Source organism: Pavona decussata, unplaced genomic scaffold (assembly GCF_977016875.1).
Source record: "Pavona decussata unplaced genomic scaffold, jaPavDecu1.1 SCAFFOLD_84, whole genome shotgun sequence".
NCBI lineage: Eukaryota > Metazoa > Cnidaria > Anthozoa > Scleractinia > Agariciidae > Pavona > Pavona decussata.
The window spans coordinates 1315269-1383859 of NW_028145502.1; the positions used below are offsets into that span (position 1 = coordinate 1315269).

At 39.1% G+C, this 68591-nt stretch overlaps 4 protein-coding genes and 1 pseudogene across 4 annotated transcripts; 3 read left to right on the forward strand and 2 right to left on the reverse strand.

Moving 5' to 3' along the window:
* Positions 1-11196: 11196 nt before the first annotated feature.
* On the reverse strand, positions 11197-20484 carry LOC146475336 (hydroxymethylglutaryl-CoA synthase 1-like). Its single transcript, XM_085115726.1, has 5 exons — positions 19996-20484; positions 18715-18840; positions 17965-18289; positions 16221-16403; positions 11197-12426 (listed from the first exon to the last, which is right to left on the reverse strand). Exons 1-5 carry the CDS (start codon positions 20441-20443, stop codon positions 12057-12059), a joined length of 1452 nt encoding a protein of 483 aa, XP_084971852.1. The 5' UTR covers positions 20444-20484; the 3' UTR covers positions 11197-12056.
* A 773-nt stretch (positions 20485-21257) lies between these two features.
* Positions 21258-34461, reverse strand: LOC146475337 (histone H2A deubiquitinase MYSM1-like). Its single transcript, XM_085115727.1, has 15 exons — positions 34324-34461; positions 34063-34165; positions 32980-33050; positions 31767-31819; positions 31217-31250; positions 30515-30553; positions 30079-30148; positions 29521-29619; positions 28591-28843; positions 27392-27465; positions 25562-26692; positions 25004-25279; positions 24390-24578; positions 22828-23066; positions 21258-22314 (listed from the first exon to the last, which is right to left on the reverse strand). Exons 1-15 carry the CDS (start codon positions 34422-34424, stop codon positions 22101-22103), a joined length of 2946 nt encoding a protein of 981 aa, XP_084971853.1. The 5' UTR covers positions 34425-34461; the 3' UTR covers positions 21258-22100.
* Positions 34462-34773: 312 nt separating this feature from the next.
* Positions 34774-37037, forward strand: LOC146475338 (uncharacterized). The gene is made up of 2 exons (XM_085115543.1): positions 34774-35448; positions 36296-37037. The coding sequence occupies exons 1-2, from the start codon at positions 34889-34891 to the stop codon at positions 36558-36560; spliced, it is 825 nt and encodes a 274-aa protein (XP_084971669.1). The 5' UTR covers positions 34774-34888; the 3' UTR covers positions 36561-37037.
* Positions 37038-42812: 5775 nt separating this feature from the next.
* Positions 42813-44983, forward strand: LOC146475339 (uncharacterized). The gene has a single exon (XM_085115544.1). It carries the CDS (start codon positions 42817-42819, stop codon positions 44437-44439), a length of 1623 nt encoding a protein of 540 aa, XP_084971670.1. The 5' UTR covers positions 42813-42816; the 3' UTR covers positions 44440-44983.
* Positions 44984-50277: 5294 nt separating this feature from the next.
* On the forward strand, positions 50278-52900 carry LOC146475340 (uncharacterized; annotated as a pseudogene).
* The last annotated feature ends 15691 nt before the right edge of the window (positions 52901-68591 follow it).

A 68591-nucleotide genomic window follows, 5' to 3' on the forward strand; every position in this document is an offset into this window, starting at 1 on the left:
AAATGGACTTTTTCCCAAAGGGTAAGTCCACCGTTTTGGGTCAAAAATGAACAAATTTTGAAGTCGGTATTTTGAACTTGTTTATGTCCCTAAAGACCGCGGCATATCGTAAAACTTACTTAAGAATAATTTTTAAGTCCAAATAAGGCCCTGAGAAAGAATTTTCTTTTTTACCCTTATCCTAAATCCATCTTTTGTGGGCTATTTCTTTGTCCCTGCTCCCCTGGGAAGCCTAAAAAGTGTCTCAGGGGACATTTTCGGACACACTGATTCGATTACAAACTTTTTCGTCCACTTTTCAGTCGCTTTTCGTCCAAAATTCGAATTAAAATATGGACTTATAGTAATTAATAATAACGCCATAAAAAACATAACGCCCTGAAAAAGAATTTTCTTTTTTACCCTTACCCTGACTCCATCTTTGTCCCTGGTAACATCATCTTTTGTACGCTATTTCTTTGTCCCTAGTCCAGGGCTTTTGGTCAAAAATGGCCAAATTTTAAAGTCTGCATTTATCACTTGTTTATGTCCCTAGGGATCTCAGAGTGTCGCAAAAGGCCCTTGAGAATCATTTTTAAGTGCAAATAACGCCAAGAGAAAGAATTTTCTTTTTAACTCTCACCCTGACTTCATCTTTTGTAGGCTATTTCTTTGTCCCTGGTCCCTTGGGAGGCCTAAAAAGTGTCTCAGGGGACGTTTACGGACACGAGATTATTTGCATTTTGTCCAAAAATGGACTTATTTTTAAGGGGTTAGTCTAGGGTTTTTGGTCAAAAATGGCCAAATATTAAAGTCTGCATTTATCACTTGTTTATGTCCCTAGGGATCTCAGAGTGTCGCAAAAGGCCCTTGGGAATCATTTTTAAGTGCAAATAACGCCAAGAGAAAGAATTTTCTTTTTAACTCTCACCCTGACTTCATCTTTTGTAGGCTATTTCTTTGTCCCTGGTCGCTTGGGAGGCCTAAAAAGTGTCTCAGGGGACGTTTTCGGACACGAGATTATTTGTATTTTGTCCAAAAATGGACTTTTTTCTAAGGGGTTAGTCCAGGGTTTTTGGTCAAAAATGGCCAAATATTAAAGTCTGCATTTTTAACTTGTTTATGTCCCTAGGGATCTCAGAGTGTCGCAAAAGGCCCTTGGGAATCATTTTCAAGTGCAAATAACGCCAAGAGAAATAATTTTCTTTTTAACTCTCACCCTGATTTCATCTTTTGTAGGCTATTTCTTTGTCCCTGGTCCCTTGGAAGGCCTAAAAAGTGTCTCAGGGGACGTTTTCGGACACGAGATTATTTACATTTTGTCCAAAAATGGACTTTTTTCTAAGGAGTTAGTCTAGGGTTTTTGGTCAAAAATGGCCAAATATTAAAGTCTGCATTTTTAACTTGTTTATGTCCCTAGGGATCTCAGAGTGTCGCAAAAGGCCCCTTGGGAATCATTTTTAAGTGCAAATAACGCCAAGAGAAAGAATTTTCTTTTTAACTCTCACCCTGACTTCATCTTTTGTAGGCTGTTTCTTTGTCCCTGGTCGCTTGGGAGGCCTAAAAAGTGTCTCAGGGGACGTTTTCGGACACGAGATTATTTGTATTTTGTCCAAAAATGGACTTTTTTCTAAGGAGTTAGTCCAGGGTTTTTGGTCAAAAATGGCCAAATATTAAAGTCTGCATTTTTAACTTGTTTATGTCCCTAGGGATCTCAGAGTGTCGCAAAAGGCCGTTGGGAATCATTTTCAAGTGCAAATAACGCCAAGAGAAATAATTTTCTTTTTAACTCTCACCCTGATTTCATCTTTTGTAGGCTATTTCTTTGTCCCTGGTCCCTTGGGAGGCCTAAAAAGTGTCTCAGGGGACGTTTTCGGACACGACATTATTTACATTTTGTCCAAAAATGGACTTTTTTCTAAGGGGTTAGTCCAGGGTTTTTGGTCAAAAATGGCCAAATATTAAAGTCTGCATTTTTAACTTGTTTATGTCCCTAGGGATCTCAGAGTGTCGCAAAAGGCCGTTGGGAATCATTTTTAAGTGCAAATAACGCCAAGAGAAAGAATTTTCTTTTTAACTCTCACCCTGACTTCATCTTTTGTAGGCTATTTCTTTGTCCCTGGTCCCTTGGGAGGCCTAAAAAGTGTCTCAGGGGACGTTTTCGGACACGAGATTATTTGTATTTTGTCCAAAAATGGACTTTTTTCTAAGGAGTTAGTCCAGGGTTTTTGGTCAAAAATGGCCAAATATTAAAGTCTGCATTTTTAACTTGTTTATGTCCCTAGGGATCTCAGAGTGTCGCAAAAGGCCGTTGGGAATCATTTTCAAGTGCAAATAACGCCAAGAGAAATAATTTTCTTTTTAACTCTCACCCTGATTTCATCTTTTGTAGGCTATTTCTTTGTCCCTGGTCCCTTGGGAGGCCTAAAAAGTGTCTCAGGGGACGTTTTCGGACACGAGATTATTTGTATTTTGTCCAAAAATGGACTTTTTTCTAAGGGGTTAGTCCAGGGTTTTTGGTCAAAAATGGCCAAATATTAAAGTCTGCATTTTTAACTTGTTTATGTCCCTAGGGATCTCAGAGTGTCGCAAAAGGCCGTTGGGAATCATTTTTAAGTGCAAATAACGCCAAGAGAAAGAATTTTCTTTTTAACTCTCACCCTGACTTCATCTTTTGTAGGCTATTTCTTTGTCCCTGGTCGCTTGGGAGGCCTAAAAAGTGTCTCAGGGGACGTTTTCGGACACGAGATTATTTGTATTTTGTCCAAAAATGGACTTTTTTCTAAGGAGTTAGTCCAGGGTTTTTGGTCAAAAATGGCCAAATATTAAAGTCTGCATTTTTAACTTGTTTATGTCCCTAGGGATCTCAGAGTGTCGCAAAAGGCCCTTGGGAATCATTTTTAAGTGCAAATAACGCCAAGAGAAATAATTTTCTTTTTAACTCTCACCCTGACTTCATCTTTTGTAGGCTATTTCTTTGTCCCTGGTCGCTTGGGAGGCCAAAAAAGTGTCTCAGGGGACGTTTTCGGACACGAGATTATTTGTATTTTGTCCAAAAATGGACTTTTTTCTAAGGAGTTAGTCCAGGGTTTTTGGTCAAAAATGGCCAAATATTAAAGTCTGCATTTTTAACTTGTTTATGTCCCTAGGGATCTCAGAGTGTCGCAAAAGGCCCTTGGGAATCATTTTCAAGTGCAAATAACGCCAAGAGAAATAATTTTCTTTTTAACTCTCACCCTGATTTCATCTTTTGTAGGCTATTTCTTTGTCCCTGGTCCCTTGGGAGGCCTAAAAAGTGTCTCAGGGGACGTTTTCGGACACGACATTATTTACATTTTGTCCAAAAATGAACTTTTTTCTAAGGGGTTAGTCCAGGGTTTTTGGTCAAAAATGGCCAAATATTAAAGTCTGCATTTTTAACTTGTTTATGTCCCTCGGGATCTCAGAGTGTCGCAAAAGGCCCTTGGGAATCATTTTTAAGTCCAAATAACGCCAAGAGAAAGAATTTTCTTTTTAACTCTCACCCTAACTTCATCTTTTGTAGGCTATTTCTTTGTCCCTGGTCCCTTAGGAGACCTAAAAAGTTTCTCAGGGGAAGTTTTCGGACACACTGATTCGATTATAAGCTGTTAAAAGAATATTTGTATTTTGTCCAAAAATGGACTTTTATTTAAGGGGTTAGTCCAGGGTTTTTGGTCAAAAATGGCCAAATTTTGAAGTCTGCATTTTTCACTTGTTTATGTCCCTAGGGCTCTCAGAGTGTCGCAACAGGCCCTTGGGAATCATTTTTAAGTGCAAACAACGCCAAGAGAAATAATTTTCTTTTTAACTCTCACCCTGACTTCATCTTTTGTAGGCTATTTCTTTGTCCCTGGTCCCTTGGGAGGCCTAAAAAGTGTCTCAAGGGACGTTTTCGAACACAAGATTATTTGTATTTTGTCGAAAAATGGACTTTTTTCTAAGGGGTTAGTCCAGGGTTTTTGGTCAAAAATGGCCGAATTTTGAAGTCTGCATTTTTCACTTCTTTAACTTCCTAGGGATCTCAGAGTGTCGCAAAAGGCCCTTGGGAATCATTTTTAAGTGCAAATGACGCCAAGAGAAACAATTTTCCTTTTAACTCTCACCCTGACTTCATCTTTTGTAGGCTATTTCTTTGTCCCTGGTCCCTTGGGAGGCCTAAAAAGTGTCTCAGGTGACGTTTTCGGACACACTGATTCGATTATAAGCTGTTAAAAGAATATTTGTATTTTGTCCAAAAATGGACTTTTTTCTAAGGGGTTAGTCCAGGGTTTTTGGTCAAAAATGGCCAAATTTTGAAGTCTGCATTTATCACCTTTTAATGTCCCTAGGGATCTCAGAGTGTCACAAAAGGCCCTCGGGAATCATTTTTAAGTGCAAAGAACGCCAAGAGAAAGAATTTTCTTTTTAACTCTCACCTTGACTTCATCTTTTAAAGGCTATTTCTTTGTCCCTGGTCCCTTGGGAGGCCTAAAAAGTGTCTCAGGGGACGTTTTTGGACACACTGATTCAATTGGAAGCTTTTAAAAGAATATTTGTATTTTGTCCAAAAATGGACTTTTTTCTAAGAGGTTAGTCCAGGGTTTTTGGTCAAAAACGGCCAAATTTCCAAGTCTGCCTTTTTCACTTGTTTATGTCCCTAGGGATCTCAGAGTGTCGCAAAAGGGCCGTTGGGAATCATTTTCAAGTGCAAATAACGCCAAGAGAAAGAATTTTCTTTGTAACTCTCACCTTGACTTCATCTTTTGTAGGCTATTTCGTTGTCCCTGGTCCCTTAAGAGGCCTAAAAAGTGTCTCAGGGGACGATTTCGGAGACACTGATTCGATTGGAAGGTTTTAAAAGAATATTTGTATTTTGTCCAAAAATGGACTTTTTTCTAAGGGGTTAGTCCAGGGTTTTTGGTCAAAAATGGCCAAATTTCCAAGTCTGCCTTTTTCACTTGTTTATGTCCCTAGGGATCTCAGAGTGTCGCAAAGGGCCGTTGGGAATCATTTTCAAGTGCAAATAACGCCAAGAGAAATAATTTTTTTTTATAACTCTTACCCTGACTTCATCTTTTGTAGGCTATTTCTTTGTCCCTGGTCCCTTAAGAGGCCTAAAAAGTGTCTCAGGGGACGTTTTCGGACACACTGATTCGATAGGAAGCTTTTAAAAGAATAGTTGTATTTTATCCAAAAATGGACTTTTTTTAAAGGGGTTAGTCCAGGGTTTTTGGTCAAAAATGGCCAAATTTTGAAGTCTGCATTTTTCACTTGTTTATGTCCCTAGGGATCTCAGAGTGTCGCAAAAGGCCCTTGGGAATCATTTTTAAGTGCAAATAACGCCAAGAGAAAGATTTTTCTTTTTAACTCTCACCCGGACTTCATCTTTTGTAGGCTATTTCTTTGTCCCTGGTCCCTTGGGAGGCCTAAGAAGTGTCTCAGGGGACGATTTCGGACACACTGATTCGATTGGAAGGTTTTAAAAGAATATTTGTATTTTGTCCAAAAATGGACTTTTTTTTAAGGGGTTAGTCGAAGGTTTTTGGTCAAAAATGGCCAAATTTTGAAGTCTGCATTTATCACCTTTTTATGTCCCTAGGGATCTCAGAGTGTCACAAAAGGCCCTCGGGAATCATTTTTAAGTGCAAAGAACGCCAAGAGAAAGAATTTTCTTTTTAACTCTCACCTTGACTTCATCTTTTGTAGGCTATTTCTTTGTCCCTGGTCCCTTGGGAGGCCTAAAAAGTGTCTCAGGGGACGTTTTCGGACACACTGATTCAATTGGAAGCTTTTAAAAGAATATTTGTATTTTGTGCAAAAATGGACTTTTTTTCTAAGGGACGGACCATTAGAAAAGTGATGGGGGGGGGGGGGTGGGGGATTTTCAGTCTGCAGGAATTTTTTTTTATGCTCAGTGCTTGTGCAGGAATTTTTTTTTCAGTTGATACCCTCTGCACGAATTTTTTTTTTTGTTGTTTTCCAGAAAAAAAAAATTAAATAAAGGATTTTTAAAAAAAAGTTGTACTTTGTGGGCTTGGAATGATTACCTTTAACCCCTGAGACAATATCTAAAAATTACAGCATAATGGTCAAAACTAAACAAAAACAACGAAACCTAGTATCTAGTGCTGGTAGTAAAATCAGCCTCATACTTAAATAAAAGACTGGTCATCATTTTAAAATAATTTAAATCAAATTTCATGTACTGTCTGTTTATTGATTGTTTACTTTTTAACACATTTTAATAAGAATTGATTCAAAATTTTTCAAAACTGTTGGCGCCAAGAAATCTTATGAAATATTTCATAACAAACACTTCAAGTAGTATATAATCTCAACTTACTTAAAATTTAAAAGTCAAATTCATGGTGGGATTGTTAATGTTTTTGCTTAATATTACATGGATACTCTTTTGCTACAGACACAGTCCCCTTTCATTTTATACACGATAGAGTATCATTAGCACAGTGAAATGTTGATTCTTACTTTATATCACAATGATTAAAATGCAAATGATATTTTTTGTATATGATCAGACTTATATGTATGATCTTGCTTCTTTTAAATATATTTTTGTAGAATGTTTCATTTATGTGTTGGTGCTACTATTACGCCTCAAAAAAAAACGCCTAAAACGCCTCAAACAGGAATGTATGTGCTGAAAATGAAAGCAATTAAATTAAGAATTATGGAAACAAACTTCTTTTTTGTAGATAACTAAATACGTTGAGAATATTAAGGGCCTTGAGGGTTTCAAACCTGACGTACAAAAAAACAATCCATTTTCCAATATTGATTCTGTCTCAGTTCGTAGTTTCAACGACTTCAGACGGACGTAATACAGCCGCGTGTAGTCATTATGCATCGGTTTAGCTTGTTATCTCAGTATTACTGGTGTCACCTTAATACCTCTACTTTTTATAAGCCCGAAACCTCTCTAAGCCAGACAGTTGGAGTCGGTCCCGACGATGTGCGTCTTTTTAATAGAAAGGGTTCACCGTACTATATTCAAAGCAAATTTGTCCTACATCCTGATTTTTGCAGTAAAAGCTTTAAACATAAATTATTTTAAAACTATGTCGATTATTGACCGCCTTAATCCTTCAGTAAACAGCAAGTCATTCACAAGATACAAAGTACTTTCGATCACCAGATCACAAAGCACTTTGTGCGGTTTTAATTTGCCTACAGAGCACTTTGTGGTATTGACAATGAGCCACAGAGCATTTTGTGGTGAATAAAGTGAACACTTGTCCTTCAATCTAGATGCTCCTACAAGCGTTTTTAAAAGAGGACTTCTTGAAAATGACTCAGTTTTTTAAATTTTGTAACCATAAAGCACTCTGTGGCCCAACGAATAAAACTATAAAGCGCTTTATGGATAAGCAGATATGCTGGAAGCGTTTTACTGACAAAATCGTTTTTCTTCAAAACTAATTGACCTATTGCTCGTGATTATTGGGTTTACTACCAGTTACAAACACAAAACAAAATACTGAGTTGTAGTAAGGGAAAATTCCAGCCACGCCACAAAATGTGAGGTTGGTTTGTTGTTCATACAAAACAAACTTCCACAAAACAATTTAGATTTTCAAAACATTAAAAAGGCCATTTTGGGGCATTCTGGAAGAAATTTTTTTGTCATTAAAACCCTAAAAGGTATTTTCTATAATAATTCCTTAATCTCCTTCTGCAAGAATTTTTTTTTCTTCCGTCTCGGCTTGCAAGAATTTTTTTTTCAGGCATTTTGGCTTGCACGAATTTTTTTTTTGTATTTTCCCCACCCCCCCCCCCCCCATCACTTTTCTAATGGTCCGTCCCTAAGGGGTTAGTCTAGGGTTTTTGGTCAAAAATGGCCAAATTTCCAAGTCTGCCTTTTTCACTTGTTTATGTCCCTAAGGATCTCAGAGTGTCGCAAACGGCCCTTGGGAATCATTTTTAAGTGCAAATAACGCCAAGAGAAAGAATTTTCTTTTTAACTCTCACCCTGACTTCATCTTTTGTAGGCTATTTCTTTGTCCCTGGTCCCTTGGGAGGCCTAAAAAGTGTCTCAGGGGACGTTTTCGGACACAAGATTATTTGTATTTTGTCGAAAAATGGACTTTTTTCTAAGGGGTTAGTCGAGGGTTTTTGGTCAACAATGGCCAAATTTCCAAGTCTGTCTTTTTCACTTGTTTATGTCCCTAGGGATCTCAGAGTGTCGCAAAAGGCCCTTGGGAATCATTTTAAGTGCAAATAACGCCAAGAGAAAGAATTTTTTTTTTAACTCTCACCTTGACTTCATCTTTTGTAAGCTATTTTTTTTTGTCCATCGTCCCTTAAGAGGCCTAAAAAGTGTCTCAGGGGACGTTTTCGGACACACTGATTCGATTGGAAGCTTTTAAAAGAATATGTGTATTTTGTCCAAAAATGGACTTTTTTCTAAGGGGTTAGTCCAGGGTTTTTGGTCAAAAATGGCCAAATTTTGAAGTCTGCCATTTTCACTTGTGTATGTCCCTTGGGATCTAGGAGTGTCACAAAAGCCCCTTGGGAATCATTTTTAAGTGCAAATAACGCCAAGAGAAAGAGTTTTCTTACTGACTCTTAACCTGACTTCATCTTTTGTAGGCTATTTCTTTGTCCCTGGTCCCTTGGGAGGCCTAAAAAGTGTCTCAGGGGACGTTTTTGGACACACTGATTCAATTGGAAGCTTTTAAAAGAATATTTGTATTTTGTCCAAAAATGGACTTTTTTCTAAGAGGTTAGTCCAGGGTTTTTGGTCAAAAACGGCCAAATTTCCAAGTCTGCCTTTTTCACTTGTTTATGTCCCTAGGGATCTCAGAGTGTCGCAAAAGGCCGTTGGGAATCATTTTCAAGTGCAAATAACGCCAAGAGAAAGAATTTTCTTTGTAACTCTCACCTTGACTTCATCTTTTGTAGGCTATTTCTTTGTCCCTGGTCCCTTAAGAGGCCTAAAAAGTGTCTCAGGGGACGTTTTCGGACACACTGATTCGATTGGAAGCTTTTAAAAGAATATGTGTATTTTGTCCAAAAATGGACTTTTTTCTAAGGGGTTAGTCCAGGGTTTTTGGTCAAAAATGGCCAAATTTTGAAGTCTGCCATTTTCACTTGTGTATTTCCCTTGGGATCTAGGAGTGTCACAAAAGCCCCTTGGGAATCATTTTTAAGTGCAAATAACGCCAAGAGAAAGAGTTTTCTTACTGACTCTTAACCTGACTTCATCTTTTGTAGGCTATTTCTTTGTCCCTGGTCCCTTGGGAGGCCTAAAAAGTGTCTCAGGGGACGTTTTTGGACACACTGATTCAATTGGAAGCTTTTAAAATAATATTTGTATTTTGTCCAAAAATGGACTTTTTTCTAAGAGGTTAGTCCAGGGTTTTTGGTCAAAAACGGCCAAATTTCCAAGTCTGCCTTTTTCACTTGTTTATGTCCCTAGGGATCTCAGAGTGTCGCAAAAGGCCGTTGGGAATCATTTTCAAGTGCAAATAACGCCAAGAGAAAGAATTTTCTTTGTAACTCTCACCTTGACTTCATCTTTTGTAGGCTATTTCTTTGTCCCTGGTCCCTTAAGAGGCCTAAAAAGTGTCTCAGGGGACGTTTTCGGACACACTGATTCAATTGGAAGCTTTTAAAAGAATATTTGTATTTTGTCCAAAAATGGACTTTTTGTTAAGGGGTTAGTCCAGGGTTTTTGATCAAAAATGGCCAAATTTCCAAGTCTGCCTTTTTCACTTGTTTATGTCCCTAGGGATCTCAGAGTGTCGCAAAAGGCGGTTGGGAATCATTTTCAAGTGCAAATAACGCCAAGAGAAATAATTTTTTTTTTAAACTCTCACCCGGACTTCATCTTTTGTAGGCTATTTCTTTGTCCCTGGTCCCTTGGGAGGCCTAAGAAGTGTCTTAGGGGACGTTTTCAGACACACTGAGTCAATTGGAAGCTTTTAAAATAATATTTTTCTTTTGTCCAAAAATGGAGTTTTTCCTAAGGGGTTAGTCGAGGGTTTTTGGTCAAAAATGGCCAAATTTCCAAGTCTGCCTTTTTCACTTGTTTATGTCCCTCGGGATCTCAGAGTGTCGCAAAAGGCCCTTGGGAATCATTTTCAAGTGCAAATAACGCCAAGAGAAAGAATTTTTTTTTTAACTCTCATCCTGACTTCATCTTTTGTAGGCTATTTCTTTGTCCCTAGTCCCTTAAGAGGCCTAAAAAGTGTCTCAGGGGACGTTTTCGGACACACTGATTCGATTGGAAGCTTTTAAAAGAATATTTGTATTTTGTCCAAAAATGGACTTTTTTCTAAGGGGTTAGTCCAGGGTTTTTGGTCAAAAATGGCCAAATTTTTAAGTCTGCATTTTTCACTTGTTTATGTCTTTAGGGATCGGGGATTTTTCGAGAGTTTTGTTTATCATAATAAAGAAACAGACAGTGTTGATGCTTTGTTTAAGTGACACAAATATGTTTCCGCACGGTTTGCAATTGATCACTCAGCGTGGCATTCAGCTCTTCCAAAATGGAGCTACAGTAATCAAAGTGTGGTTGGTTAAATAGGCCTTATCACGGTTTTTGACGCCATTTTGACAAGTAGGCACACAGGCTTGAAATAACAGTGTTTGTATGGAAATCCGATGTCAAATAATTTTCATAAAATATCGCTTCTGAAAATTTCATGAATTGGAAACTTTTGGAAATAGGAAAAGGATTTTAAGAAAAAAAAATTGGAGGGATGTAGCTGTCCAAGAAAGCGTCCAGTCGTGTTTTGAATTTCCATACATTTGTCTCTAAAGCGAACCAGTCGTGAACTGCAACTAAACTGAATAATTCGCCAGAAAAAATACAGCCGGGGAAATGGCGTCGAAAAACGTGATAAGACCTATGCTTGATAGTTTTAGAGATTGCTACTTTCGGTTATGAGTGGTCTTTGCTTGAGTGCATCAATATGCTTTGACTAACTGAGATGTTAATTCACTTTGATCATTTGCATGGATACGGATTCGTTGGCGATACCCAATACACCATTCCCGAGTTGCTTTCAACCTCATTATGAAAGCGTTATGAAAGTGTAAAGTTTTTATTATGGACATTACTTTTCATTCCTATGCAAACAAAACTGAGTTCAATATGAAAAGCTTTGCACTTAGCCTCGCTTTCATAATGAGGTTTACAACAACTCGGAAATAGCCTATTACCACAAATGCAGTTTTTGACTCAAATATTTGAAATCCTCATACAGACCGGTAGATTTAATAACGATACGTTGACGATGTAGAAATAAGTTAACATTGAGATATCAAACTTTTAATTTTTAGAATAAGTTGCTCCTATAGATTGAATTTGAAGTAACATCTTTAACTATATAGTAAAAGAGTCGTAAAACGATCTCAAACTGTGATACAAACCCTATCCAATTGTTAACCTTTCTGTCATAAGAAGGCAGGCTTCCCTGGCGAAATTTATGAGGCACAATGACACGTAGGTGCACATTTTATGTGTCAGTTTTTATTTGTGGTTATTTGTCAAAACCGTACTCAAGAATAAGCCTTGGATTAAAGGAATGTTTGGTTTATTAACAGAGTTGATAACTTAGGTTCAAGCAAAAGCCCTTTGTCGCTCGGAAGAAGAGTAAACACAAACACTCGAAATGTCAGCACTCGAATCTCTTTACAGTGGCCAATTTACCTTTAGTTATCAACCCTATTGATAAAGATTTGCTTCTACTCCCCACTGACGCAGTACCGTAGTTTCTTTGGAAACTAAGAGTGCGTGTTTATGAGAGAATCCAAAACGGATTTGTGATCTCAGATCATTCGAATCATGGTGCATCAAAGGAACAGGAATCGTCGGCTCCTTTGATGCACCATGATCCGAATGATCTGAGATCACAAATCCGTTTTTGGATTCTCCCAAAAAACGCACCCTAAGCCCCTTATCCTATTGAATTAAAGCACACTACTAGTCTTCTATACAGCCTAAGAAGTTATTTCTGAAAACTAACGTGAGAGGCTACAATATACAAGTATATATGGTTTGTACACAGGTATACCACCCTGAAGTAAGATGGTGTGCCTGTGAAATCTTCTATTCAAACAACCATACAGCCTTCTTCGGCAGACTTGTCTGCCTTTCTCTGGTAAGTCCGCCGAAACTTTTCATCAACGTTCGTCAGATAATATGTGCCAGGAAACAGATCTTCCTCAGAAGAAGCTGGCGAGTAATTATTCTTGTTGTGAGTGTTTTCACGCGTTGTGAGAGTTTTCAAAAATTCTGCAGGCTCAACTTGTCGCCGGGCTGATAAGCGTGCTGGGATATCCTTTAGTGATGTCATCAGGTTGTTGAGAGGAGAACCAGAATCGACGTCATCAGAAAATTGAAACGAAAACATGGCAGAGGCCAGACCGGAGCCATATGAGAAACAAAGGACACGTTTACCAGCGAGATCTTCAACAGGCACACTGCAAAATAAAATTAAAAAAAAAACAGTGACAACAGGAATTACCATCTTTTTTCTTTATCACGACAAAGGCCTCTCTTAATACTGCTAATAATTAACAATAATAATAATAATAATAATAATAATAATAATAATAATAATAATAATAATAATAATAACAATAATAATAATGATCCTGGTGAGGGTTGGTACTCTTTTACGCCTTTAAAAATCCATGACTTTCCATGACCTTTTTAAGTTTTCCATGATAAATTCGTACTTTTTAGTATTTGGATAAAACTTAGGCCAAAAATATTTTCCAAACTGTATAGTATTACAATAAAAATTAGGTCAAAATCCATACTGTACAGTATTAGGATGAAAATTCAGCAAAATCCATAGTGTACAGTATTAGGATGAAAATTAGGGCAAAATCCATAGTGTATAGAACTAAGACGAAAATTAGGCAAAAATCTATATTGTGTAGTATCAGGATGAAAATTAGGCCAAAATCCATAGTGTATAGTATTAGGATAAAAATTAGGCTAAAATCCATAGTATTAGGATGAAAATTAGGCCAAAAACCATAGTGTATAGCACTAGGATAAAAATTAGACCAAAATCCATACTGTATAGTATTAGGATAAAAATGATGCCAAAATCCATAGTGTATAGTATTAGGATAAAAATGATGCCAAAATCCATACTGTAGAGTATTAGGATAAAAATTAAGCCAAAATCCATAGTGTATAGTGTTAGGATAAAAATAAGGCATAAATCCATAGTGTATAGTACTAGGACGAAAATTAGGCCAAAATCCATAGTGTATAGTATAAGGATAAAAATAAGGCCAAAATCCATGGTGTGTAGAACTAAGACGAAAATTAGGCCAAAATCCATAGTGTGTAGTATTAGGATGATAATTAAGAAAAATCCATAGTGTACGGTATTAGGATGAAAATTAAGCCAAAATCCATAGTGTATATTATACAGATGAAAATTAGGCCAAAATCCATAGTGTATAGTATAAAGATGAAAATTAGTCCAAAATACATAGTGTACAGTAATAGGATGAAAATTAGGCCAAAATCCATAGTGTATAGTGTCAGGATAAAAATTAGGCATAAATCCATAGTGTACAGTAATAGGATGAAAATTAGGCCAAAATCCATAGTGTATATTATACGGATGAAAATTAGGCCAAAATCCATAGTGTATAGTATAAAGATGAAAATTAGGCCAAAATCCATAGTGTATAGTATAAAGATGAAAATTAGGCCAAAATCCATAGTGTATAGTATAAGGATGAAAATTAGGCCAAAATCCAGTGTATAGTATTAGGATGAAAATTAGACAAAATCCATAGTGTACAGTATTAGGATAAAAATTAGGCCAAAATCCAGTGTATAGTATTAGGATGAAAATTAGGCAAAATCCATAGTGTATAGTATAAGAATAAAAATTAGGCCAAAATCCAGTGTATAGTATTAGGATTAAAATTAGGCCAAAATCCAGGGTATAGTATTATGATGAAAATTAGGCAAAATCCATAGTGTACAGTATTAGGATAAAAATTAGGCCAAAATCCAGTGTATAGTATTAGGATGAAAATTAGGCAAAGCCCATAGTGTATAGTATTAGGATAAAAATTAGACCAAAATCCATAGTCAGGGTCCGAAATTGCGCTTTCCTGGTCGCCAATGCGACTAAAAATTTTGCACCGGCGACCAGAATTTCACAACTGGTCGCCGACGGGCGATTAACTATTTCATGCCACGATCATTATACAAACAATAACTTTGATTTTCAGCCAAATCGATTAAAATAAAATTCAAAGCCGCCCGCCAATTGGTGACTTACTTTTTACCTTTCCGCTGATTTTGAAGTATAAAACCAATTTTTCTGTTGTTAATTAAATCTACCACAACGTTTCACAGCTACGATCAGCGTGTTTGTATTTAATCTTATTCGTTAGCAGAAAAATCACCATTGCGGCCCCAAATGCGTGCTGTTCCTTCTGATTCTTAAAAGAAAAAAGAAAAATTGGCAACCAAAAAGTTTGGTTTGTGTTTTACTGCGAAGGAAAAATGTTATTGACACTTTTTGGCGACCACATTTTTCCATATGGCGACTGAAAAAAAATATTCAGTCGCCAGTTGGCGCCTGCTTGAAAAAGTTAATTTCGGGTCCTGATAGTGTATAGTATAAGGATGAAAATTGGGCCAAAATCCATAGTGTAAAGTATAAGGATAAAACTTAGGCCAAAATCCATACTGTATAGTATTAGGATAAAAATTAGGCCAAAATCCATAGTGTATAGTGTTAGGATAAATATTAGGTAGAAATCCATAGTGTATAGTAATAAGACGAAAGTTAGGCCAAAATCCATAGTGTATAGTATAAGGATAAAAATTAGGCCAAACTCCATGGTGCCAAAATCCATGGTGTGTAGAACTAAGACGAAAATTAGGCCAAAATCCATAGTGTATAGTATTAGGATGAAACTTACGCCAAATTCATGGTGTACAGTATTAGGATGAAAATTAGGCCAAAATCCATAGTCTATAGTTTAAGGATGAAAATTAGGTCAAATCCATAGTGTATAGTATTAGGATAAAAATTAGGCGAAAATTCATAGTGTATAGTGATAGGATAAAAATTAGGCAGAAATCCGTAGTGTTAAGATGAAAATTAGGCCAAAATCCATAGTGTATAGTATTAGGATGAAAATTAGGCCAAAATCCATAGTCTTTAGTATTAGGATAAAAATTAGGCCAAAATCCATAGTGTATAGCGTTAGAATGGAAATTAAACAGAAATCCATAGTGTATAGTACTAAGATGAAAATTAGGCCAAAATCCATAGTGTATAGTATAATATTATGATAATAAAAATTAGGCCAAAATCCATATTGTATAGTATTAGGATAAAAATAAATTAAATTGACACAACACCAACCTGACCTCCAAACTGCACAGATATTGCTATTTATAGGCATAGTATTGGTTTTTGTTGGTGGAATTTAGTGATCTACATGTAACAATTAGTATATAGACCTTTTTCATAAATGGTGGCCGATAAATTATTCTTTTGTTTTCATGAAAATTAGCCTTACTAGCCTCGTCAGCATGTGCAAAATTCAAAAGAATTTTTACTCTGAAACGAGGTTAGTAGGGCTAATTAACATATATTGAAAAGAATAATAAATCGGCCGCCATTTATGAAAAAGGTCTATTAGAATCAAAATTAGGCGAAATTGACCAAAAGATCAACCTGATCTGAAAATTGCCCAGAATTGATGTTTGGCCATTGAACTTGCTTTCATCCATGAAAAACCACAGTCTCTAGTATAAGGATAATATTTGGCTTAATTAACATGACATCAACCTGACCTCCAAACCACCCGAATTTTGATATTTTGCATAGAATATTAAGCTTTCGTCAGCATATTTTATAGTCTATAGATGCGATTAAAATGAGGCTAAATTGAAACAAACACCAACCTTACCCCCAACCCCTCCCTCTCCAAACTTTTTTTATTTGGCATAGAATAAGCTTTTGTCGGTTGAAACTCACTGTCTGTATTATCACACTATCAATTAGGCTAAATTGAAAGGAAAATCACCCTGACCTCGAAACATCCCAAATTTTGTTATTTGGCATAGTCATTAACTTTTGTCAGTCAAATTTCATAGTCTAGAATTCCATAGTGTCATAGTCATAGATTAAAAAGAGACTAAACTGACAGAAACTCCAACCCAGAATCAGTAACATGCGACTTTGCAACCTTGTTCCCTAAGCATACATGTACAGTACCTGAATAAAAGTGAAGCTAAACAGCCGTACAGTGAGGGAGTGTACATGTTCCCAACTTCACAAGCAAGGGTTAGTGAAGGTGCTGTCTTTTTGTCAAACATCTTCTGACTACATTTCATCGAAGCCTTTTCTATTTCCTTGGCTTTGATTTCATCTTGAAAGGTTTCTTCAATTTTGACATTTCTAGGTGAAAAAAAAAAAAAAAAGAAAAAATTGAAATATCCCCAATAAAATGATCATCATAACATTACTGACCAGCCATTTTCCAAGCAAAAGTACACCATTCTTGTTCACCTTTCACAACAGATCTCACAACTTGAGGAAGAAATTACCAATGACCTTCCAGTACTGCTGATAGGGTTGTAGACAGTTGAATTGGTTCTTCTATTTTGTGTATGTTACCTTTAGGTGTAGGTACACCTGAAAGCCATTTTCACGCTGCTAAAAATCGGTTTAATGGAAATATCTCGTTCGCATTTCAAGCAATACAAAAACCCTTACCTCATAACACAAATAAATGTTTTGGGGCATTTTTGTAAATTGTTGGGGGATTTTTAGGTATATTTGGGAGGAGACAGTAGAGTTTAAAAATTAGAATTTGAAGTTAAAAATTGATACAATGTATATGGACACCCAAACAGTCCCCTACCAACCTGGTGTGCTCTTGGGTTGGGGGCAACTGTCTGTTGGTGTTCCAAAACTAATATTCTTTCTTTTATCTCTTCTTTAAACCTCTTAAAATTCCATCCAAATTCACGTTTACCCCCACCTTAAGGGTCATACTGGGCTACTATGTCAAGAATCTTAGTGATGTGCCCACACAGATGGCTTCCAGTCAGTGAAAGAAGAGATCTCCATCTCCTCAAAACAAGTTTCAAAGCTATGCATGATAGCGATACCTGGTCAGACTATCTTCCCAGCTTAGTAAATCAGGGAATTGCGTTTAAGCAGGTCAACTAGATTGGTGATTACCCTTGAGAGTGGAACTTTCCAAAAGACAATGCAGCTAAAGGCGCTTTCCAATAATTATTGTCAGAACTGCCGGCCAAACCCGTCAATTCTTGAGCGGAATGTACCAATTTGAAGGATAAGTTCTATGCTAGTCCTTCGAATTTCTTTCAAATAGTGTGAACCATTTTTGGATTGATTATTTTTCAAGATTTTGCAGACATACATACATACATACATACATACATACTAACTAGACCGGCCAGTTATGGCAAATGGAAAGCACTCTGAGTATTGAACACTCCTCCACAGTATGTTAGAAACTGTACAAATTGCACAAGTGCTATTAGACTCTCAAAACTTTTTTCACGCAACAGAATAGATATTAAATAGAAGAAAGATCCTTGCAGTTACTATGCAACTTAAGCAGTTCCGAAAGAAAGCCTGAAAAAAATTCAGGCTTGAACAGGATTCAAACCCATGACCTCTGCGATGCCAGTGCAGTGCTCTACCAACTGAGCTATCAAGCCAACTGGGAGCTGATCATATTGTGAGTTCATAACATACCCATGAAGGATGAATAAATCAATGTAAATTATATACGTAACATCTATTTTGAACTGCGAATGAAAGATCAAATAGAATAAAGATCCTCGCAGTTAGTACAGCTGTATGCAACTTAAGCAGTTGCGAAAAGAAAGCCTGGAAAAATTTAAGCTTGTGATTTTATATTAGCTCAATTTTTTCCATTTCCTTAAATTACCTGTTTTTAAACTACACTGCATGTAAAACTCACCTAAATTCTACAAGATCAGCATATTTCTCTTGTGCAGAACTGTCACTTTCAGCATTGTATAAAAAGTCATGAAACATTAATCGAGCTAATGACTTCTGAACAATCCTGCAGAAAGGAGTGTGAAATATTGCAAAATCTACATCATCCAGAGTAAACTGCTTCTTCTCATGGAGTAGTTTTCCCTTCTCTGTGTACCTCTTGTAACACTGATCAAGAGCATGGAAGTAGCAGCGCACGGAGAGCTTGCCATCCACTACAGGGTATTCAGAGGACAGGTTCGGTTTGTAGAAATCGTAGGCATGCTGCATGTGAACTGATGTCATTCCTAAAGATTGAGAGAAAGGAAGAATGATTTGTAACTGAGGTTGACATAAACAGTGGACGTTTGACTTCCAAAAGACGGATTGAAATGCACAGCTTAGCACGACCGATAACATCTCGACTTCGTTGACCAATCAGGTCAACAACCAGAGACATTTACATGTATACCATCTACTGACGTTCCACAGTTTACTTGACTCTGAAGATGACTTGACTGAGGTTGTCGAAGCGTCAAAAAAAAAAAAAAAAAAAAAAAATGACACCTCAAACTGCCCTTCCCAGGACAAAGTTGAACAATCACCCAGATGATCATAATTTACGTACTTATGACATAACTCCTGGGTTCAAACCATATACAAAATGGACTTGTTACATGGACAATAACCATCTGGGTAGCTTTATTGGGTACACATTAGGTTAGGGTCTTACCTCTTTCCATGACTAGGGGTGCATTTGGCCCTATAAGCATTGCCACTGCTCCTGCCCCACCCGTACTGCGAGCACTCCCTGCAGCATATACAGCAATATCAGCTGCAACCACAATAGCCAGCCGACCTGTGAATAAAAAATAGTTAGTTTGCTTACAAAACAGGTTGTTACATTAATATGTACTTATGGACTGCATAGAAATATAGGCTTGATGGGAAAAAACATGCAATTATTAATGACATTTTTGTATTTTAATAATTCAGCTTCTAAACTTATGGAAGTTTTGTCATAGGACATTGTCTTTGGGATTTTTGGACTGGTTTGCATTTTGTTTTTGGAAAAATAAGGTAAACAACTCAAGTCTCTGGTTTGTTACCAAAACAGCAGTACACAAAAGAAACCAAGCAAAGATTGTCTAAATTAAAGTAAGTAAACATTAAAACCGTGGGTAAATTAAGTTGACTTGACTTGAGCACTCAAGGAAGTGGATTGGGGAGGGGGGGGGGGTGGGGGCAGTCTCACTTCTCTATTAATAGTGGACATAATGCACTGTCTACTGGAAATAAAACAAAGTTGAAATATTGTAAAGGTACAGGAAATCCAAGGGAAAGAGTTCAAATTGTGGGAGTATGAATTTGCATACACATCCAAGGGTTGTAAAATATTCCAACCACCCCCACCCTCCCTTCTTCAATCCAGGCCACCATGCTTGCCATTTTTGGAGGAGGGTTAGTTTTGACATTGGTGCATGTATAGTCAATGTATGGGGCTGTGAGGAAATCTTTCCAATTTTTATACAAGTGTACATGACATTTTGCACACAAAAGCACCTTCCGTGACAAGGCAAATATTGAAACGGGTTACAGTATTTATATTATATCATTATATCAAATTTAATCAGTCACGTTAACAAACGGAAGGAAATAGTAATTTAGGAATGCATGACAGTGTAAAAATTTGGGCTATGCATGCAGAAGACATTCCTTCATGCACGTACGTTACACGTGCATAGTAATTGCCTTCGATTCGGGTACGTTCCTTTGGGATGATCCAGATCAGGATCAATGATCCAAGATCACTCGGATCATGGTGCATCAAAGGAACCGACGAATCCTTGCCCAGAGTGGATTCCTCGGTTCCTTTGATGTACCATGATCTGAGTGATCTTGGATCATTGATCCTGATCTGGATCATCCCAAAGGAACACACCCCAATACACTATACATGAAGAAGAGATCTCGGCTCACAAATCTATGTACTGTTTCTAGATATGTTACTCACCATCCCAGGCACTGCTTTCGATCCAAGAAATAGCGTTAAACAGGGCCTGAGTGCCTCCGTAACACGCATTTGTAGTATCAACTCCCTCGATGTTTGTATTGCCACTTTCTTCAAACAGTTGCATAAGCACGCTTTTAACGGACTTCGATTTGTCGATCAACGTCTCTGTTCCAACTTCAAGCCTGCCAATATCGTTAGGATTTATCAAGCTTCTCTCCATGAGCTTATGAACAACCGTGAGTGACAAAGAATTGATGTCTTCGCGATCACTACAGAAGGCCATGTTTCGTTGACCCAATCCAATCGTGTATTTTCCTTTACTAACACCGTCAAACTCTTCTAATTTCTCTTGATTTACGCAAGTGAACGGAAAGTAAACTTCCATCGCGATAATTCCAACATTTTCCGGCCATTTCTGTGATGATGTGTGGCAATTTACGACCGACATTTTGCAAACTTACGTACGATCGCCTGACCAACTCACATGTGTTCTGTTCTTTCCAGTTAGACGTGGGCTCCTTATATACCGCTGACACCAAAATAGAACTCACGTATGCTAATTTTAGTTCCCAGGTCTCTCTCTAAACAAAGGTGCACGTCCAAGTTGTTCACAAAGCACAGACGGTTTGAAAGGACGACAAAAATAAAATACACTAACGAATTGTCTCATCGTTTTATTGTTGCCCTGAAGGTTTGTTTTTCAAACCGAAATATCAGGCAATTTCTGTGCACATCCAACTTTGCTGTTGTCGTCTTTTTCAAACCTTTGATCCCGTGGATTGGGAATAACTCCCTCGTGACGCTGTTAAACGTGGTTCCACTTCCGGTCTGTGCATGAAATCCTAAAGTGTGACCTTTCAAATGAAAGCTACTGAGCAGTACTTTCCTGTGGTGCTGTTTATTATGCTGTACAAGGTGATTCTAACCTTAGATTCTGTGGATGAAATCATAAAGTTTGACCATTCAAATGAAAGCTACTGAGCAGTACTTTCCTGTGGTGCTGTTTATTATGCGGTACAAGGTGATTCTAATTTTTGAGTCTGTGGATGAAATCCTAAAGTGTGACCATTCAAATGAAAGCTATTATGTAGTACTTTCCTGTGGTGCTGTTTATTATGCCATACAATTACAAGATGATTCTAACTTGTGAGTCTTTGGGTGAAATCTTTAAGTGTGACCATTCAAGTGAAAGCTAATGAGCAGAATTTTTCCACTTTACTATTAAATTATTAATATTAAAGTAAGAACACAGTCAACAATTCTTTTTTCTGTTTAATATAACTTTTTAATCATCATAAGATATGTTTTCAATAAATACTCCTCTTGGAAATAAATGTGTATAAGGAGAATATCTGTATACATGCAGTTCAATAAATAGTTTTTGTGCTACTCAAATTAAATACAAACTTGTACTGAGAGGTTTTAGTTTCAAGCATAAATATATTATTTTAGAATTCTGTTTTCTGTATAATGACGAAGTTTATCACGGCGCACAGGCAACGCAAGCTCCTGATACAAGAACAAAAGACAAGTACAGGTATGACCCTTGCCCAACGGAGAAGAGAGGTGTTGTGCCAGAAAGTCTTGAACTGTAAAGGTTTAAACAGCTTTGAATCGCCCAATGCACTCACTCTGTAACTTGCAATCAGGTATTTAGTCGCTCGCTAAAATTGGTTTACCGAGTGAAAAGAAAATACGGCGGCCTTATTACCCACTCTATTGTCTCGTATTCTTTGTTGCTTGCCGGGACCTCAAACAGTTTAAAGCGAATTCGGCGATATATCGTTGTTCTGTTTTTCAGAATTGTCTCGAATTCTCTTGCCTGTTTCAACCTTTACAATACTGTGAAACAGCGACAAAACTTAGAAATCGGACATCAAAATCAAGTTTCCCGTGACTGGATAAGATGTTTCCCTTTCTTGGTTTAGTTCAGGTTTCGTTCTCACTCAGTCTCCTCAAGTTTTAATCTTGCGTTCTTTCACCTTTCCGTTTCCCTGAAACAGACTTCCTATCCTCTTAACGCGAGCTTGGGTTGCCTGTGCATAACCTCGAGTTCATAATTCTCGAGCATTAGAACCCAAGGCCTAAATTTATAAATGATGCGGTTACTGTCGTGAAAAAACGCCAATGGATGTTCCACTCGGCTGAGTTAACTGATAGGGTATGATGTTATCTGAGATGGTGTTCTTTAATCTGTTTAAGAAGTCTTCTCTTTTATCGTCGTCAAAACGATTAACTCGACTTCGAAGTGAGTCTAACAGTTTATCAAGGAGATTCAAATCCGTAGAAGAACCAAACCGTCTGTTTAGTTGAACACGACTGCGGAAAAACAAGACAGACGAGATAAAAGATTAGAACAAATTTACTAAAGCAATTCATATAACGTGCGTTACAATTGAGGGTTGTAGTCGGACGTGGGTGTTAGGACGCCTTTCAGCTTACTCACCCGACCCACATCAAGGCGCCTTTCGTCCCACCCACCGGTCCCATAAAAGAATGTTAACAGGCCAGACTACCAAACCAGAGACTTCGTCCCGCAAACGCAGTCTACTTTGATGGCATAGAAGGAATATATTGGTACGGGAGATGGAGAGAAAATAGCAATGGAATAGTGGGCCGCATTTGAGACCCAAGTTGAAGCCAGCCGTTGGTTTCTCTCAGGGTTACTTCAAACACCAGCCTTCGAGCAAGCTCTGGGGGCAGGAAGTGGGGTGGGGGGGGAGGAGTGAGACTCCTTCTCCCCTTCCCCACCCTCCTTTAAAATACGATTCTTCCCGGAAACATTAGGAGACAACCCATCATCAGTAATTTCATGCTTATTTGATGACTTACAAGGGATACGTTCGATAGTCATCTGCAATGCTTCTCACTTGTTCCACCGTGTCATCTTCATCAGCCTCGTCTTCATACACTTCATAGTCAAACTGGTAAGGTAATCTGTACTGGCCAGCGGAGTCCCACTCGTCACTGACTGTCAGACATCTTATTTGTGATTGGTTGGATGGATTGCTGTAATTATACGGGCTGACAATGATGCCTATGAAAGGCGCACCTCCTTTTCCAAACCATTCCTGTTACAAATAATAATAATAATGATGATGATGATGATAATGATGATGATGATGATTATAATAAAAACACGACTAAAGGACCAGTTCAGACACCGCACCAGTCACGTGCCATACCAAGTAATTCCGTGCAAGATCCGGAAGAACTTGCCGCACAATACAACAGAGGAAAGAAAATATATTAGGTAGGCGGCGTCTGAGAGGTACGGAACATGAACCAAGTCGAGGCCACTCCGGTTCGTGGGCCTTTGATTTCGGTTTCTGTTGCATATACCAACTTCAAGTCTTATCCTCGTTGGCAACCGTTTTACAGGCTTGAATTTCACATTAGAGAGATTTAAAATGGCGTTTAAGGCAAACGGCAAACGACAGAAATGGCCACGTGACCATGTTTATCCTACATTTGCCCCTCGCTGTTTTCAGTTTCTCAGCAAAATTGAGTAGTTTGGTGTTAGCGTCAAAGGTCAAAACTATTTTGCACTATTCTCATCTATGTATTCATTTTTTCAAGAAAAAACAAATTTATTTATTTTATTTATTTACGCGAATCTGACGCTTGCCGTTTGCCGTGATTGTTTTGACGTGATTGTAAATCTCTCTGTTGTCGGTATTGCATTTCTCGGCCTCGTCCCCAGGGCCTTCGCGAATTTCTTGCAATGCTCAGTTACAAGGTTTTACAAACCCTTTGTACACACGCAAATTTCTTCCCTAGTTTCTGAAACTTGTGGAATAAACTTTGATAAATCATAACACGTTTTCTAACGAAAAAAGCTTCCTATCACCTGAAAAACAGACTTTGACGGGTAAAATTTAACAAAATTATTCAATATTGTTTTCATTTGCCTACTTTTTTTCCGAATGGATACACATGCGCACCAAGATATACCACCACAGGTAACGTGTAGTACTGGAGTACATTCTAAGGGCCTCTTCATATGAGCCCGGTAGGCGGGACGAGAATCTGTCTTCTCTTCATATGGGAAATTTAATCCCGGTTACCAAGATGAAAATTGTCCAAAAGGCCCCCAAAATACCCGTGAAACCGCATTCCGACTTGTCAGCGACCTTACAAGCCATGCGCAGTTGATAATGTTTCGTCCCGGACAGTCCCGGTATCCGGGCTGGAGTGTTCATATGGGAACAATTTCCAGCTCGGCCACCGAGATCTCGATCGCAAAAACCGAGATCTCGGTAACCGGGCCAGCCCGCCGTCTCATATGAACACATCGAAATTTTTGTAAAGAAAAGAGTGGCGAGGCGAGATCTCGGAAACCGAGCCAGCCCGGTCGACCGGGCTCATATGAAGAGGCCAAAGGTAGAACTTACCTGGAATTTTGCCTGAGTTTCAATATCGCGCACAGAAGGAATCGGAGCAAATGTAGGATGCGAGTGGTACCAGCCCACCACGGCCAACCCTCGATGTGCAAGGTCCTCAGAAGCTTGGGTCTGAGATACAGGGTCCATTTCACACTGTAGTCCGGTGCTTAAACTCCTACAAGGGATTGCTTTGGAGACCTAAAGAAAAAACCACGAAGAGAACCATGAAGAAAAATATAGAGAAAAAGTACTGTTGACTAGCTTTCCATGAATACACACATTGAATTAATAAGGATTTCATTTACAGACTCAAAAGATAGAACCATCTTGTACAGCATAATAAACAGCACCACAGGAAAGTACTGCTCAGTAGCTTTCATTTGAATGGTCACACTTTAGGATTTCATCCACAGACTCGAAAGTTGGAATCACCTTGTACAGCATAATAAACAGCACCACAGGAAAAAACTGCTCAGTAGCTTCCATTTTAATGGTCACACTTTAGGATTTCATCCACAGAATCAAAAGTTAGAATCACCTTGTACAGCATCACATGATTAGGAATGGTTAGTATTTTAGCCACAGCCGCACCACCTGCGTCAAGGTCTTAACCTAGTACTTACCTTCAGTAGCCTTCCCACGTGACAGTAATTTCCCCCCAACAAACCAATCACTTCAGTAGTTGACATATGAGCATGCGTGTCCATAACGACCAAGGTTTCTGATTGGATGAGAACATCAAAAGGCACCGCACTAGGAGAGGGAAACTTGCGGCAGGGAACCAGAAGGAACGGATCGTACGAGGGCTTGCTACGTGAGGGCCTTTTTCTGGGCGCTGATGGCGAGCCCTTCTCATTTGGAACCCCGTCTTGTGGAACATGTTCTTCAGGATACAAGTGCTGAAATGCGAATTACATTTTATTACACTGAATATTTCAACCTAAAAGTTACGGTTTTTAGTCATGAAATAGCCGGGGGTTTTTACCAGACAAATGATCGCGTAAAGGATGTGTCCCGGATTTCAGTTGTTTCATTGTAATCATGTTCAATCTTTGGCAAATGACCTCTGTCACAACAGTGACATTTAATGTTCGGATGCCTTATTAGTTTGGAAGTGAATATTTCTAGACGTTAAGTTTTGCCAAAATCCAAACAGCCAAATTTTTCAAAGCTTTTAATACCTGTATCGTCATTCCTTCCGGTTTACTAAGGTCGACCCAGTCTCCGTCCTTATTCCTCGGCCGTTTCTTTCTCGGTCTCAGTGAATTTACCCAAGATTCCATGTGAACATTTTCTTTAGGATCAGTAGCTTCCCCTTGTTGCCTGAGTCGAGGTACTGGTCTGTCGAAACAGCCTTCATTGATAGCTCCAATGTCTTCTAGGAAAGCATGAACTCGGCCAATGGAGTTCACATCACCGCAATTTCGAAGGCCACCTCTCACAGCCGTTTTGAAAAGATAGCTTGGTTTGTATCTCTCCCACATATCGAGAATGTAGTTGCGGATTTTCATGTACCTCTCCGGAGTTTTGAGAGCTCGTCCCATGAAAAATTCCATGTTATGTTCTTTTTCTAAATCTTGAATGATATTCCTGTCTATCACAATTTCTTTATTAAGAGTGTTTTGATTCTCAGCACTCGCCCCAGGCTGCTGTCGGTCCGAAGATTGTATGAACTCAGCGCTCGCCCCAGGCTGCTGTCGGTCGGATGGCTGTATGAACTCAGAGCATGTAACCTCACCACACGTGACTGGGGCCCAGCTCTTCTCCACAGCACTGTTACTAGAGTCACCGCCCTGTGCACTTGTTTCAACTGAACCAAGAGAGATGTTGCTTGCATTGAAATCTCCATCGACAGACTTTCCAGAAGACATCGCGTGACGCGTATCCAGCATAACGCAACATGACGGATCTGTAGCGTGACCCACGTTTATTGTAAACGAGCTGGCACTATCACTAACCGCGTCTATACTACTCTCATGGCTACTGTCACAAAACTGAAGCTCAGAAGTCAAAATGCTATGGCCGTCTTGCCTCAAATCATCGTCGCTGTTGATAATATTGGATCCACCCGTGTCATTCACAGTACTACATTCCTCTCCTTCTGATTTGAATTCCGCCAGAGGATTTACCTCTCTACGCATGCAAGATGGGTCAATCATCTCTTCTTTGTTCACAGTCCGAGGACTGCTGTCGCCAATAATTGAGGAACTTCTCTCTTGCTGCAATGAACTTGGTGATTTTTCCTCTGTTGACACATCAATATGATTGACTTCTGAATCGGTAAAAGTACTTTCCTCTTCCGTTCCTAAATCCTGAAAAACACAAAAACCGATACAAAGGAAATTAAATGCTTTGTAAGCATCTTTATACATATAAATATTATGTGCTAAGAAATTACGCTACATTAATACACCGTTTCCGAGTTGCTTTGAACCTCACTATGAAAGCGAGGCTTCGTGTATATATTATAAAAATTGGTTTTCACATAAAAGTGGGCACGAGGACTCGTTTTCATAATGAGGTTCAAAGCAACTCAGAAAAGGCCTGGATTATACGGAATCAAACTAGAAAGAAAGCGGACAAGAGTGGACATTTTGGATTTTTACTCTTTCAATGGAGAAGAGTTCAACCATCGTTATCTCGTGGTGATTTTCTTACATTTAATTATTGCCATCAATTCAAGGTTTAGCCTTGCTTTTCAAAACTTCATAAGAACAAAATAAAACAGGTCATTTCTGAGTTGCTTTGAGCCTCATTACGAAAGCGAGGTTTACCGCAAAATTAGTTTTATTTGCATTCAACGAAAAATAATTTTGGTTAAAAAAAACTATGCTTTAACCTCTCTTTGATAATGAAGTTCAAACTAACTCAGAATTGGCCTATTTAACTCAAACTCTGGTTTGAGTCCGCTGACTCATTTGTGTCCACGTTCTTTTGATTTGAATTCTTGTTTCATTTCTAATATTTTTCGCTGAAGTGGTTTGACATCAAAATTATCTCCTCTGACTCACCGACGTATTTTCCTTGGTTGCTGCAGCTCGTACAAGAGCGGAATAAACATCATCGGGGCATGAGGTGGTTTGACCTGAATTTAAAAATAACAACTTAAGTCAAAGGAGCACAGTAATAGAGACAATCCCGTTTCTGGTTAAAACTTTACTTAGTTTACAATTAAGTAACTCTGCTCATACATGAATAGACCATTTCTGAGTTGCTTTGAACCTCATTATGAAAGCGAGGCTAAATGCAAAAATTAGTTGTCATTCGTACGTAAACAAAGCTAATTTTCATATGTAAACCTTTGCACTTAGCCTTGTTTCTCAACAACTCGGGGATGGCCTATTGCTTCTAGATTTACAGTGCGGACACTCGAACCGTGAACGGCTAAAGCTTTTTTGCACTTTTTCTCTCTCTGCAATATAAACAAACTAAAGAAAATTTATCACTCACTAAGAACTTACATCTTTTTTCTGATTTAATGTTGTTAAAAAAGGTCGGATTCATTGTTTTCAAGGGAGTTTTTTATTGGACAGTATTTGAAAAAAAAAGATGAAGAAAAGCCTTAACTGTTCACGGTTTGAGTGTCCGCACTGTAAAACGAGATGGAATCAAGTGAGTATTGAAAGACAACGTCGAACAGCTATATGTTATAACCAATTTAATCTAAGAAACAAGGAAAAACTTGAGAACGTTAGTCCGACTTATGCAAGTTGATATCTCATCCCATGTTGACCATCCGTAGCCGAAACATTAACGAATACTTTCAGTGCATTTGAATGGCCGTTTTTTAAGAAAAATTTGGCCATCATTTTGCAGCTACAATTGATGAAAAAGTTCCCTTTTGAATTAGCATATTGTTACCACTTATCAAGATAATAAAAATTCCCCGTCTTTTCGCTGACAAAAACCAGTTTTCTGACCACAAAAAACAAATCTTCGCCAATAAAACAACAATGGAGTCACAAAAATCAATTCCTTCGTAGATGTCTTTTGAAACAACATCACTTTGCCAACAAGAAAACCCTTTCTCAACCCTAGTGGCTACTCTAAAATAATTATATTCCCTGACTTTTCACTGATTTGGGGGTAGAATTTAGCATTCCCCTGGCTTGAAATAGAATTCCCTAAATTTTACTATAGAGGAAGAGAAAAGAGTGTAAAATGGACATGAATGAAAGGGATGACAGAGAGGAGCTACATGTACGTATACCTGGAATTAAATTATTACGTTGCTCTTCATGATCTAATCCATCAATATCTACTTCAACATCTTCGTCTGATTCATGTTCAGGTTTTCTTTTCACGCCACCAAGTGAGACAGTTGTGGTCTGAATGATCGGTTCGTCTTCTGCTATGCTGTTTTCATGAACTATTTCCTCGTGATTAACAACAACAAATGTTTCTTCAAACTGTACTTCCATTCCTTGCGTTGTATGTACTTCTGGCTTCATTAGGTTCTTGTTCTGCGAATTGCACACAAAACTACATTAAGTTTAAAGAAGAGAAAATATTTGGATCAAGGTTATATGTAACAAAGTTGCATATGACTGACATGTTTCTGTAATTTAATATAGCGCCTGGCTCTCGGGGCCACCAGCGCCATTTGCAACGTCTTACATGGTTGATAAAATATCTCCGCGTTCGTGTTAATTTCCTTCAACTGAAAATTTCGCTTTCTTGCTTGCGTTATTATTATTATTATTATTATTATTATTATTACTGTTACTGTTACTGTTACTGTTACTGTTACTGTTACTGTTACTGTTACTGTTACTATTACTATTACTATTACTGTTATTATTACTATTACTATTACTATTACTATTACTGTTATTATTATTATTATTATTATTATTATTATTATTATTATTATTATTATTATTGTCAAACGAAATTTCGCGTTAATTTCAAATACCTCAGTTAACACAAGAATTAAGATCCTATAGTAAGGTTTTACAATAATTTTGCACAGACTCCGCTGCTAATATTGCTTCCAAGTTTAAACACACATGCTCTTTTGTTGCCTACTTACAAACATTTTCTCGTTCCTGGGAAGCAAAGTTTGTTTTTGTGACATGTATTACTCATGTCTGCAAAGGACGAACATTTTGGGAAAAATTCTGGTCATTATGCACTGTACCTTGTGCTTGAAATACTGCTTCGCATAGTTCTTAACTTGGAGTGTTGTTCGAGTATCAATCATATTTGCAATCTTAGTCCAGCTCCGCCCATACAGGCCCTGAAATTAGCCACAGCACAAAAATCAATCTCAACAGTGCAGAGTTCTTTAACTAGTCTGGTTTCTAAAGCAACAGGAACAAGTCTCATTTTTGACAAATCCTCCATACAAAAGGTTAAAAGGCTGTGCTATACTGTTACACCATCCCCGTCCCTATGTTGGCCCCTAACATTTGTACAACAGACTAACACTTTCCCTCGGTCTCAGAAATGCAGGGTGCACCCTACCCCACCCCCCTCCCCAACAGAATCACAGTCCACCAGAGGGTTACTGAAGAGTTTTGCATCATCATCATCATCATCATCATCATCATCGTCATCATCATCGTCATCATATTTCTTCACTATATCATTAAATTAAAAACAAATGGTCTCTCAATGAGCTGTGCATTATTATTATTATTATTATTATTATTACTATTATTATTATTATTATTATTATTATTATGATTATTATTACCAGTCCCTTTTCAAACAACTCCTGTTCATCTGCCGTCCAAGGTTTTCTGTGAGTCATGGAAGGTTCCCCTCTGAAAGAAAAGAGCAAAAGCTCAGTTCTCACAAACACTGACAGCCATGCAATGAACAACTAAACTGAGCCTTGGACATCCCCGCCTGGCAAGGCTCTTCTACCCCTCAAGCCAAATCTGTCTTATGGATCAGGTGTACTTGAATCCTGACTACCAGTGAGAATTTAAACATTTTCCTCTTTATTTGGCCAGTAGAAGACAACATTTGAAAATTAAGTAAACAAAGCTGTAATCAAGTGAAAAGAAACGATAAAAACGAACAACGTTTTGGACGGGAGTCATTTCTTTTCACTTGCCTATGTATATCTAAACCTTTACTTGTAATGCTGTTATCAATATATAAAAATAATATATGGTTTGACTCACCTTCCAGACTTAACAATGTTCTTTTTGACATTAGGCAACCTTAAACACAATCACAATCATTGATAAATTACAAAAATATAAACCCAAGTAAGAATGACAGTGCCAATATATAAATTCCAGTAATTAATTAAACTGTCTTTTCTCTAACACAGATGAGATATCCAAGAAAATGAGAGAAGAGAAGAACACTGAGAGCAAACAAGTAACAATGCTAGGGAAGGATGAAGGAATTTGGGCTGATAATACATTAATGAATGACTGTTTAGGTTAGTTGCACAAAACAATTAAAGCACTGAGTACATATCTTATGTTGAATTTTCCTGACTCGTCAGCCTAAAATCCAACTTAAGACAGATGCACTCAGCCCTTCAATTGTCAGGAAGCTTCCTACACTATGGAACTTATTCATAATTTTAATGGTGGCTGTTTTATCAATCTTTTCAATACATGTTAATTAGCCCTACTGAACTCATTTTAGAGTAAAAGTTCTATTGAATTTTGCACATGCTTATGAGGCTAGTAAGGCTAATTTTCATGAAAATAAAAGATTAATTTATTTATTGGCCACTTTTTTTTAATAAGGCCTATTTAATACTTTTTTTTCAATTAAATGTCTCCAGAAAGCAAGCATTTATTTTAAACACAATTTACTATAAATCTTTGTGCAACATAATCCAAACAAATAAACTTGACTACCATTACCTTCCAATGCAGGATTGTTTCTGTTTTTCATTCCCTGAAAACACAAAAAGATGGACTAAATAACAATTTTACACCAGACATACTTGTTAGTAAAGGAATTAAAACCTCAAGGCCTTCAAAGATGTGTGTAATAATTTTTTTTATTAAATGTCTTGTTATATATATTACATGAACTGGAAAATATCCTAAAGTGTTACAACATATATCCCACTTCCTTGAGGAATGGTAGTTATTATTTCTGGGGGTGAAGGTGCTTATAAATGGAAAATTTACAATACTAAACTATATCTAGTACTAGTCCAATAAAAATTATGAAAATTATGTATGGGTGGAAAGCTGATTTTTCAAGCATTAGCTGTTCATCATTCGCTCTGATGAAGAGCTACAGTGTAATGCGTCAGTTCTTGAATCTCTTTATGCTGGCCAAATTGCCTCATCAATGCTGTTGAATATTCACGTCTACTCCCCTACTGATGAAGAACCACAGTTTCTTCACAAATTAACCCTCCATTATCTATTTACACTATATTTATATCACTTCAAATCTGACCTGTTGATGATTTCTCTGGTTTCATTGGCACAGCTGATCTGTATGCATACATCCTGAATACAGTCAAGGGAATACATCACTTCACAATGTCCACATCACACATCACGTTTTTTAAAACCTTCAGTCTCCAGAGTGCTGAGCAATCCATGTTATCTGTGCCTTTAAAACTTAGTGACTACCCTATCAATTTCAAACGCCATTTATGTACCTGCCAACTCTCAAGTCTTAGGTGTGAGTCTCAAGCCCGCAGACCTAGAACTTCAATCTCATGCCAACTTGCACTTACAAGTCACTCAAAAATATGAGTGGACTTATACAGACTGGACTGCCCCACTTTCCAAAGATGTGAAAACTATAACCGTCAGGTTTGCCAGTTGTTAATAACAGCATTGAGAACAAGGTTGTGTTTTGCACCCACACTAAATATTCACAACACACCATGGGGTGAAATCAATTTCTTGGGAACTTTGAAATTATTCAAAACATCTTTGGGTATTTTTGGAAATTATTCAGAACTGGGCCAGTTGGGGAATCTTCAGAAATCTTAGCACTCTCTGGTTAAAAATCTCATGCCAGTGTCTCAGAAAAAGTTGAATGCAGGATTCTTCAGATCATGACAGATTGCACTCATCAGTTAGGAAGGTAAGCCACACTGGTTCAAACCTGAAAGGAGAAATATCTATCTGAGCTGCCCTGGAAAACTGCAGGTGTCAGAAAAAAAGGGCTTCCCTACAAACATCACCCACTGCGACTTTAATGTGTCTGTGGTGCCGAAACATTTCAGCTGAACATGCATTTGACTTCATAGTCACCAGCAAGCATACTTTAACCCTTTAAGACCTAACAATGATCAGCATCAAACTTCTCCTTGTAATGTCAATGCTTATTCAACCCCTAAGGTCATGATTCACCCAAGGTGAATTTTCTTGATATTTTAGTGACTTCTCCCCAGTACTTTTATAGAAAAAGTGTGGGAACAAGATAGGAGAATTTGGTCTTTGATACTTAAGGGTTAAAGGGTTAAGAGCCTTGATCCCTTGTCTTGCCCAGAAACATTGACCCTGACTTTGTTTCAGGCAATAGATTTTACATGGGCAAATTAGGAAATCAACTTGGCCATTCTTTCTCCATCTTGGATTTTACACTAAATTGCACATTCACTCAACAACTGCAATCATTTCTTTGTTTTGATTTCAAAATATTCAAAGGATACTGTTCTTCTAGAATCATCTTTTCAATGGTTGCTCTACTTTTGTCATCAGCACAGGTATCCAACGACCAAACCTATTGTATATATCAGAAACAAGGGGGTTAGTTTGGACTAAAGAAACTATAGTACTGAAAGGGTGGGGAGGTAGAGACGAATGTTTGGCTTTATGTAATAAAGAGCTAACACTCAAAACATCAGCACCATCGCAAATTCTGATAGAACACTACAGTTGAACCTCCATGCGTGACCAACTCTCGTAAGCGACCACCTCACACAAGAGACCACCTATCCAAAACACCAAATTTTTCCCAGTCAAAGCCCTATAGTTGGAACCTCTCATAAATGACCACCATACCTCTTGTAAGCCACCGTGACCACTTTTTGAGGTGACGGCCTTACAATTTTTCATTATTTTTAACCTCTTGTAAGCGACCACTTGATACATGGTCTCCATGTGTGCTGTATGTACTATGCTACTCAGAGTTTATGGGGAACCTTTAGTAACAACCTAGCACTGCTCGTATTGTAACTAGGAAAATGTATGCAATAAATTCTGTTCTGATAAGGAGATGTGTCGGACCGGTTCTCAGAAGAGCCCCCTCTGATTCGACTCTTGTAACCGACCACCCCATATAAGCGACCACTAAATCTGATCTTGGCACTTTGGGTGGTTGCTTACGGGAGGTTCAACTGAATATTAAGCAATTAAATAATTTGAAATTTGAAACTTAGATATATGTGCTGGTTAGGGATGTAGCTTGAAGATTTCCAATGGGTGCAGTCTTGTTAGTCACAGGGGAAAATTTTGGTCAACAACAAGAAGAAAGACTTTACCAGAAATCAACAAATGCCAAGGCTTTAACACAGGCGGCTCTTTTTTCGCCTTTTGGCTAATTATTTACATCCCTGGATTAATGTAATCAGCGCCGTTGCACTATAGCTAGTTAACAAAGTTAACAATATTTCAAAGGTGTAAGAAATGTGCTGTCATTTTACAGTAAAGGAACAAATAAAACATCATTAACATAAAGCTGAGATCAAGCCTGAAGTTAACATATCAACAACAGCCGTACGTTTCTGTCTTACCGTGTTCGTATCCAAAAGCCACGAACTAGGATCACAGTAATCAGATGAAAATGGACTACTTGAAGGGTTTAAAAAATTCTGATTTCCAATCTCTTTGTCGTACCTTTGGAAGAAAACACAGACGATTGACAAAGTTACAAACCATGTACAATGCTGATAAACAAATGGCTACACCAGCTGTATATTATTATTTTTTTGATTAATGATCTGATCTCCAGCGAACCGAGATAATGAAACAAAAAAACTAATGTAAATACATACCAGTTGTCTTTTTGATCTTCCTCGGCCATGTCTCGTAAATGGGATATTTGTTCGCCGTCGGAAATGTCCTCCACATCCACTTCTTCATCAGATTCCGCCATCTTGGATTATGACAACGGAGACTGGAACGAGGTGTAGGAAATCGTTCGGGGTGCATTCGAGGGTTCGGCTCGGGGTCGGAATCGGTCGGGATCATTTCGGGGGCTTAGAAACGGTCTCCTAAAATTTCGACTTTCATCACCGTTTATTTATCGAAGTACTTTACTTTACTAATTACAATCCATTTTCGGATTACCCTGCAAAACACATCTCACGAAATCCATCCGAGAGACAGATTTGTTGGATTCGAAATCCATTTTCGGATTCTCTCCCTCCCCCCCCTCCCCCCCACTCCGATGACTGAGCAAAGAGACCCCTTTAGCAAACTTGTACCCAGAGTCCTCAGGGCAATACGCGAACGAGGAATCTGGTAATGAGACTGTTCTTTTCAGTCACGCAATCAAATCGATCGAGCTGACACGTCAACAGTTGCCAAGTATTTTAAAACGTTTATTTCAAGCGAGAAATGGCCAGTGATTGCAGTTTGGCAAGAATAATCAACTACTCAACCTATCCAATTGCAGAGACAGAAAGCGCAGTTTTGAAAGCCGTCATAGCACGTGCTAGACACGAGGTCAGCGAAAATGGAATAGCCCTGCTGCCAAAGTTCATGCTGCCTTCAGCGATCAGGGATACCATCGTGGATACAGAGGAGGTGTTGCCGAATGCGTTTCGCGGGATAAGCGATCACAACGTTTATTTAGAAGACGATTTATCCGTGGAGCCGCAACACCCAGGGAAAATTATTTCTCGCTCTTCGAAGTCTTGCGTGACGTACGACCAGATTAAGCCAACCACCCCCCTAAACCAGCTCTACATGTCGTCAGAGATGACTAACTTTATTCGACTTTTGCTGCATAAGGAAGTACTGTACCGCACCGCCGACCCGCTGGGTGCGTTGAACATTCATGTGTACAAAGAAAACGATCAGCTTAATTGGCATTTTGATCGGGGAGAGTTCGCCGTCACCCTTCTGTTACAATCACCAGAGGAGGGCGGACATTTCCAGTACAGTCCCTCAACCAGGTAAAGTTATCGACACTTTTTATGAAAGGGGACTAATTAAGGAGATGGGGATGGAGGGGAGTGAGGAGCAGGAAGGAGAAAGGTAAAAATGGGAAGAAGTGCGATATTTTTATTAGATGGAATGGGTTGGGATTGGATGAGATTACAGCGAACCGGTTATGGTGCGCTATGAAATGAGATTCGATGAGACAAAATGGGATGGGATGAGACGGTGACGAAATGGGATAGGGTGGGGCGGTAATGAAATGAGATGGGATGGGACGGTGGCAAAATGGGATGGGATGGGATGGTGATGAAATGGGATGGGATGTGATGGGAGGGTGACGAAATAGGATGGGATGAGACGGTGATGAAATGGGATGGGATACGTCAGTGATGAAATGGGATGGGATAGGACGGTAATGAAATGGGATGGGATGGGATGGGACGGTAATGAAATGGGATGGGATGGGATGGGACGGTGATTAAATGGGATGGGATGAGATGAGATGGAATGAGTTTAGAAGGGATAGGATGAGATGGCAATGAAATGGGATAGGATGGAATTGGATAGGATAGGATAGGATACATGGGATGCGATGGAATGAGATGAGACGAGCTAGAATGGCAAGGAATACGATGGGATGAGCTGAGATGGGTTGCACAGTATCCATCATGTTTTAAAACCACTTCATGAAAAATCCCACTTCGCTTGATTACATAGTTGCAGTTCTAAACGAATCAATCGGAAAATCAGGGATCACATTTTATGATGAGGGAAAATGCTTGGGAACAGGGCTGGATACAAAGGCCCGATAGCAAATCTTAGCAAAGAAAACAAATAGATTACATCTCCTTTTTAACATAGATCAGAGGGAAATGAAAACTATGACTTGGTGAAAAGCGTGTTGCTGGCCTCACAAGCTGGGCGAGACGTAACTGATCTTGGAGTACAACAAGCGGACCTTCATCCGGGAACACTGGTGATATTCTGTGGGCACAATTCGATGCATCGCGTTACCCCAGTTAAAGGCAATAAGGATAGAATTCTTGCGGTGTTGTCTTATGAGCAAAAGCCCAATGTACATTTAAATGAATATACCAGGATGAAATTCTACGGACGCTTACGTTAAGCCATATCTCCGTCTAGAAGTGTTTCTGAACATCCTACGCATCTTGATGTATAACGCCTTGTGCCTTCAGAGTCATTGTCTGCAACAACTTTAAAACTCGTTCCCAGGCCTTTTCATTGTTAATTTACAGAACTGAATGAGTTTGGAAAAAAGACTTTGCCTTTCAAAGTATTGGATTCTACAATATATTTCCTTAACCGTGAAATCAGCCTTGCTTGCTTCTTATGTGTACTCTTGGAATTGACTGATGCATTTCAAAAATTTCAGTTCCTGAGCTCATTATGAATTCAATAACCCTTTAATTTTGCAAGATAATTTCTGTTTAAATGACTCTAAATGAAGAATAAATTAATTGTTTAAGTCAATGACTCCTGCTGCCGTTTAATTGATTTCTATTAGCCATGATTACACCGCTTCTTGTGAGTTATTTATCATTAATCAGTAATTAATGCGAATATTTAATCGCAGTTGATCGCAAATAGTAGTTCATTAGGTTTTGTACCCATTCATTTTAAAATTGAAGCAAATAAAGAAACTTATGTGACTCATTATAGGAAATTTATATCAATCACGAAAATAATTATCACTTCAAACATGGTCATCGTATTGAAATCACATGTTCTACAATTTTTTTACTTAGTTATGATCAATAAAAACCGCTAATTAGAGATCCAGTTACAACTAATTATAAGTATTTAGGTTCGTCATGTTTATGTGCAATGATGACATCAGTAGCGTCGCCAATGCGGGCTCCACTTGCATCTTTAAAAGTCTCTTTCTTAGTTTCATTTTATTTGTCTAGCTGCTACTGATCAACTTGGAACGAATTTTCACTTCTTTCGATCGTTTTAAATGTGTATCTAGTATTTATTATGTTCTAATCGATATTAATTGCTCCTTTCAATAATCTTGCTTTAACACGGTTAATTAAAGCTTTGTATCGGCCGTGGTGACGCAAATCGCTCATTTACCGCAGATCCAAAAAGATACATTCAAAAACCCGTACGATTTGCAACACAGAACTATTTCACATACCACATAACAAATCATATAAAGTAAATTGGAGGGAAGATCCGCAACCACCTCTCTATAGATTGCCAAGGTGTGGGTTGTACGGAGGTTAATTCAAGATTCCAAAAAACCGAGCGAAGAAACAACTCTGGATGGAAGGCGAAAAAGCTAGCAGCCAATCCCGAAGAGAAGTTGGAGTATTAAAACGAATGCGCAGGAGTCTTACTTACCCGCGTTTATCAGCGAGCAAATCATCTGTGAATGCTTTTCAAGGTCATTCCCTGGCAGAGAGCAGAATCGACACCGTAGTAGTACAGATGAAACGCCGAGCACGACATTTCCATTGTATCCCTCTCCCTCCAGGGTGTATTCCTACCGAAATGATAACAGAAGGGAGCCAACAGCACGCGCTTCACCCCACGTCTTCATTCGCACAATGTGAAATGGGACAAATACCAGTTCAACCTGATGCAAGCAAGTATACCGGAGAGAACAACCAAGAAAGGGAAAAGGTCGAACAAGACGATGTCATTTCCGCAAAGGTTCAAAACAGGAGACGCAATATGCAAATCAACGTTTTGTATAACAATTGGGTTAATCCAAATTTTTAGGATCTCTTTCGTTTAAGTAACCTAAAATGTCCCGTTACTTAATTGTTCGGTAACGCTGAGTTCAGGTTTAAATGTATTTGGAATACTCAAATTACTCGAAAAAAGAAGAATTTATTCGTCTTTTCATTGGCTAACTTTTTAATTGATCGGCCTTTAGAAATTCACTTCCACGCCCCCCCCCCCCCCCCGAAAATTTCACCCTGCCTTTGTCTGTGGTCTCCTATTTTCTCTTCCCCTGCGCGTCGCGTGGGATACTAGGGACTTTACGCAAACACGACGCCGACGGCAACGAAAACGCCAGTAAAGAAAAGGCTTAATGAGCTAAACAATGCTGTGCACGTGTATTGCAAATTTTGATACATTTCGTCGCCATCTTCGGCCAAACAACAACGTGAAATGCCCAAATTCAAGGTTTTGTGGAGAGCGTGAGCACATGACAGTAAATTTTCATTCTCTGGGTTAACTTGAAGACCGTTCCCACTAGTTCTGTTACTGGATAGTTCGGCCACATTGTAGAAGTTGAAAGAATTGGAATAAGCGCAAAGTAGTACAGGTAACACGAACTTGTATTTTCAAGTGACGTTTTCGTTGGCGTTGCCGTCGTAGTTGCGTAAAGACCCCACTTTCGCACTGGCTGGCGTGTCGCGCGTGCTCTACTATCCCGAGCAAAACTGGAGAATGCTCACAGGCTTCTCGAGATGTTGTTTAACCGCAATCAAACGTAAAAGAAATAAGAAAATAAGAAAAGTACCTTAAAGATCAGGTTTCTGTTTTCAGAATTTTACCTACAAATTATACCCTTTGGTATTTGGTTTACTCACAGACTCACAAAACACTTATATGCTCACAGACAGCCCAAGCTCAATATAAGAAAGGTGCTACCCAAATTGAACTTGGGCTGCCTGTGAGTAGCTTTGAGCTCTCGAAGAAAACGAACTTTTCTTCTTTTTCATTTTGACCCCGGTCAATATTGCAGCTTTTTGTCAGTTTCGCCTCGAAACTAACATTTATTTTTCTCGGTTTTGCGTGAATTACAACCAACCTCGTTCCCAGGTCTTATTAAGCCCTGACAACGAGGTTGGAATCGAACCAAGATGTCGAAACCATTTTGCTTGAGATCAGAACTACTGACGTATTAAGCTTAAAATAATTTATTTGCCAATTGACTTTGTTAGCACAAAACTATAACCGGAATAAGGACACTTACCAAACGGAATTAAGCTCAATAGCTTTCATTTTAATGGGCATATCTTAAGATTTCGTCCTCATACTCGAAGATTAATCCTGGATATCCAACGGTTCGTTTAACCCGCCTCGTAATTCGGATTAAATTGTGAAAAATAATTAGCGTTTTCTTAGCGAAAGATCACCCCAAACTTTTACAACACTGAAAAGCTATAAATCCTTTGTTTTTGGAGGCAAATAAGCCGTAAAAACTGCGATAAAGGACCAACTAGCATTTTCGTTACGCAGAGAACAGCTTTTAAATTTGGCCAAAAAGATAACGTTCCCTAAAATTTTTGGGCAACTTAAATTTTCAGCCAAACAGATCAGGCTTCCTTTTCGCAACTGCTTAAGTTGCGTACGGTAACTGCGAGGATCTTTCCGCTTCTACTTGATCTTTCATTCGCAGTTCAAATATATTTTTTCACATATTTACATTTATTTAGACCAAACTGTGTTAGCTTTCACAACTTGCCATTTCAAAAGGCCATGACATTATGTGGAATTGCAGAAAACAAAATTTTTACAATTTTGCTTTGATCGGTTCTCGCGGGGTATCCCTGAATATTGAAATAACGAAATAAAGACATGGCAGTTGATAAAGCACTGCACCGGCATCGCAGAGGTCATGGATTCGAATCCTGTTCAAGCCTGAATTTTTTTCAGGCCTCCTTTTCGCAACTGCTTAAGTTGAGTACGGTAACTGCGAGGATCTTTCTTCTATTTGATCTTTCATCCGCAGTTCAAATATATGTTTCATATATTTACATTTATTTATTCATCCTCCACGGGCATATTACGAACTCACAATGTGACCAGCTCCCAGTTGGCTTGATAGCTCAGTTGGTAGAGCACTGCATGGGCATCGTAGAGGTCATGGATTCGAATCCCGTTCAAGCCTGGATTTTTTTTCAGGCTTCCTTTTCGAAACTGCTTAAGTTACGTACTAACTGCGAGGATCTTTCTTCTATTTGATCTTTCATCCGCAGTTCAAGTATATGTTTCATATATTTACATTTATTTAAATCAAACTCTATTAGCTTTCACAACTTGCCATTTCAAAAGGCCATAACATTATGTGGGATTGCAAGAAACAAATTTTTACAATTTCGCTTTGATCGGTTCTCGCGGGGTATCCCTGAATATTGAAATAACCACATAAAGACATGGCAGTTTTTTCATTGCCTTTACTGACGTTTATGCCAAATCTGGACACACCTTGTGTCGTAAACGCGGAAAGACACGCATAAGTGAATGTTTTGTTCTAGGAAAGAAAGTGGTTTTTAACTTCCTTCAAGAGAGGATGAATCCTCTCTTGCTTCCTTGCATAGCGCCACGACGTGATCACTCGGCCGCCAAGAGCACATGTAGACACATGATTGCGCAGCGCATGGACGGAAGTTCACAGCGGCTATAAATTGCCAACCTTGCCATCACTCTTTTAACTACAACACCGAGCAGAACGCAGATACAACAGATTGTTTTCACACAGTTCACAAGTCATTTATCCTTAAGGATTTGGTAAATTTTGAGTTTTACCAATTTGTACCCTTAATTTTTATCATTAAAGTCAGGTAAGTGTTGTTCATGATTCTGTCATTAAAGGCTGGTTTTCACTAGCGACGGAGTCGGAGTCGGAGTCGTAATCAGAAGCGTAGAGCTTATGATCTAGTGAAAACAGCGTTCCGATTCCGGAACGTAAGCGACGGAGTCGTAAGCGGAGTCGGAAGAAAATAGAAACGTTCTGATTCTTCTGACTCCGATTCCGTCGCGCTTATGACTCCGCTTACGACTCCGATTTTTGATTTTCACTTGGTCATAAGCGCTCTTACGACTCCGCTTACGACTCTGACTCCGTCGCTAGTGAAAACCAGCCTTAAGAAACTACAAGAGAGGATGAAGGTAAGAGAGGTGATCCCCCAAATAGGCCCCTATCCCCATCGCAATCCCTCTGAAGTTATTTTTAGAAGGTATCGATTTTCTCGCGGATAATGTTACCTCGCGCGTTACGTGCCTTTCACCGTTTTTAATCTTACAACGGTTAATCATAATCATTCACTTCCATAAAAGAAATTGTTTCACGCGTTACTTGCAACGAATGTCTTAGTAATATACGTGATTTGAAAGCTAATAGAATGTAGATTTGAATGTCTGAAGAGATTTTAAGCTCGCTGTGAAAAAAATATCAAAATTCGTGCCGAGGTTGTGATGTTTATACTCGTCTGTTCAATCGCGGCTTCAATTTTCCGACAGCTAAATGTGTTCTTACACTCTTTCATAAAAAATATATATTTGTTTCTCGCGTTTCCTTTAATGATTCTCTTGGATACACGCGTGATTAGAAAGTTAATGGAATGTAAATTTCAATGACAAAAGCGATTTTGAACTCACTGAGATAAAAATATCAAAATTCGTGCCGAGGCTGCAATGTTTGTGCTCTTCAGTTCAATCGCGGGTTCAAAATAATTTCCGCACAGCTGGGCTCTAAAACAAATCCTGCACGACCGATTCTTTTCCAATCTGCGCTGTCCTAATACAGCCACTCTAAACTCGCATTCGTCCACAAAACATATGCAGGTACCGCTTCCCCTATGCATGTTCCGCCATTTTGTTTTAACATCAATCCGGGAAAGACGCGTAGCATTGCGTGGGAATCGACTCAGTTGTCCACCTGGGTAAAATTCAGGATATATGATTGGCTATAACTTAACCCTCTTGGGACACTGGATCATGCAGGAGATCTAAAAATAACTTAAAAGGGATTACGATGAGAATAAGGCCTATAGAGCGTTTTCATTCACGTGACTACCGGCCATATTGGTTTACTGAAACAAAAGAAAGTATTTGCATAAAAATAGAGTTCAATTCCCAGAGGTTTGGTTTGGGACCCCAACATGGCCGCCATTTCTTTGTTTTGGGACACCAACATGGCCGCCGTGACGTCATGTCAAAACACTCTGTATGGGGATTACCTCTCTTACCTTCATCCTCTCTTAGAAATTGATAGACGAGTCACTGAACTCGTGACAATATACTCTTTAACTGCGCGCTTTATATTTAACCAAAATTTTCGGTTGGAAAATCCGGATACTTTCTGCGTCAAATGAAATGATTTTTTCCATTTGTTCCAAACATGCAACTGCATCATATCTCATCGGTAGATCAAAAAACGTACGAGATGGGGCCAGAAGACATCTAAATAGCAATGAAAATTTTGAACGAATGGAACGGTAGTTTTCGCTCAGGCCGGCTGGAACGGAAAAAGAGGAGTACCTTCGATTCGAATCGAAGGTCATACGTTTGTTCAGGAAAATTTCCGTTTGATCCGCGCATGCCAGTACAACGAAAATTTTGGCTAAATGGGAAGCAGCCTAGGTCAGTGTTGTACTTTGCTTTGATAGGAAGTCGAAATGACTAGCAGTACAGTGATAGAAGTATTTGGACAAATCGTGTTTAGCTTTACACGAAGCGTGTCGGGGCAGTACAGTCCAGAGGACGCTTATTACACTGTAGCGAATTTTGACTACACTACTTGGCAAGGAACAGGTCGAGAATGGTACCAGGAACCTGTTGACGAAATAATTTACCAAGAATACAGCGACAGAAAAGCGACAGCAAGGGATTTTCTGCCTTCTAGTAATTTTAACGCCAGGCTCATAGACGCTTGTTCGACAGACGACAATGAGGAACTGCAATCTGAAAATCAGAGAACGGAAGACCAAGCAATGGCTTGGAAGAGGCTCAGACCATCCGCTCTGTACACACTGTGCAAATCAATGTACGTCGGAGCTTTGATTTCACTTTTCTCTGCCGTCTTTATAGGCGCATTGTTTACAATGATCTCTTATCTCTGCCATGACACTGTGCACAACTGCGAATTTCACCCGAAGACATCAATTCCGTTGAAAATTCAATGGATGAGGACAATTTTGAAAGTGGTTACTGCCGCTTTCCTGTACGTTTGGTTCTTTGCAAACATACAAGTTCTTTTCCGTCCATATCAGTTGATGGGAGCGAAGAAGAAGCTGTTTCTAGTTTGCGTTTTTCTGTATTGCTTGGACGCACTATATCGTGTGATTTTACAAGCTACGGGGATTTCTAAATCATTCTTTTCCACCGTACAAATCATCCCACTTAATGCTCTGTTTATCACGAGTGTGCTTTGGCAAGTTTATATTCTAACAAATCACTTCTGCGCACACTGCAGGAGACAAAAGCTTACTGTGTTTATGCAAGTTACAGCGTCTTCTGCTCTGCCGTTTATCTTAGGTATTGCTATTACCTCGTTTATTTATCCAGCGTATATCAAACAAAACGAACAAGGAAAACTGATCATTGCCCTGTTTTCTCCTCTCCTTGGAGTCATAGTCAAAACAGTGTCACGCATTTCTGTTCAAAGACTATGGAACATCACACACCCTGCTTACTCATACGTTCTCATGGCGCCATTGTATTGTGGTACAGCAGTCATCTTTCGAGTTTTGCAAGCGGATCTTGACAGTTTACAATCGATCGCTGTTCTTGGAATCATTCACGGCGCAGCTGAAGTCATAGAGCGCAGCACTGTTGTCGCCATTGATCACCTTTGTCATGTGATTCGGAAGAGAGAGTTAACACCGTGGGGAAGTTTTCGCACCCCTCGCAGTGAACGAATCATGGCTGACATCGCAATTATGAGCATGCTGTTTGAATCGACCGCAATAGTATCTGGAAGCGGCTTTTTTTACTTGTATCGGCTGATTTACTTGAAAAATGTTTCCCTGTTTATGCTGCTGCGGTCCTTTGCCATCTTTACTTCAGTTCCACTGGTGATTGAATGGTTTTTCACAAGCCTGTCTCTAGCGATCGAAACTCGTTATCAGAATATAGCGGTTATGGCGGTGTGGAGAAGGCATTGGAAAAGACACATTTTGGTTGCCTGTATAAACACCCTTCCAGTAGCTATATGGGCGAGTCAAACTCTTTTACCGGTTGTTCATGCACGCTTTCACGAGTCCTTAAGTCAGCTCCCCTGCAAAATGCCATTTTCTTGAAAGGAGAACCAACTGGGGTTTCTGAAACAAGCTTCGACCTTTCAAACCGGACAAGTTTGGAGCTATAAAGGGAATTTTTTCTCTTTCACTGTCCTTTTATTGTTTGTTTACAAACTGCCCAAGGTTGCGTTTTGATTGGCTTTCTCAGCTAATCAGAGCGCGTGTCACTAAAGCTGTGTTTTGATTGGCTAAAACGGATTTCATCCAATCAGAGCGCGAGTGACTAAAGCTACGTTTTCATTAGCTAACATTTTATTTCTAGCAAGCGAAAGCTTATACTAGAAGATCCAAAAAGAATTTATTAGTGTGTTTAGGTTTTCAATTTTTTTTAATTCCACTACCAAGAAATTCACAATAAAGGAAAAAGTGCGATGAAATACGCTAACTGTACCAGGCAAATTACACTTGAGCTATTAAAAAAATCATTAACAAAATGGATGCTACAATTAATGTAACTGAGCTCGATTTTGAGTCAAAAGTGAACGATATTACCATTGTATCCCTCTCCCTCCAGGATCAGACTCGTACCCAGTCGCTATTTACGTGTTTTTTGAGGGATGAGAACATTGGATACGAGGATGGATTGGTGTCATGAGAAGAGGCGACTGGCAGATTTCGTTTGACAGATCCGTGCAATCGTGCGTGGAACCGTGCCGTGCTCTTTTTCAAGAAAACGGAGTAATCTTAGACATTTCTTGCAGTTAAAATTCACTGCGGGTTGTAGTTTCGTCCGATAAGTGATTTCTTTTTTGTTGGCTTGCAATGTTGTGCTGTCGTAATGGCTTCTTCGCGGGAACATTTGCGGGAAGATGATGTGGGTGATTTGGACAGTTCTTTCAGTGAATTGTGGATCGAAGGTTAGTATCACAGTCATATTTCCTTTTCCCGCGAATATTCCCGCGAAGAAGCCATTACGACAGGACGACATTACAAGCCAACAAAAAAGAAATCATTCTTCGGACGAACGCCATATTGGATCGAAATCTGCTAGTCGCTATTTTTCCTTCGCCTCTTCCCATGACACCACTTGGCCTCAATCCATCCTCGTATCGAATCTTCTCACCCCACAAAACACGTAAATAGCGACTGGGTACGAGTCTGCTCCAGGATGTATTCCCACGGAAATGATAACAGAAGGGAGCCAACAGCACGCGCTTCACCCCACGTCTTCATTAGCACAATGTGAAATGAGACAAATACCAGTTCAACCTGATGGAGGCAATTATACCGGAGATAACAACCAAGAAAGGGAAAAGGTCGAACAAGGGGATGTCATTGCCTCAAAGGTTCAAAACAGGAAACGCAATGTGCAAATCAACGTTTTGTATAACAATTGGGTTAATCCAAATTTTTAGGATCTCTTTCGTTTAAGGAACCTAAAATGCCCCGTTACCTAATTGTTCTGTAACGCTGAGTTCAGGTTTAAATGTATTTGGAATACTCAAATTACTCAAAAAAAGAAGAATTTATTCGTTTTTTCATTGGCTGACTTTTTAATTGATCGGCCTTTAGAAATTCACCCCCCCCCCCCCCCTCAAATGTTTTACTCTGCCTTTGTCTGTGGTCTCTTATTTCCTCGTCTCCCTCGCGTTGCGTGGGATACTCTTCCGCTGTCTGGCGTGTCGCGCGTGCTCTACTAGGGACTTTACGCAAACACGACGCCGACGGCAACGAAAACGTCAACAACAAAAAAGGCTTAATGCTTTAAACAATGCTGTGCGCGTGCATTTCAAATTTTGGTACATTTCGTCGCCATCTTCGGCCAAACAACAACGTGAAATGCCCAAAATCAAGGTTTTATGGAGAGTGTGAGCACATGACAGTAAATTGTTATTCCCTGTGCTAACTTGAAGACCGTTACCACCAGTTCTGTTACTGGATAGTTCGGCCATATTCTAGAATTTGAACAAATTGGAATAAGCTAAAAATAGTACAAGTAGCACGAACTTGTATTTTCAAGTGACGTTTTCTTTGGCGTTGCCGTCGTCGGTTGCGTAAAGTCCCCAATATCCCGAGCAAAACTGGAGAATGCTCGCAGACTTCTTGAGATGTTGTTTAACCGCAATCAAACGTAAAAGAAATAAGAAAATAAGAAAAGTACCTTAAAGATCAGGTTTCTGTTTTCAGAATTTTACAAATTACCCTTTTAGGAAATCGTAAAATGAACTCACAGACACACAAAACACTTATATGCTCACAGACAGCCCAAGCTCAATATAAGAAAGGTGCTACCCAAATTGAACTTGGGCTGCCTGTGAGTAGCTTTGAGCTCTCGAAGTAAACGAACTTTTCTTCTTTTTCATTTTGACCCCGGTCAATATTGCAGCTTTTTGTCAGTTTCGCCTCGAAACTAACATTTATTTTTCTCGGTTTTGCGTGAATTACAACCAACCTCGTTCCCAGGTCTTATTAAGCCCTGACAACGAGGTTGGAATCGAACCAAGATGTCGAAACCATTTTGCTTGAGATCAAAACTACTGACGTATTAAGCTTAAAATAGTTTATTTGCTAATTGACTTTGTTAGCACAAAACTATAACCGGAATAAGGACACCCACCAAACGGAATTAAGCTCAATAGCTTTCATTTTAATGGGCATATCTTAAGATTTCGTCCTCATACTCGAAGATTAATCCTGGATATCCAACGGTTCATTTAACCCGCCTCGTAATTCGGATTAAATTGTGAAAAATAATTAGCGTTTTCTTAGCGAAAGATCACCCCAAACTTTTGCAACACTGAAAAGCTATAAATCCTTTGTTTTTGGAGGCAAATTTGTCGTAAAAACTGCGATAAAGGGCCAGCTACCATTTTCGTTAAGCAGAGAACAACTTGTAAATTTCGCCAAAAAGATAACGTTCCCTAAAATTTTTGGGCAACTTAAATTTTCAGCCAAACAGATCAGGCTTCCTTTTTGCAACTGCTTAAGTTGCGTACGGTAACTGCGAGGATCTTTCTTCTATTTGATCTTTCATCCGCAGTTCAAATATATTTTTTCATATATTTACCTTTATTTAGACCAAACTGTGTTAGCTTTCACAACTTGCCATTTCAAAAGGCCATAACATTATGTGGAATTGCAGAAAACAAAATTTTTACAATTTTGCTTTGATCGGTTCTCGCGGGGTATCCCTGAATATTGAAATAACGAAATAAAGACATGGCAGTTGATAAAGCACTGCACCGGCATCGCAGAGGTCATGGATTCGAATCCTGTTCAAGCCTGAATTTTTTTCAGGCCTCCTTTTCGCAACTGCTTAAGTTGAGTACGGTAACTGCGAGGATCTTTCTTCTATTTGATCTTTCATCCGCAGTTCAAATATATGTTTCATATATTTACATTTCTTTATTCATCCTCCACGCGCATATTACGAACTCACAATATAACCAGCTCCCAGTTGGCTTGATAGCTCAGTTGGTAGAGCACTGCATGGGCATCGTAGAGGTCATGGATTCGAATCCCGTTCAAGCCTGGATTTTTTTTCAGGCTTCCTTTTCGCAACTGCTTAAGGATCTTTCTTTTATTTGATCTTTCATCCGCAGTTCAAGTATATGTTTCATATATTTACATTTATTTAAATCAAACTCTATTAGCTTTCACAACTTGCCATTTCAAAAGGCCATAACATTATGTGGGATTGCAAGAAACAAATTTTTACAATTTCGCTTTGATCGGTTCTCGCGGGGTATCCCTGAATATTGAAATAACCACATAAAGACATGGCAGTTTTTTCATCGCCTTTACTGACGTTTATGCCAAATCTGGACACACCTTGTGTCGTAAACGCGGAAAGACACGCATAAGTGAATGTTTTGTTCTAGGAAAGAAAGTGGTTTTTAACTTCCTTCAAGAGAGGATGAATCCTCTCTTGCTTCCTTGCATAGCGCCACGACGTGATCACTCGGCCGCCAAGAGCACATGTAGACACATGATTGCGCAGCGCATGGACGGAAGTTCACAGCGGCTATAAATTGCCAACCTTGCCATCACTCTTTTAACTACAACACCGAGCAGAACGCAGATACAACAGATTGTTTTCACACAGTTCACAAGTCATTTATCCTTAAGGATTTGGTAAATTTTGAGTTTTACCAACTTGTACCCTTAATTTTTATCATTAAAGTCAGGTAAATGTTGTTCATGATTCTGTCATTAAAGGCTGGTTTTCACTAGCGACGGAGTCGGAGTCGGAGTCGTAATCAGAAGCGTAGAGCTTATGATCTAGTGAAAACAGCGTTCCGATTCCGGAACGTAAGCGACGGAGTCGTAAGCGGAGTCGGAAGAAAATGGAAACGTTCTGATTCTTCTGACTCCGATTCCGTCGCGCTTATGACTCCGCTTACGACTCCCATTTTTGATTTTCATTTGGTCATAAGCGCTCTTACGACTCCGCTTACGACTCTGACTCCGTCGCTAGTGAAAACCAGCCTTAAGAAACTACAAGAGAGGATGAAGGTAAGAGAAGTGATCCCCCAAATAGGCCCTATCCCCATCGTAATCCCTCTGAAGTTATTTTTAGAAGGTATCGATTTTCTCGCGGATAATGTTACCTCGCGCGTTACGTGCCTTTCACCGTTTTTAATCTTACAACGGTTAATCATAATCATTCACTTCCATAAAAGAAAATGTTTCACGCGTTACTTGCAACGAATGTCTTAGTAATATACGTGATTTGAAAGCTAATAGAATGTAGATTTGAATGTCTGAAGAGATTTTAAGCTCGCTGTGAAAAAAATATCAAAATTCGTGCCGAGGTTGTGATGTTTATACTCGTCTGTTCAATCGCGGCTTCAATTTTCCGACAGCTAAATGTGTTCTTACACTCTTTCATAAAAAATATATATTTGTTTCTCGCGTTTCCTTTAATGATTCTCTTGGATACACGCGTGATTAGAAAGTTAATGGAATGTAAATTTCAATGACAAAAGCGATTTTGTACTCACTGAGATAAAAATATCAAAATTCGTGCCGTGGTTGCAATGTTTGTGCTCGTCAGTTCAATCGCGGGTTCAAAATAATTTCCGCACAGCTGGGCTCTAAAACAAATCCTGCACGACCGATTCTTTTCCAATCTGCGTTGTCCTAATACAGCCACTCTAAACTCGCATTCGTCCACAAAACATATGCAGGCACCGCTTCCCCTATGTATGTTCCGCCATTTTGTTTTAAGATCAATCCGGGAAAGACGCGTAGCACGGCTCAGTTGTCCACCTGGGTAAAATTCAGGATATATGATTGGCTATAACTTAACCCTCTTGGGACACTGGATCATGCAGGAGATCTAAAAATAACTTAAGAGGGATTACGATGGGAATAGGGCCTATAGAGCGTTTTCATTCACGTGACTACCGGCCGTATTGGTTTACTGAAACAAAAGAAAGTATTTGCATAAAAATAGAGTTCAATTCCCAGAGGTTTGGTTTGGGACCCCAACATGGCCGCCATTTCTTTGTTTTGGGACACCAACATGGCCGCCGTGACGTCATGTCAAAACACTCTGTATGGGGATTACCTCTCTTACCTTAATCCTCTCTTAGAAACTGATAGACGAGTCACTGAACTCGTGACAATATACTCTTTAACTGCGCGCTTTATATTTAACCAAAATTTTCGGTTGGAAAATCCGGATATTTTCTGCGTCAAATGAAATGATTTTTTCCATTTTCTTCCAAACATGCAACTGAATCATATCTCATCGGTGGATCAAAAAACGTACGAGATGGGGACAGAAAACATCAAAATAGTAATGAAAATTTTGAACGAATGGAAAGGTAGTTTTCGCTCAGGCCGGCTGGAACGGAAAAAGAGGAGTACCTTCGATTCGAATCGAAGGTCATACGTTTGTTCAGGAAAATTTCCGTTTGATCCGCGCATGCCATTACAACGAAAATTTTGGCTAAATGGAAAGCAGCCTAGGTCAGTGTTGTACTTTGCTTTGATAGGAAGTCGAAATGACTAGCAGTACAGTGATAGAAGTATTTGGACAAATCGTGTTTAGCTTTACACGAAGCGTGTCGGGGCAGTACAGTCCAGAGGACGCTCACAACACTGTAGCGAATTTTGACTACACTACTTGGCAAGGAACAGGTCGAGAATGGTACCAGGAACCTGTTGACGAAATAATTTACCAAGAATACAGCGACAGAAAAGCGACTGCAAGGGATTTTCTGCCTTCTAGTAATCTTAACGCCAGGCTCATAGACGCTTGTTCGACAGATGACAATGAGGAACTGCAATCTGAATATCAGAGAACGGAAGACCAAGCAATGGCTTGGAAGAGGCTCAGACCATCCGCTCTGTACACACTGTGCAAATCAATGTACATCGGAGCTTTGATTTCACTTTTCTCTGCCGTCTTTATAGGCGCATTGTTTACAATGATCTCTTATCTCTGCCATGACACTGTGCACAACTGCGAATTTCACCCGAAGACATCAATTCCGTTGAAAATTCAATGGATGAGGACAATTTTGAAAGTGGTTACTGCCGCTTTCCTGTACGTTTGGTTCTTTGCAAACATACAAGTTCTTTTCCGTCCATATCAGTTGATGGGAGCGAAGAAGAAGCTGTTTCTAGTTTGCGTTTTTCTGTATTGCTTGGACGCACTATATCGTGTGATTTTACAAGCTACGGGGATTTCTAAATCATTCTTTTCCACCGTACAAATCATCCCACTTAATGCTCTGTTTATCACGAGTGTGCTTTGGCAAGTTTATATTCTAACAAATCACTTCTGCGCACACTGCAGGAGACAAAAGCTTACTGTGTTTATGCAAGTTACAGCGTCTTCTGCTCTGCCGTTTATCTTAGGTATTGCTATTACCTCGTTTATTTATCCAGCGTATATCAAACAAAACGAACAAGGAAAACTGATCATTGCCCTGTTTTCTCCTCTCCTTGGAGTCATAGTCAAAACAGTGTTACGCATTTCTGTTCAAAGACTATGGAACATCACACACCCTGCTTACTCATACGTTCTCATGGCGCCATTGTATTGTGGTACAGCAGTCATCTTTCGAGTTTTGCAAGCGGATCTTGACAGTTTACAATCGATCGCTGTTCTTGGAATAATCCACGGCGCAGCTGACTGTGGTCGCCATTGATCACATTTGTCATGTGATTCGGAAGAGAGAGTTAACACCGTGGGGAAGTTTTCGCACCCCTCGCAGTGAACGAATCATGGCTGACATCGTAATTATGAGCATGCTGTTTGAATCGACTGCGATAGTATCTGGAAGCGGCTTTTTTTACTTGTATCGGCTGATTTACTTGAAAAATATTTCCCTGTTTATGCTGCTGCGGTCATTTGCCATCTTTACTTCAGTTCCACTGGTGATTGAGTGGTTTTTCACAAGCCTGTCTCTAGCGATCGAAACTCGTTATCAGAATATAGCGGTCATGGCGGTGTGGAGAAGGCATTGGAAAAGACACATTTTGGTTGCCTGTATAAACGCGCTTCCAGTAGCTATATGGGCGAGTCAAACTCTTTTACCGGTTGTTCATGCACGCTTTCACGAGTCCTTAAGTCAGCTCCCCTGCAAAATGCCATTTTCTTGAAAGGAGAACCAACTGGGGTTTCTGAAACAAGCTTCGACCTTTCAAACCGGAAAAGTTTGGAGTTATAAAGGGAATTTTTTCTCTTTCACTGTCCTTTTCTTGTTTGTTTACAAACTGCCCAAGGTTGCGTTTTGATTGGCTTAAATGTTTCTCAGCTAATCAGAGCGCGTGTCACTAAAGCTGTGTTTTGATTGGCTAAAACAGATTTCATCCAATCAGAGCGCGAGTCACTAAAGCTACGTTTTCATTAGCTAACATTTTATTTCTAGCAAGCGAAAGCTTATACTAGAAGATCCAAAAGGAATTTATTAGTGTGTTTAGGTTTTCAATTTTTTTTAATTCCACAACCAAGAAATACACAATAAAGGAAAAAGTGCGATGAAATACGCTAACTGTACCAGGCAAATTACACTTGAGCTATTAAAAAAATCATTAACAAAATGGATGCTACAATTAATGTAACTGAGCTCGATTTTGAGTCAAAAGTGAACAATATTACTAATTGTTTTAGCATACCTCAGATATCGATCTATGAAGCAAAAAAATCTTTTTATTTCATAAATTTTGATATATTTTTGCAATGATGCATGCTAAATCGCGCGCGCTCTGACAAACTACCGTCTATCGATCGATACACGGCACCTGTGTAGCCAATCAGATTGCGCGTTACGCGATAGTCGGTCACTGAGGTATGCTAAATTACCGATAATACTGCACTTTAATAGCACTAACGACTACGTAAACAGCATTTACTTTCCGTTTAAATCAGTCTAACTTATAATCGAGTAAACCATGCATGCAAGTGCTATTACTGGTCAAATTCGAAATGTCACGCAAAGCAGTTTTTATTATATGAGAGTTCATCTTGATGCTTTACTCTGTTCACCGGACTCAAGGAAAGCTATCTAATTATTGGAGGCTCCCCCCATGACCTTATCGTTAAAACGATGAAAAGAGCCTGTGGATTTGGATAATTACCGCAGTCTTCCATTGTCACCAGAGTTGCCATTCTGTTAACGTCACATCCAAGGTACAAGTGGCTCCAGGGTTTGTTCCTGAACACCGCTTGGCCCCAGTAACAGTCAGGCTCAAACAGTGCCTCATTTGACTGGGTAACAAACGATAAATGAGTAATCGAGAAAATCACCTGGGAAATGTTCGTAACATACCGTAAAAGTAATCACTCGGATAAATGCAGTCTCGAAAAAATTAAATGTAATTTGTTTAGCCACGGAGCACCAAAGAGCTCTCTAGCAACCCATTCAATGGTAACCGTGCGTTCCAGGATGAATTGGACTTGCATACGTTGGTTTTTGTGAAGGGAGGAAAACCGGAGTACCTGGAGAAAAACCCTCGGAGCAGGGGCGAAAACCAACATCCAACAAGCTCAACCTACACATGACGTTAACTCCGGGAATCGAACCTCGGCTACTTAAGTTGGGGGGGAAGGGGGGGGGGGTTAATGCTCTCACCACTGCGCCATCTCAGCAGACCCGACTATGACATGAGACCTGCGTCATAACATTTGGACTTCAGCGGGTGGGGAAGGAGGGTACTCAGTGGGGGTAGGACCTTTTGGGAGCCTAAAATTAGCGATTCAGGACATTTGGGGGAAAGGGATTCGTCACAGCGGCACATGATGTTGTCGTTGTCATCGCTTAATCCTCGGATGGCGGGATAGGGGTTGGGGTTGGGGTTAAGTGGGACTTTGTCAGCCAATGAATTCTCATCTTTTCATTAGTATCATTTTAAATATGTTAACCGTTTATTTCTTTTGTTTAACTGAGCTTTTTGCAGCCCCTGAAGGTTAGTTTTGTCTAACCGAAATACTGGGCATTAAAATTGTACTTTTAGCTGTCCGATCAGCCTTGCATTTGGTTTTACGTTTCATTCAATATTGCTGATCCTAATGTTTTACAAGTAGTCCTTGCCCTGTTTTCTTGCATTATTTAAGAGTTACGTGAGTGGGAGGTTTGTAGAATTGGACGACAGTGCCACGAACCTCCCGTTCTGAATAGTACTGCTTTCAGCAGTTGTTTAAAATACTTAACTGACATACTTTGGTGCAGTAACTGATTGGACTTTTACTTCTTGGCTCATAGTACATCCTTGTATTCGGACCTACCCCAAAGAGATCTGCGGCCGACAAACAGAGTGGAGAACAGAGTGTTTTGAACAAAAATTCCAAGTCTAATATAATTCGCGAACTTACGCAAAATGGTTGAAAATGATATAAAATAGCTGAGTTACTCTAGAAAAAACTTGGTACAGAAGACAGCGCTGAGGTAGGCTATGTACACTAGTCCAAGGATAAAGCAAATGATACACGGTTCAACATCGTTCAACTTTTGTTGATCAACAAATGTTGAACATTGTTGCGACTTGTTGTTGCGTTGTTACTTGTTGCGGCAACTTGTTGAACGGAATAGAGCCAAGCTCTATTTTCGTTCAACAACGTTCAACTACTTTCAACATGTTGAACGGCATATTTCAACGTTCAACATCACATGATACACTGTTCAACATTTGTTGAACAGCAGCTGCAACATTTGTTGCTCAACAAATGGGGTGTCAGTAAAACGCGGGGTCGGGGCCGGGGTCGGGGTCGGGGTCGGGGTCATTTTTTTTTCTTTTGTTTTTGTTTTCTTTTTTCTTTTCCTTTATTTTTTATTATTTTTTTTTTTTTCAACACCACAGGTCATTTGTGGGTCAAATAAGGATTAAAGCCAATATAAAAGAGTTAAGTCTCCAAAGCTTACTAGCTTAGAATAGGTCATCGGTGACAACACTCGATGCAGTTCCGTATTCTGGCGGACATTGGTTCCGTGAATTTACAACATTTTATTCTTCTAAGAAACGAAATGAGGCAAAAAATACAAGGTACAAGACAATATATTTCCTTGAACTAACAAATTTTTGAACTAGAATGTGCATGAACTTACTATGAACTTCCATGATCGTGCTCCATACATTTGTCTGTAAAGCGAACCAGCCGTGAACTGCTACTAAAAATAGTTCGCGGGAAAAAGATACAGGAAAATGTATGGAAAGTTCAAAACACGACTGGACGCTTTCTGGCACAGCTACGTAGATCCCTCCAATTTTTTCTGTTTCTGTTTGGCCTGTTTGCCTACTCGTCAAAATGGCGTCGAAAACCGTGACAAGGCCTATTTACATGTCAGTTTTGATGTCGGCAATGAGATTTCAGAGTTCTGGTAGAAATTTACCTAGTTTATTGACGGTATAGAACTATGAATTTCCATTAAAGCAATTTAAATTAAAGCACAAGTATTTCAAGAATAACAATTGTCTCTCAAGTATTTTGAATCTTTTTTTTTTGTCAGTTAATTCGTCTTTTTCGGAAAGGTTTCAGTCCAGAGAAATGTTCTCTATTCCATCCAAATGCCGAGCTTTACAAAGGAATTCGAACGCATGTTTATTTCATTCTCGGAAATAATAGTCACGCGCGACATGGATTGACTGTAACAAACGAGCACGATCATGGAAGGCGGCGGGGGTGTTCATAGTAAGTTCATGCACATTCTAGTTCAAGAATTTGTCAGTTCAAGGAAATATATTGTCTCGTACCTTGTATCTTTTGCCTCATTTTGTTTCTTAGAAGAATAAAAGGTAGTCAATTCACGGAACCAATGTCCGCCAGAATACGGAACTACATCGAGCTAGTGTTGTCAACGATGACCTATCCTAAGCTAGTAAGCTTTAGAGACTTAACTTTTTTATATTGGCTTTAATCCTTATTTGACCCACAAATGACCTGTGATGTTGAAAAAAAAAAAAAGAAAAAAAAAAGTAAAAAGAAAAAGAAAAAAAAAAAAAATGACCCCGACCCCGCGTTTTACTGACACCCCAACAAATGTTGAACCGTGTATCATTGGCTTAATGCTGCGATCAGTAATGGCGAAAGCGTTCATCCTGTTCCTTAACTTTGTCACAAGTGGTTTATCCTTGAAAAAGTCTCAAAGCAGTTTTCTTAGTAAATGAAACTCAAGGTTTTTGAAAGGACCTACCGTAAGAATGATTTCCTGGTTTTCTCCTTTGGCTGTTATAGACAAGTAACCTTGTGGCACTGAAGGGTCCGAATCAACCGGATAAAACAAATTATGTCCAAAACGTTTTGCTTCTATCACGGCTAAAATACAATATTACTAGAAATACGTGACTCGCAAAACCTCGTGAAGCTGGGGCTGGGCGGAAAGCCCTCTTTACTCGTATTGTAGCATCAAACGAGGAGATTAAAAGGTTTCTGAACATAGCAACTATTTTGATGAGCATGGTCTTTTCGTAGTTCCACAGGCTTAGCCTAGTTTGCGGTTAAAAGTCTATTTCTGACGCGATGAAATGAACAACGGGCGTGCAGCGCCGTCGTGTTCGATGAATTTATTTCCCACGGAAAATTATTTTTCCGCGGCCACAAAACGTGTAATTTCTTCAATGCAATCTTTCACAAAAAAAGATTTCTGGAAGAAAGCGAAAAGATTCTGGAGAGATAGTTCTGTATCCAGTGAATATTGGTGAACATTGCAGTTGAAATTTGATCCGGCACGCAAACTTTCCCGATGTATGCAAATTTTGCTCCAGACGACGCCAGACAGCCTGACGTCATTCGTATTTTGTTTTTCACCGTTGCTAGGCAACATTGCGGACACCTTCAACTAAATATATATACATACTGGTGACTTCATGTAGGCATTCGAACAAATTTCTCCTAAGCAAATTTAAACCACCCGTTGCCACGCAGTAGCATCTAATTGAATTCAAATTTTGCCGCGCGCGCTTATATCAGCTTACGCTTTAACGGTATTTTAACAGTTTTGGCTATTTTATCTGAGGAGTGCCGTACATGTTGTGCGGTACGAAACTAAATAGTAATAAAATGCCAAGTCGAATCCATAGTTGATTCAACATCTCGATTACATACATTCATATATACTAGAAATACGTGACTCGCAAAACCTCGCGAAGCTGGGGCTGGGTGGAAAGCCCTCTTTCGTGTTGTAGCATCAAATGAGGAGATTAAAAGGTTTCTGAACATAGCAACTATTTTGATGAGCATGGTCTTTTCGTAGTTCCACGGGCTAGTTTGCGGTTAAAAATCTATTTCTGACGCGATGAAATGCACAACGGGCGTGAAGCGCTGTCGTGTTCGATGAATTTATTTCCCACGGAAAATTATTTTACCGCGGCCACAAAACGTGTAATTTCTTCAATGCAATCTTTCACAAAAAAAGATTTCTGGAAGAAAGGGAAAAGATTCTGGAGAGATAGTTCTGCATCAGTGAATATTGATGAACATTGCAGTTGAAATTTGATCATGCACGCATATTTTTTCCGATGTATGCAAATTTTTTTCAGACGACGCCAGACAGTCTGACGTCATTGCGGACACCTTCAACTAAATATACAAACATACATATATATATATATATAAATATATTTTTCGCTCGAATTCGCGCGGCTTAGCTCCACTCGGGCCGGCTCGGCCCGACAAATTTATTAACCTCGCTACGCTCGGGCCTTCGGCCCTCGCTTCGCGAGGAATAACTAGAAATACGTGACTCGCAAAACCTCGCGAGGCTGGGGCTGGGTGGAAAGCCCTCTTTACTCGTATTGTAGCATCAAATGAGGAGATTAAAAGGTTTCTGAACATAGCAACTATTTTGATGAGCATGGCCTTTTCGTAGTTCCACAGGCTGGTTTGCGGTTGAAAATCTATTTCTGAGACGACGAAATGTACAACAGGCGTGCAGCGCTGTCGTGTTGGGTGAATTTATTTCCCACGCGAAATTATTTTACCGCGGCCACAAAACGTGTAATTTCTTCAATGCAATCTTTCACAAAAATGATTTCTGGAAGATTCTGGAGAGAGAGAGTTCTGTATCCAGTGAATATTGATGAACATTGCAGTTGAAATTTGATCCCGCACGCAAACTTTCGCGATGTATGCAAATTTTGCTCCAGACGACGCCAGACAGTCCAATGTCATTCATTCTTTGTTTTTCACTGTTGCTAGGCAACAGTGTGGACACCTTCAGCGAAACATATATATAAATATATTTTTCGCTCGAATTCGCGCGGTTTAGCTCCGCTCGGGCCGACTCGGCCCGACAAATTTATTAACCTCGCTACGCTCGGGCCGCGAGGAAATATATTTTTCGCACAAATTCGCGCGACTTAGCTCCGCTCGGGCCGGCTCGGCCCGACAAATTTATTAACTTCGCTTCGCGAGGAATCAAAAAATTTAAAAGGCGCACATAATGATTACATATTTGATACATTATTTCAATTCAAGTGGCTGGCGTAACGAAGGATAATGCCCAAGGCACAAAGATTTGTACCAGGTGATGTGCTTTGTCCATTGAGAACACACAGAAAGGTTAAAGCCATCGCCGTAGACAGCTTTTCGTTTCCCATTACCCGCCCTCTCTCTCGTAAAGGTCCGCACTGATAAGAAAAAATATGTATGTAAATAAAACCGTACGAAAAGAAATATCAAGCAACGAAACACTGACAAACTTAATCAATCAATCAATCAATCAATCAATCAATCAATCAATCAATCAATCAATCAATCAATCAATCAGTCAATCAGTTTTTTAATCAATCACTCATACAATCCAAGCGAGATTTCGCTATTTCTTGCCCGTAACTACTTTTTGGTAAGTAGGCGCTGTCATTATAAATTTGTTCGAAGACGTCGTTATTAAGGTTCAGTCACTTTAACCCCATCTAGACCGGGTCTTTCGCTTGCGTGCGATAGAGCTATGACAATGACACATATAGGACGTACAAAGATTTTTCCTTCGAGGTCCAGAGCGAGAGAAGAATACGTCATGTGACGTGGGAGTTACGTGAACATGTCGACACCTAAAAAAATATCAAATTTACTGTAAGAAAGTTATCTAAAGGAAAAGTTAATTCTCAATTAATGAAATTAACGCGAAAGAGGCGCTAAAGAAACAGAATTTGTTGAGACATCAGGAACAAGTTTATTTTAACACTAAGTGTAAAGATCCGAAATGCAAACAATGTTCGTTGAATTGTTCCTAAACGTAGGAGTAAGCGAAGGAGCCTAACCACCTCGAGCATTTTTCAGTGTCCATAAATAATAATAATAATAATAATAATAATAATAATAATAATAATAATAATAATAACTTTATTAACGTGTCAAGAAATGTAGCTGAGGGGAGAAGTCTCCTAACTAAATCCTAGCTAAAAAAGAATTAAAATTCACATCGTAAACCATATTAATAAAATACATCAATCGCAAAAATCATGTAAACCCCAGTCATTCTCGGCATAGGTTGCAGCCTCGACAGTTACTGGCATTTGCAGCTAGAGCGGATCTCTACCCTGATAAACAATGCCGCTCTTTTCCCTTCTGGAGTGTATCGAGAATTTCGGGATTAGCTACCTACTAGTACTGGGTCGGGGAGTTTCGTTCTCTGGGTGAGTTTGCTACCACCCCAATCATTCACTGGGTGTCTGCTGCCACCATGCCAAGGGTTTCTGTCCCCATTCATTAGGGAGTTTAAGAAACGAGGACGGTAACGGTAACGAGAACGTCATTTAAAAATATAACTTCTCGTTTTTGTAACTCTTTCGCAATCATTTAAATTTATTTAACTTGGAAAATGCTGGCGAACTCTCCAGGAACTAAATTAGTATGAACGACGTCAAAGTAAGGGAAAATAAAGAAGATTTTGCGTCATACGCTCCCGTTCTCGAGAAAACCTAAAATTTGGTCATTTCACGTTGTTGTTTTGCAGAGAACGGCAGAGACATGTACCGAAATGTAAAACGCACGTGCAAAGCGATTGTTTTTGCTCATTAAGCCCATTGTTTTGTGGCGAGGTTATTACCGTTGCCGTCCTCGTTTCTTAAACTCCCTATTATCTCTGGGTGTGTCTGCCAACCGCCCAAGTTCGTGCTTTGGGGTTTGTGTCCGCTAACCGCCCCAATTATTTTGCAGGGTGCGTTCGCTAACCACCCATTTACACCTTCGACGACCGGAAATAGTTCTGCTGTTCGCAGGCTAAGATAACCTCAGCTTTAGCATAGAGGGCTGGTTGTCGTGATTTTCCAAAGAAATGTTTTTAATTTGGGTCTGAATGACAAAGAACTTATCCTTCTTGCCAAGAACAAGAAGTAAAGCCGGTACGGGAGCTATATTATAACGATACTGACAAACTACACATTGCAAAGACTGTTTGCCAAAGTACAATGTAGAGCTGATTTGGAGCAGTTTGGACTTTAACTAGCACCACATAGGCTGAGCTCTCCATTCAGCAACACCGTGCCATCCACATTTTCTACTAAACATTCCTTAATAACAATATCTTCGCGATAATTGTGCAGTCTGACTTAAGACTCGTAGGGCTTTGTTTAACCGGATCAGCCAAAATTTGAATTTCAAAACACCTTTGAAAAATATGTTTGTTAGATTTTTCCCTTATTATTTTATTTCACTCATTTTAGACTAGCGCTACGAGGCCAATTGCGACGCGTATTCTACTGATAAGCAATACATCCCCTGACATAATCCATTACCTTTCGGTGTTCTGATCTACCAATCATAATGTGCTTTGAAGATATGCTTCACAACTGCTCACAGGACTCCGAAAACTTTTCAGGGCCAAAAAGCTCCCGGATAATAATACAACAGCGGAGTATCAAACAAACAAAAGAAACAATGGAATCCAGCCCTGAAACAATGGAGCTTCGTGATATACAGGTCCAATGAAAAGAGATATCCAATTTTATGTAGGAGCACGCGCGTGTGATATTAAAAGAGATAAAACAAGATGGCAGCACGCTAGTAGCCCCGTGTTTTTTTTCTTAAGATGGTTTAGCATCGGAACGAATTCAGACACAACGGAAGGATGACCCAATCCAGTTCCATCTTGCTATCTCTATATAGTCAGAAAGAAATTCAGTGTCTTAATCCAGTGAAAGCATAAGTATTGATTCCAACATTTCTTAGGGCTTTTTGAACAAATGTCAAAAATAGGTGATATGGCCGGCTTTATGATATTGCCGGAATAAGGGACGTTTTCCATTTTTTTTTTGCGGTTTTTTTTGCCCACATACTGCCCTCTCCTTACCCCGACCCCACCCCCATTTTAAGAATGTTTCAGTTTTTCGTTGTTATTATTATTATAGCATAGATCTGATTATTACTGAAAATCATCGAGAAAGCTTGTGCTCACGTAACAACTACAACCGACAAACTGCGTACTGAGTATCTAACGGCACGGGTATGTCACGGCTAAAAACTTGACTTACCGCCGCTAAGTCTGAAAGCGTTCAACCCACGAGATATCGAAAAAGAAAAGTTTTTGTTCATTTTTCATTATACTTACCCAAAATGAATCGTTGTATTTTTCACAGAGGGTCAGCACCTGAAAAGACCAGGAAGTCAAACTCAAGGTCTGAGTTCACCCGTGGAGATTGAAAACAGAAATTTACCGATTACTTGTGGACGGTAAAAAAGAACGAAAAAAACAGAGGTTCGCTCAAACCGGCGATCTAGCGTAACAGCATAGACAAAGATCACTCCGTATAGAAACTAAGCGTTAAGATTTCTGGGCGGGGGGTACTCGAAGTATACTTCTATACTTCGCTTAAAAACAAAAACACGTTGAGGGGGGAGGAGTGTAAGTTATAAAATTGAAGCGTAGGAGTACTCCCCCCCCCCCCTGGTCTGAAATTCAAAGTTTTCGGATGATTTTCAGGAATTTCTGTCCCTGAGTAATCCTCGTAAGTCTGTGTGTGGTTTTTTGTGCAGTGTGTGCTGAAGTCTCTAGCTGGGGTGACATAAAAATCTGAGTACATTTTAACCGTTGGACTGTAAGCTGTAGTCCTATGAGCAGACCGGAATGTATTAATTGCACAAATCAACAGCCCACTGTTTCTTGTGGCTTTGCCAGTCAGTAATGAGCCAATGCGTTATAAAGAGACGCAATCTGCAATAATAATACAATATTACTCTTGGGCTGATCTGTAAAAATTGAGCAGAGGTTAGTGTACTGTAAAGAACATCCAAACAACTGGGTTTCACTCAGACTACCTCAAAAAATTTATTCAAAAATCCGGTACTAGCCTTGTACGACAGGCTAAGGTGAAATGGCCTACGATGAAGTCTAAACTTTTTTCTCTTATACAAGTCATTCATTGAAAAGGAAAAATAAACCAAAACAACCAACCTGAATCCAAGATGTAAACAAGAAACAGTAAAAGAGAAAGAACTGTTCAAGAGGACAGAGGTGTCACAGTCATCTGCAGGCTGATTAGGTAAATTAGAAACCGTGGCTCACGCCATAAAAAGAAAACTATTGTGAAAACAAATAAATGTGCTATTACAGAAGACATCCATTCACCCAACATGGAAGGTTGTTATGGTGTAAGCTACTCCTCCCCCACCTTCCCTATCCACCCTACTGGAAATTCATACTTGGTGTTTGAGACTGCAACCCCCCCCCCCCCCCCCCCCCTTTCTCTACCCCTCTTGGCATTTCCAATGACCTCGTATGGGACAAGTTTAAAGCTTATTCCAAAATGGCTTCCATTTTAATTTTCTTTTGTTTACATTCAAATTGGCCCTTTCTGCCTTGTTCAAGGTATACTCTTGATTTTTGAGTGTACAAATGGGGTAAAAAGGGCCAATTTAAATACAAACAAAAGAACATTTTAAAAACTGGTAGCGGGTTTGGAATAAGGTCTATGAATATTGTCTGGAACTACATAATTATTATCCATAGCATCACCAACACAACATGGAACTTCTTTGCATTGTTTAATACAAAATGTCACTGTAGTTTATATGTACAAGTGTTAAGTTTTTCTCTGTAAGCAAACAATGTCTTTATTTACCTTGCAAGGGCTGTTTTGAAAAGTTCACTAACATTATTTTTTACCAGGTTATTTACAAAAGTAATTTTGGTCAACCTGAAGGAGGATTATAATGTTTCGTGACAGAACATTTTAAAAGCCAGTTGTGGAGATCTGGCATTTATTTGAAATAAAATAGCCTCCTAATCTGTCCCGATTTCTATTTAAACAGCAATGAAAAACTGCTCAGATAAATGCCTGCTGAAAACAATATTCTGGTAGTTGTATTAAAATGATGTCATCGTGAAATACAGTGCTCATATAACAATCACAAGGATTCCTTACTTATGATGAAATTACCGCAGTCAAGCAAGCTAACTGAGTGGATGGGCGTTGTAGCGCTTTAAGGATTCGATTTGGGTTAAATTTTTTGAACATGTTTGGACATTCAAAGTTTTTGCCTGATATTTACTCAAGGTATACCTTAGTATAGTTTCTTGAAATGTTAAGACAAATTCTTGCAAATGTCCTTGTAACAGCATGATATATCTCCGTGTCAGCTTTTATTTCTTTCCTACTTTTTTGTCAACATACCGTAGTAGTTGAGAACTTGGGTATTACCCATAAGGTTTATAAGTTAGGCAATTATCGAATCTGCATAAAGTGAAGAAATAATATATAGATTGAAGCTTAAAAGGATTGTAGTAATAATTAATATAAATAGTGGACACCAATATAAAGTTTGATTTAGCCGAACAGCTTTGTTGTTTGTACACTTCGATAGAATGGCTCGTCACACATGACGCAAAATGTCATGGGATTTTGAATGTGTGATTTGTCTTTTTTTATTTAGTAAATACCGTTCAGGCGGCTGATATATCGAAGAATAATGCCTAAGCCTGAAAGATTGTCGGACAAATGAACAGTTGGCCGAAAAGCAACCCAGTATCACTTGTGTTGCTCAGTTAAACACAACCACCCCCCCCCCCTCCCCCGCCTTGCCCTCCCCCAAGCTCTCGTCAGTGCTTTTGTTTTTCCATCTAACACCCTTCTCTTTATCTTGTCCGATCCATCCCATGCGATGCTGAGGAGACAAGAGAGGCTCTCTCGCTATACTCTTGTCGTACCCCGCGTTGATGGGAATATAAGTGAGGCTTAATTTAGCGGCTATATGTCCCCGAGTACGCTCTCTGTTGTCCGTTTATACTTTGTATTGCCACTGTTGTCTAGTGTGTCATTCCTAACGAACTTCTGAATACACGGAAGAGAGACATAACCCTTTCTTTGCCCTCCCCTCTCCATCTAGCTTTCACTCTCTCCTATTGAGGTCTTTCGAGAAGAAACGTATGCATGAGTACAAACATCACATGGTGTGGTATCTCCATGGACTAAAAAAAAGGGTAACAAAAAGTTATTTGGCATGGAAAAAATTCTCTCCCCTGAAGTATCCTAGGAGATTGCTCTGTTGTTCATATATTTGCTTTATCTTTATATTGGAAAATCGACGGAAGAATGTGGCAGAGATGTACCTTGGTTACTTTTGTTCACTCAGTCCGGAAAAATCCTTTATCATAAGGGAAGTGGTCAAAACCGGTGTATGACATTTGCAGACTGCAGACCGCAGACTGCAGACTGCAGACTGCAGACTGCAGACCGCAGACTGCAGACCGCAGACCACAGACTGCAGACCGCAGACTGCAGACCGCAGACCACAGACTGCAGACCAAAGACTGTTAATTGCAAAATAATACACATTGAAACATAACAATAAAGGTGACGTCATCATCAATAAAGCAACGTCAAAAAAAAAAATGGAGATCGAAGAGGTTGATTTTTCCCACGTAAAGTTACAACAGCCTCGTTCCCAAGTTGTTTTTGGCTGTAAAGGTTCATAAGAAATGGCTTCGACGGATTCAAGGTACGATTCTTTCTTTTTCTTCTTAATAGGTTATCGTTGTATGATAATAACAAGTAGCCGACTAATACTTGTCTATTAAGTAATTCTTCAGCAAAGAAAGTTCGGAATGCGGTGGGATATTGACATCCGATTTGTTTGAGCAATTTGTCTGTGGAATGTTAGAATATACCAGAAATGAACTAAACCCTGGAATACAAATGAATCGTCGGCCGTATTTGTGATGTGGAAGGAATCTAAATACTGTGAATGAGAAACCATGTGTACTAGACGCTATCCGCTCGATCCGCAATTAATAATATGAACACCGCTCGCAGAACCATTTCGTGTTGACACGCACCAAAGCAATGTTTTTTCGTGAAGGAAATAACATCATATAAAGGCTCTAGTGGGTAGTTTTAGTATAATTCTTAAAGTGATGCTGGTTATTTGATGAGTAATGCGCGTATTCAGTGTGAAAACCAAAATCTTAGAGATTTATTAAGCTTATAATATCCCGCCCCTAAATAAATTATTGCGGTGTCTGAGAATTTTCGAAAGTAAACAGTGTTATAGGGTTATTATTTTACAGTCTGCAGTCTGCGGTCTGCGGTCTGCGGTCTGCAGTCTGGTGTCTGCAGTCTGCAGTCTGCAGTCTGCGATCTGCAGTCTGCAGTCTGCAGTCTGCAGTCTGCAGTCTGCGGTCTGCAGTCTGCGGTCTGCAGTCTGCAGTTTGCAGACACCGGGTCAAAAACTACTATACTCAACCAGACCCACCAAACCACAAAACAGATGGTGGTCTCTGCGTGCACTCATCTTTCTCAACGTCAAAAGATGGTGTCTTTATTTCCCACCCCTCTATCCAGCAGTAAAAAAATGACAATGAGATTCAAACCTCACTTTTCTTGTTTATCTGGCAATGCTGATTCTTGCTTGCTGAATATTTCTGTGTCAAAACAAAATTGAAAGCCAATTTTTGTCGGTTACTTTCATAGGATAGGTTGTGTCTTCGATCATCCCCCTACCCCAGACAAGGTGGGTCCTCCTCGAACGAACTTGTTATGACCAGTTCCCTATAAGCTTACTGTACATGTACAGCCCCTGTGATATTCAGTGCTATTCAGGAAGTTGCTGCGGGTATCATATCTGTAACTGCATGGATGATTAACAATGGTGGCGTCACAAAGATCACAGGAGATGCATATACGCTTGTACCGTATGAAATTCTGATTAGTATCGGTGTCCGTGCGCTACCAGATTACTGTGCTGTTTGGATGTTATGAAATATATCTTCTCAAATTCATTAATAATTCAAAAGATAAAGACAAAGGAAAATCATGCATCGTGACGTGTTTGGATATCTGATGAAAAACTCCTCGTTTTTGCATCCTTAATTTACCCTTCAAAATCAGTTTGTTTGAGAAGTCAGATCAAACACTCGTCATAATGTTTCATCATAACATCAAAACCTTGATGTTCGTCAAAAATACTCCGCTACGCGTCCTATTTTCAACTCTCTTTTCGGTGTTTGACATTTGATGAAACACTGTGTCTCGTGTTTGATTTGTTACATGACAACAGATGTTGTCTCTCAACTGTCAGTACCTGTCCTTAAAAGTATATAATTTAACTACCACACTTTGAAATCTATATTCCTCTTGAAAAGATTTAAGCTATTTCTTTATTTATTATCATTATTATTATTATTATTATTACTATTATTATTATTATTATTATTATTATTATTATTATTATTATTACTTTTTGCATCTCCCCTTTGTTTCTCCCTCGTGTAATGTCTTCCCAGCGGTATTTTCCTTCTTTTCATTTATTTTTTTGAGCTGAACGGCTAACATTATTCGGGGTTCATATTTAGAACTTTTCGTTAGGGGGTGACAGGTTTCCTTCCGTCTGTAATCAGATTCTACGGAGCAAAATGAACTAACAGCTTTTTTAAACATCTAATCGATACATTGCAAAAAAGAAAAAAAAATCCCACTAAGCACAGAAAAAAGACGAGAGATTCTAATTCGATATATGCGATGCAAATATTTTCGAACGAAAAAAAAAGTGTTCTAATTGTCACAGTTGCCTTTTTTATTTTCGATTTCCTCTAGTCTATCTGTGTTACAGCAACATTATTACTTGTTTCTAAGCAGTGTGCAGAGGGTGCTTAAAATAAGTAAACGCCCTTCCTTGCCAAATATATTCCACCAGTTACAGTGGCCTGGACGGTTTTCAGCACTTTTCACTCCTTTTACTTCGACGGAAGTTAAACTACTCTCAATCAGTTGATACAAAAATAGTGGTATCAAACAAATGCCTGTTAAAAACAGCCTTTAGTGATTAGAACTCGATAACCTGCAACGTTTTATTTCCATTTTGTTATTTTTCTGTTTTTTCTTTTCTTTTCTTTTCTTTTCTTTTCTTTTCTTTTCTTTTCTTTTCTTTTCTTTTCTTTTCTTTTCTTAAGGGTTGAACGGTAAAGATCTGAAAGTTTTCCCGGAGTGTTTTCGATTGAACGATTCTGGAAGGGATTGTGTGGTTAAAGTTGGGTGTCAGTATCACCTATCATTCAGGAAAACAATTTCATTCCTGCAATAACAAGTATCTCCTTTAAAAGGAGATGGTAATAAAAAATAAATGCGCTCGAGATTTTATTTTATTTTTCGTTGTTTGCCCAGCTAGCTTTAAGCAGATTCCCCGAAGTAATAGTTGTCATAATTTAAATTTTGAAACTTTCTGAGATTGTTTACGAGTATTGATTAAAAATAATGCAATAACAAAATTGGTCGCCATGGACGCTAAAGAGCAAAAGATCCACTCAATTACCCCATATCTGCTTGCAATATTTCAGCATACAATTTCAGAAATAGGAAGTTTCGTTATAGTGTCCACAATAAGCGGTATTGTGACTATAGAGTTCTCCAGACGTCGTCAGTTCATGTTCATATAATGGTCGATATTAATAATTTTAAATATGGAAAGGCCTTGTTATAAATCTTTTTGACGATAGAATGTCCGTTTGCCAGCGGGTCCATGCCCTCAGCTGACACAGCATCGGATTAATTTTTGACACCAATTTGAACGCCCGCAGTAAAAGTTTTCGTGGTTATAGAGAGAGTGGCCGCGAGTTTATTTTGATGTTAGGTTTAAATCAGTTCTTGTATGTATTAAGCATTTTGGCTTAAGGTTCCAATGTCCGGAGATAAGCATATAAATAAATTTTGTTGAATTATATTTGGCCTATTACATATTCCTTTAGGCAGTATGTAGTATGTAACATTTTGGTCCATTTTGGATGAAGCATTTCGTTTTCGTCATTCCGCAAACTATACGTTGCCTTTCCTATTTATTTTTGCCGGACTTCCAGTTTTTGACCTTTCGATTTCTAGCCGTTTTTGGTTTCTAAGGCTCTCGGAGGGTTTTAAAAAATTTTATTTTGGATTTTTCTTCAGTTTAGTCATAACAATTGAAGTAATGACTAAACTGAAGGTATTCTAGCGAAGTAGGTTTTTCTTAAAACATTGTCGCATGATACATTTAATTTGCCCCTGAGTGCGGGAAAATGCGCAAGTTTTTTCTCCTTGCTTTTTTCCTTGACACTTGTCGAGAGAAAAAAAATCAAGGAACAAAGCCTGTTTGTGGGTAGCAATTCGGATTAAGCTCCCAGCATTGGAGGCTTAAAAGTTGCGTTGAGCTGAATTATATTTGGCCTGTTGTAGTTCGGCTTTCGGTACTCACTGACATATGTTACACCCTATTACACGCCAAGGAATCACTGTTATTAGCTGACACAATTGAATAAATCTTGCTTATGAAAACTTGTTGTTTTTTAATGGAATTAAAG

What these genes read in the sequence shown, in the direction of transcription:
- LOC146475337 (XM_085115727.1), bottom strand. Translation starts at nt 34,424, where the DNA reads ATGGCGGAATCTGATGAAGAAGTGGATGTGGAGGACATTTCCGACGGC. An exon ending in CAACCAAGGAAAATACGTCG is followed by an intron (nt 26,693 to 27,391) that starts GTGAGTCAGAGG and finishes TGTGTTTTTCAG; the next exon opens with GATTTAGGAACGGAAGAGGA. An exon ending in AAACTCAGGCAAAATTCCAG is followed by an intron (nt 23,067 to 24,389) that starts GTAAGTTCTACC and finishes TATTTGTAACAG; the next exon opens with GAATGGTTTGGAAAAGGAGG.
- LOC146475336 (XM_085115726.1), bottom strand. Translation starts at nt 20,443, where the DNA reads ATGTCGGTCGTAAATTGCCACACATCATCACAGAAATGGCCGGAAAAT. An exon ending in CGAAAGCAGTGCCTGGGATG is followed by an intron (nt 18,841 to 19,995) that starts GTGAGTAACATA and finishes TTTTATTCACAG; the next exon opens with GTCGGCTGGCTATTGTGGTT. An exon ending in GCTGATCTTGTAGAATTTAG is followed by an intron (nt 16,404 to 17,964) that starts GTGAGTTTTACA and finishes TTTTTCACCTAG; the next exon opens with AAATGTCAAAATTGAAGAAA.
- LOC146475338 (XM_085115543.1), top strand. Translation starts at nt 34,889, where the DNA reads ATGGCCAGTGATTGCAGTTTGGCAAGAATAATCAACTACTCAACCTAT. An exon ending in CAGTACAGTCCCTCAACCAG is followed by an intron (nt 35,449 to 36,295) that starts GTAAAGTTATCG and finishes TTTTTAACATAG; the next exon opens with ATCAGAGGGAAATGAAAACT.
- LOC146475339 (XM_085115544.1), top strand. Translation starts at nt 42,817, where the DNA reads ATGACTAGCAGTACAGTGATAGAAGTATTTGGACAAATCGTGTTTAGC.